At 39.8% G+C, this 72089-nt stretch overlaps 1 protein-coding gene across 1 annotated transcript; it reads left to right on the forward strand.

Moving 5' to 3' along the window:
- The first annotated feature begins 41362 nt into the window (after positions 1-41362).
- LOC133816100 (putative NAC domain-containing protein 94) lies at positions 41363-43576 on the forward strand. The gene is made up of 3 exons (XM_062248772.1): positions 41363-42093; positions 42196-42500; positions 42605-43576. Exons 1-3 carry the CDS (start codon positions 41913-41915, stop codon positions 43289-43291), a joined length of 1173 nt encoding a protein of 390 aa, XP_062104756.1. The 5' UTR covers positions 41363-41912; the 3' UTR covers positions 43292-43576.
- Positions 43577-72089: the final 28513 nt, after the last annotated feature.

Here is a 72089-nt window from a genome sequence, read left to right on the forward strand (position 1 = left end):
TAGTGGATAAAAATGGTGTGTCTTACAAGTGAGCATTAGGCTCCTATTTATAGAGTTTAGAGACACCCTTTGAATTTCAAATTCCACCAACCCCCATAGCTGTTACCAATGATTAATTGGGTGTTTTATGGAATTAAAATAGAGATTTGGGAGTTACTTGGCTGTTGGAAACGTTCAAAATTGGATAAAAACCGAATTAGTATGAATCTGTCAGCCACTAGCGCCGCAGCCCTTGGTCACTTTCAGCAACCAATTTTTTAAGTTTTTTCCAAAACATTTCAATTTATTCCCACTTGATTTTGTAACTTCCATACACAATATGGGAGTTAAAATCACATCTCTATCAGCCATTTCTCATATGGCTTTAAGAAATTCATCTCAATATTGTGTAACAACAAATCTACACAATAATGGGTGATATTTAGGAGTTACAAATTTGTGAAGAATTTGTAACACTAAATATGTTACATGTTTGGATATTTCACATATATCCAAATAATGTAACTCTCTATTATATGTTACAATGTGTGACACTCTATGTCACATTTATTTAATCTAAAACATTATATTATAAAATAATATAATATTACATTATATTATAAAATAATATAACATACTCCAATTGAGCCACCGCTCTTCCTTCATTCTTCTCTAGTTTTACACTATGATCGAATGGAGTATTGGCATCTTTAACCTTGAGATGGTTAAATTTGTTCAATACTTTCTCAACATAGTGGGCTTGCCCTAACGCAAAACCCCCACTATGTTTCTTTACTTTGATACCGAGTATGGTATCAACTTCTCCAAGATCTTTCATCTTGAAGGTTGATGATAGAAACCTCTTCGTTTCTTCTATCCCTTTCATGCTATTACTTAGAATAAGCATGCCATCCACATATAAGCAATGACATATCCCTTACAAGTTTTGGAATACAAACACTTGTCTTCATTGTTATATCTAAACCCATTAGACATGATGGCTTGATCAAATTTCTCATGCCATTGCTTAGGAGCTTGTTTCAATCAATATAAGGATTTTACAAGCCTACAAACTTTATGTTCATATTTTGGTAGGACAAACCCTTCGGGTTGTTCCATATATACCTCCTCATTGAGGTCACCATTAAGGAATGTCGTTTTGACATCCATTTGATGAACATACAAGTTGTGTATAGAAGCTAAAGCGAACAAAATTCTTATAGAAGTTGTTCTTGCAACAGGCGCATAGGTATCGAAATAATCGATACCCTCTTTTTGCCTAAACCATTTAGCTACTAATCTAGCTGTAAAGGTTTGGATAGTGCCGTCAGTGTGGTATTTTCTCCTAAATACCCACTTACACCCAATTGGCTTAGACCCCAGTGGGAGGTCTACCAATTCCCAAGTGTTATTGGAAAGAATGGAATCCATCTCATCATTGATGGCTTCTTTCCAAAATGCACTATCTCTCGATTGCATAGCTTCTCTATAAGTCTTAGGATCATCCTCAACAAGAAGTACAATAGGAATTTTTCTAATGACTTCCTCTCTATTTCCTTCTACCATGTAGAATGAAATTCGTTGAGAATCTATCTCATCCACTACTAGAATTTTATGATTTTTAAGCCTTTGAATTTTTCTAGGCTCAAAGGGTTGCTTTACATCCTTTTGAGAATTCTCCTCTTGAGAATCAACTTTGGATGTAGAAGCTTGAGAATTGTTCTCGTATAACAAATTCTCCTTTAGAGATGTTGAACCTTGAGAATTGTTGTCACATAACATATTCTCAAAAAATCCAACTTCTCTAGATTCAATCACAATATTAGACTCTAAGTCTAATAGCCTATAAGCTTTACTATTGTTGGCATAACCAACAAAAGCACACTTTATGGCTCTTGAACCTAACTTTGTTCTATTAGGTTCGTTTTTCTTTCAATATGCAAGACACCCCCACACTTTGAAGTACCCTATGTTGGGTTTTCTTCCTTTCCATAACTCATATGGAGATATCTCATTTTTCTTCATCGGTATTCAATTAAGAATGTGACAAGCGGTTAAAAGCGCGTCACCCCAAAAGTTGAAGTTCAACTTAGAAAATACCAACATAGAATTTATCATCTCTAGATAATTCCTATTTTTTCTTTGTGGTGTATAAGGTGCAGTGCACTCATGAATTATACAATTTTCTTCACAAAATGTATTGAATTCATTAGAGAAGTACTATCCTCCTCTATCACTTCTTAGCACCTTAATCTTTTTATTTAGTTGATTTTCAACTTCTAATTTATACAATTTAAAAGCATCAAAAGTCTCATCTTTATGCTTTAAAAGAAACAGATAGGTATATCTACTAAAATCATCTATAAAAGTAAGAAAATACATTTTACCACCTCTAGCTAAAACACCATTTAATTCTCAAAGATCACTATGGATTAAATCTAGTAAATTAGATGATCTTTCTATACTAGGAAATGGTTTCTTAATCATTTTTGCCTTAACACATGTTTCACATTTACCATAGTTTTTAATATTGCATGCAATCATTCCACATTTTACTACTCTTTTCATGGTAGAAAAACCTATATGCGATAGTCTAAGATGCCACAAAAATAAAGAATCATACTCAATAATATAGGCGGAATTAGCTTTTTTATCGATAACATTGAAAGTTACATCATTGGTGCACAATTTAACAATTCCCTCACAAGAATACCATTTTCCCAAGAATACATTTGATTTGGTAAGTATAAGTTTACCGGACTCAAAAATGGCTTTAATGCCGGGCTTGCCAAGAAAATCACCACTTACCAAGTTTCTACTCATTTCGGGGACATAAAGTACATTCACTAATGTAACTTTCTTGCCGGAGGTGAAGTAGACTTCAATAGTACCTTTGCCAAGTACCTTGGATTTACCCTCATTGTCCATTTGTATCTCATGGTTGCCCTTTGACTCTTCAAAGGTCTTGAACAATGATTTGTCATAGGTGACATGGACGGTGGCACATGTATCATACCACCACCCTTTCACCTTGCCTTGGACCGCATTCACCTCACTAAGGGTAGCAACTATGTTTTCCTCTTGAGTTGCGTTCACCTTAGGTCCTTGTTGGTATTTTCTATGCCTACACTCTCTAGCATAGTGACCATTTTTCCCACACACAAAGCAAGGGCCTTTCTCGCCCTTAAACTTGTTTGGGTTGGTTTTTGGATCCAAAGGTTTCTCATTATCCTTTTTTCCTTTGTTTTTGGGATGTTTTGGTTGTGACACCTCATTTTCTTTGGAAGTCTCTCCATTAGACCCCTCCACAAGTTTATTTCTACATATTAATTCCTCTTCGATTCGAATATGTTTTTGGATTTCCTCCAAAGAATAATCCTCATTTTTATGAAGGATGCTTTTCCTATAGCTCTTCCAAGTTGGTGGTAATTTATCCATTATAGCACCAACTTGAAAGGCCTCAGGAAGCTCAATCTTTAACACTTTCAATTTGTTAACAATTATTTGCAATTCATGAATTTGAGGAAGAATAGGTTTATCACCAAAAAATTTGAAATCGAAGTATTGAGATATCAAAAACTTTTTGGTACCTTCCTCTTCCGCCTTAAAATTTTTCTCAAGTGCATCCCATATCTCCTTGGCCAATTTGGTCTCGGTGTAGAGGTCATAGAGCCTATCGAATAGGGTGTTGAGGATATGACCGCTACAAAGGAGATTGTCCGCCTCCCTCTTCCTTCTTTTCTCCATCTCCTCGGGAGTGTCTTTATCAGATGGCTCGGCTAGAGGTGCCAAGGATGACTCAAGGATGTAGGCTATCTTGAGTGTTGTCAAAAGGAATTTCACCTTATCTTCCCACCTAGTGAAATTGGATCCATCAAACCTATCCAACCTCGCGAGGTCTTGGTGTTGGAAATGTGCCCTGAAAGCATATGTAGTAGACATTGTTTTTATGAAATGAATAAATAAATTGAATTTGTTATGCATATATTTTATGGACTATATTATTCTATGATAATATTATGTAAATATCAGGAAAATTCCTAAGTTCATATATGTGATCTCAAACACGTATTAGTACGGGAGGATTGTGTTTGAGATAAATGAACTTGAATAGTTCGTAGTAAAATAAAGTTATGGAATCTTTAGATTAATTACTGCAAGTACGGTCCACTAGTATTATGAATACATGTGATCTAGATCGGGATCACTAGTGTGGTAGGACACTTTAGTGGAGGTGCTTTATATATTAGAGAATATATAGAACTGGACCATATATGTTTATTAATACTTAGTTAAATACCGTTTCGAAGTATTAATTAAATATATCAACTGATGATCATATACAAATAGATTTTAATCCTGAAGTTACTATGAACTCCTGTTTATGTTATATGAGTTCTTTGCTTCACTTGTTAGGGTCTGTCAGAATGATTAGGCTAAAAACTTTTGTTTTGGGAACTCATTAATATAGATGGCTGGGGACATAGTATACAAATATGGAATATATACCTTCTCGCAAGAGATTGAATGATGGTTCTCTTAAGGGTTGACTTTTGGGACTGAAAGGTTATTGAGCTCAAATTCATAATTTAGTTATGAATTAACCTTCACTAGTAGAGTCAATGGTACTTAAGGAAACAAGAGATAATTAAAAGGGTAAAACGATAATTTTATTCCCGATTAATTATGAACCATTATTAGAGGGTCAAGTTGTATGCAATGATTATATCAATGGACGCTTTATGAATATAAAGTACTCAGTAAATGAAATGTCTATAATTACAAGAGTGCAGTCTCATATTTATAGTGGAATAATCATGAGATTAATAAATTAAGATTATTTAATTAAAGAGTTTAATTAATAATCTCAAATTTATTGGAGCTTGGAATTATAGGTCCATAGGTCCCCATAGCGGCTCTATCAACACTGTTCAAGGTAAGAGTTGATATGAAGGGAAAATAGTTTAAAGACATATTTAAGAAGAAATTTGTTCTTCAGGCCAAATATGCAATTATATGATAATAGTGATTAATTAATTAATTACAAATTAGTTGTAGTTAATAAAATTAATTAATATTTAATTATTGTATAATTTTCGAAATTATATTAAATAATTAAATTAATTTCGAAATTTAATTAAATAATTAATTAATTATAATTTTCGAAATTATATAAATTAAATATTTATTTTCAAAAATTTTGGATTTAATTAATTGGTATAATTAATTAAATATCTTTATTTGAGTGGGAGAAAATAATCTGATAAGTTCAAATTGGATTTGAATTTAAAAGATTAATATTTATTCAAATAATTAATTATATTTGATAATTAATTAAAGAGATAATTAATTTGAATTAGTTATCAGGTTGTTAGATCTTATCTGACAAAGTAATTTGAATAAATAATTAAATAAAATTTGAAAAACCAATATCCCTAGAAATTAGGAAGCTACACGTTCACACACAGTCCATGGACTGTGTGTGGCGTGTAGGGCCAGCATTTTCAGTGATGGGATTTTCATTTTTATTTATTTAATTAATTAAATAATGGATAATTCAAAATTTGGTTTTTGGATTTTTTTCATTAATAGAATAATTAATTAATTAAAAAGTAAATTGTAAAATGGTTACAGATTTATTTTTTAAAATTTGAATATTTTCTTTTAAGTATGACTAATCAGAAAATTATTCAGAAAAGGATGAGAGACAACTCTGAACATTCGTTCTGTGAAAAATAGAACGATAGTTTTCTCTCCCTGAAAATAAAGAACCAATTCTTAGGCCTATTCCCTTGATCTCATATGTTGAGTACATCAAGTAGAATCACAAATAAACTATCCTTCATTCTCTAAGTGTCCACACATTTCTTGAGGTGTAGAGAACGCTTTGGAAGATCTTGGTGTGAGTACGTGGGAGCGGCTTGGATAGGAAGATCGTTCTAAATACGAAAAGATAGCAAGGACACTTGATAGACTTCAAGAGGTATGAATTCTATACTTACCTTGTTTATGATTAATGTATGTATATTAATGGATCCGCATATTTAAAGGTAGTTTAAATATGTTACAAAATTTTTGTTGTACACTGGGCCAACCACACAACCATTCCGCTGCGTATTAGGAAACTCGTTCCTAACACTTGGTTCATGATCTTGATGGTCTCACCTTCCATTGAAACAAACATAAAATAAGCTTTTGAATGTTAGGAAAATATGTATTTTGCCTCAATGGAAATAATAATAAATTACAACTCTATGCAATATATTACAAATAAATCATTATTGATTAAAAAGAGTTACAACTCTATAACTGAAAATTACAAATAAACTAAGAAAATGAAGAAGATGATGAAGAAGAAGATAATAGTAAAATACAACTCTAAGCAAAAGGTTACAAATAAAGTAAAGTGTTTGAAACAAAAGAAAAGAAAAGATTACAACTCTTGAACAAGAAATACAAGTAAATAGAGAAGAACAATATAAAGATAAAAAGCAATAGAATGAAAGAAAGGAACAAGAAACAAAAGATAAACAACTCTCACTCACACTACCAAAGTCAAGAGTGTTGGGGATCACCAACTTGAACAAGGTTCGAAACCTTTGTCCAAAAGCTTATTTCTCCCTAACTCAAGCACTAAGGATCTCTTATAGATTATAGGAAATGCTTTCTAGAATTATCAAGCCTCAAGGTGTTTCTAGCCAAGTGCTCTAATTGATAGAAATGTTGTTTCTTACAAGTGAGCTATAGGCTCCTATTTATAGATTTTAGAGACACCCTTTGAATTTCAAATTCCACCAACCCCCATGGCTGTTACCAATGTTTAATTGGATTAATATGGAATTAAAAATGAGATTTGGGAGTTATTTGGGTTTTTTGAGCTGTTCAACAAAGATTGAAAAACTCAAAAAAGGGTCAGTTTTTAGCCTGTGGCCACGGCCACTATCCTCTGTCCCACAGACCGCGGCCACCAACATTCAGTGGTCGCGGCCACCGACCATTTTCAGCACTAAAAAATGTGTTGTTTTTCCAAACAGTTCCAAACCCTCCCAAATGATTTTGTAACTCCCAACACACATTATTGGGGTTAAAATCATATCTCTAATAGTAATATCACATATGACTTTATGAAATTCATCTCAATATTGTGTAACAACAAATTTACACAATAAAGGGTAATATTTGGAAGTTACAAATTTGTAACACCAAATGTATTACATTATTTGGATATATCTCATGGATCTAAATATTGTAACTCTCTATTGTAACTCTCTATTATATGTTACAATATGTGACACTCTTTGTCACATTTATTTAATCTAAAACATTATATTATAATATAATATTATATTATAAAATAATATAACAGTTAGTTTAGTCTGAAACATGTTAGGGAGAACTCTAACCATTTTTCGAACCAAAACATTCTCTTCAAGTTTCTCACCAAGAGAAAAATATTCGTTAGCAATACCTGACAATTTCTCTTAAAATTCAATGAGGGTTTCATTTTCATTCATTTCCAAATTTTCAAATTTTTTTGTGAGCATAACAAGCCTAGAATGCTTGACATCAGCAGATCCTTTAATTTGTGTTTGAAGGAATTGCCAAGCATCTTTGGCCGAAACACATAAAGAAATCAATTTAATGTAACATTCACCAACACCATTAAAAATAGCATGTAATGCTTTATTATTGTAACTGGACAGTTTATCTTCAGCATCAGTCCAATCAAGTTCAGATTTTACCTTAGTTACATCATTGCTTTCTGTTGGAGGAGTCCAACCACTCAAAACAGCTCTCCAAGCCTTTTCATCTTGAGATTTGATGAAGGCTCTCATTCTAACTTTCCAATATGGATAGTTATAATCATTGAGTAAAGGGGGCGAGTTATGGAGCATCCTTCTGTGAAAAAAGACATTACAAGAACAAGAACAACAAACGGAATAAACCAAGATCACACTAAAAAATGAGTGGCCCACTCTGATACCAATTGAAATTCCATTTTTAGTAATTACCAAATTAATTAAACCATGTGAATTAATTAAGGTGCGGAATGGTAATTAAATGTTGAAATAGATTTCAGTTCTGTTGAGACAAAATCTGAACTTGTCACGACAGAAACTGAACACAATTAAAAGACAGTGCAAAAACAATAAAGACACACAACGAATTTATACAAGGTTCGGAAACCCTTTCGGATAACCTACTCCTTGGAGCCATGCCCAGAGAATAAAACTAATTAATAAAGAATCACAAGTACAAAATATTGACTTAAACAAAACAAGACTCCCTCTTGACATTTGTCGCAACTTTGTTGTACTTCTCTTCACTAATCTGATTTTGATTGAAATGCTCAACCACTTGAACTCCCTTCAATGGCCAACGAGTCCTTGCATCCTCCCGACACAAGGCTTGTAAAAATCCTCTCCCGAATACTATAAAAGTTGTGTTTAAATTACAATGTGTATTCACTCATGAACGTGGTATAAACTCACCACAAAAACTAAACACTCATTTTCTACAAGATCACGTGAATACTATGATCTTGAATACAAATAAGGAACTCTCACAATTATTACAATAGACGCACAAATTATGCACCAATGAGTTCACTTTTTCTCAATGCCTTAGAAACCTATTTATAGAGTCTATTTTGTGCTCAGAAATGGTGAGAAAGAATATCCTAATAAAAGCTAGAATATTTGAAGATATTATTGATTGATGAATAATTGTCTTTTTAGAAGACTCAGATTTGACAGATGCGACGTTGGTGGGGACAACTAATACCTGTATCAGATCAAATTTCTCAAGATAGAAATAATTATTAATTACATCAAAGATTCAGTTTCCTGAAGTTTATTATCTTGAGATGCACGAAAAATTAAAGACAAATATTCTATAAATGATTTCGAGTAAGTACAGAATATTTGCTTTATATAACTAAGATTCAGCTTCCATTTATAATCATATTGTGATAAAATTAAGCTAAATAAGGAATCTTAATATTTCAAAAATAACAATACTGGGAAAGTGATATTCTGAAAATTACAATAAGGGGAAATTAAAAATTATCTTTTAAATAAAAATATATTTCTATATAATATGCCAATTTTTGGATTTACAAATTATACATGTGATAATGCCACATCAGTAAGCAAAGAGTCACGTCAGCATATCGTTAGCCACATTAGACAAAATTGGAAGGAAATCCCACTTTACAACACTATGAATAGTTTGAGGGAATTTTTAACGACTCAAAAAAATCAAAGGGCACGATAAGGTATAAGTCATAGTCGGGAGTAAAAATCCTAAATAATCTTTTATATATATATATAAATAAATTTAGTATTACGACAATTTTTTTTTTTTGAGAAAATCAAATTTATAAAATATATATTATAAAACAATTTTTTTTTTGCCAAGATAAACGTATCATCAGATAATCATATACTCATATATTTAACATGCAGTATACATACATTGATAATATATATAGACATGTAAAAGTAAGAAATAAAAAGACCTACTAGCTAAACAATACAAAAGAGAGACAAATGGAATTGAATAACTGAAATTAAATATATATTTATGTATGCACTCATTTATATGAAAAAAAAAGCCTTAACGAAATTTAAAATTGCACAATATAACCTGTTTGGTATATGGAACTAGGATTAACATAAAGATTATTTATTCTTGTGATATATTTGTTATAACTTGAGGGAGAATTAGCGGCAAAAATATCCAATGTTTAATAAAATTTGTGATTTAGTAGCCAATTTTTTTCATAGGAAAAATACCTAATGTCATGTTCCGTTTGTATCTGTCAGTACCCGCTGTAACAGAATCGTTAAGTGTTGATTGAGTTTACACATGTCATATTATAATTGGTCAACCTCATAATTTTTTATTAATCAATTTAAAAATAATTAAATAATTAAAGCTAAATAAAAACAAATAATAAAAAATATCAACTATTCTCTCTCTTTCTTTCCTTCTTCTTCTTCAAATTTAAAAAAAAAAAAATCAAATTCCCTAATCTCTCTCCTCCTTTCATTCTATTGCTTTCCCTGTATAGTTATAGAGAAACTTGGGCGATGGAAGGCAGACACTGCGAAGGCTTCATCGACTTGGGTGATGGTAGTGTGCTGGAAGTTCTCGACGCTCTGATGGGCAAGCATGGGACGTAGGTGAGTGAAGGGCTTCATGAGCTTTGAGGCTACTGGCTTGGCTACATCGGGGGAGGAGAACTGTGTGAGGAGCAACATCAAGCTGCAAGGAGCAATACAGCCATTAACGGTGGGTCCGGGTTGGGGCAACAGCATTCCGACGTGCACGGTGGCCTGACCTCTGTTGGATTTGGGCTGGGTTCTTGATATGTGATTCGTTGTTGTTGTATGCGCTTTTGATTTGTTTTGGTTTGTTTTTATATTGGGTTTGGTTTGATCTGATTTTATTGTGTTTGGGTTGAATGATGATATGATTTTCATATGGAAGATTCTAGTTGGTTTAATTTGTATTGCTATAGGATTTTATCTTGTAATTTTATAGTTTTGTTTGATAAACAATGAAGAACTCCGAGATATTGTTTTGCTGTAAAAAAAAGATACTCAGATCTTTTGTTTTGATGAAGGAAGAATATACCCACAATATAAACAATACATAAACTTTTTCACCATAACTAATACCCACATCATTGTTTAATTTTGTTTTTCATTTAATCATATTAAATATCAGTTTAGATTAGTTCAAATCAATTTTTTAAGTTGATTAGTGTAAGTTTATTTATTTTAACTTATTTAATTGCTTTTTTATTTTTGTTGACGTCGTTTTTCGTCAACTTAATTATGTAGAGAAATAAACAATTAATTTAGGAAGAAAAGAAGAAACCAGAGATTTTTAACATGGTTCAGTAGTTAAAAGCTGTCTACATCCACAAGTCACTATTATTATAAACTCTATGTGAAAGCTTCAAGTGAAAGCAATTTGGCAAGGTCTTTTCTCAGTACAAAATTGTGTGTGTCTACAAATGACCAGTTCCAGGCTATTTATAGATTTGATTGTAAGAATATCTTCCCCCAATTTAGAGAAGTTACAATCAACTATTTAAATTCAAATGAATATCTGAATAATACTAATAATACAACTTAAATGCGTTTATTTAAATGATGATCCCATAAAAATAGGGATTCGACACATGGTCTTAACTGATCCAAAAGAAATAGGGATTTCCTAACTACTTTTCCGTGTGGTAAACGCGTCATCGAACTCGAACATTGCTTTAACGCGCTTTCGAGACCAGTCAAAATTCGAGCTCATTATCCTGTTATTGCTTCTTCCTCCCTCACTGAGTTTTTCGAGCTCATCCTCCAGAGAAAGTTAATTTGTAATAACCAAGATTATTATTTTTCTCCTTAATTATGACTATATGTTAGTTATTATAGTTTATAGTTTAGTTTGAGTGGTGGAAATTAAAAAGATTTCTTTATGTTTGAATTATTTATTTTAAGGATGTGATTTTATGATTAGAAAATAATTATAATTTGGATAGTTATAATTATTTTAGTTAGATTTTAGTGATTTAAATTAGTGTATAGTTTTAAGCTTTTAATTAAATTAGAATATAGTTTTAATGCACATTATTTGGGTGGTCTAAGGATTTTACATGTGCCATTAAATTAAGTCTCATTTATTTAAAATATTAGGTGTGGCCGAAATTCCCTATAGTTTTATTAGGTGAAATTTTTGTGAATTTATTTATTAAGTATAAGAGTTATTTTAAAAAGCCAAAATGAAGACCATAATTACTCATATGCATGTGGCACAATTCTAGGCTAGGTTTTGACTCATTTTTTAACTTAAGGGACTAGGTGTCACTCCAATCTTGCAAAAAGGAAACCAAGTAAATAAGTTGATATAGCTGAAACCATTTGAATTATTTTGAATTTAAAAGGCTTAGGTGTAGGCGTGAGCATGAGTTTTAGATGTAATATAGGAGACTTTGACTACTATGGTTACAAGTGAGTGTGTGTGGCACAAGGGAGTAATTTTAGCATTTTGAATAGGTAAAAAAAATGGGTTGGCCAAGCCTATTGTTAAGGAAGGAGTTTGAATTTTAAAACTAGTTGAATGGTGGTGGAGAAGTTTAAGGAAGGAGGTTTGGGTTTAGAGCCTATAAATAGAGTCTTTCACCATTCATTTTTCACACAATCAAAGCTTTCAAGCCTCTCCATTTTCAAAAATTCTATAGTCCCAAAAGCTCTCGTATTTTTTCCCCATAAACACACCATAGCTGAAATCACTATAGCCTTTATAGTGCTCGGGATTTCTTTCTTCTTCTATTTTCGTAATTAGCCTCAAACACTTGAGCCAATATCAACCCTACATAGTTGAAACACTAAGCCCTTTGTAACCACTCTATAGCCGAAATAGTCCAAGTAGTGAAGCTCTTGGTGTTGAGTTGGAGATAGGCATTATAGAATGCTCGGGATTTTGAACTTTTGGTTCTAGGTTAAAGGTATGAATTTTATAAGGTTTAGAGATTTTGGAAGTTTAGTTTTATTATAAGTCTCTAATCTTAAATATTTTATGTTATATATGTAAGGTTTTGGGCGATTTTCTATAGCAAAGCAATCTCTCTTTTTCCTTACCTTGAGTGTGGAAATGAGAGGATAGACCTAAGGTGTTCAGAAATGTATGAAGGACCTAAGTTGATGTCCAGTAGGCTCGGTTACCAAAATTGTATGACGGAATTATGTCCGGGGCTTAATTGCCACCCATGTATAAGCACTTATCTTTTTCTTATACCTGTCTTGTTATTATGACCTATTATGACCCATTATGACCTATTATAACTTGTGACTATGATCTTTGTTATGACCTAGAATATATTATGAACTTGTTTGATTAGAAAATTAGTGTTGTTATGAACACTTGTATGAAATTATGGTATGTTGTTATGACTATATGATTATATGTTTGCTTGTTTGTATTTTCCTTGCTGGGCTTAGATGCTCACTCCTTATGATGTTGTTGTGCAGACAATTGAGGATAGAAATATCGGTGGCGAGTGGGACCTAAGAGCTTAGTGATGTATTCGTGGGGACCATATAGCCGATGAATGATCAACCGGCCTATGATTTTATTTTCCAAAGCGTTTCTTTTAAAGTTTTTCTTTTATTTATAATGCTTCTCATTTTATTATGTTAAAGACTACTATTTTATTTTTGTAAAGACATAGGATCCCTTTGTTTAATTTGATTTTCTTAAGTAAAAGAGCAATATTTACATTTTTAATCCAACGTCGTGTTTTCGATAATTTTATTAGAAATTAGGGCATTACGTAATTCCTTTGAGCCTGCAACTCATGCTTGAATGTTGATGGTAGATCTAGGACCATGCAGTCGTGACATTTCATGATAATAATCATAAGTATAATGTGGAAATTCATTTATTTCGAGCCTAGGTTCTTACGAGCCTATATTTCGAGGTCATTTACCTAATCTGGAAGCTTGGCTGTAACATTTTGCCCCCTCAAAAGTGTTGGTTCAAATCCTCTGAGATTGAAACTTTTGAACTCCACTTTTGAAAAACGTGCCCACCTACCACACTCAAGTGTGTACACGTGTTCTTAAGGGATTGCATATTGAGAGTACTTGGGTACTCTTTTCTCTGCACACGCCCTTTCCTACTCCCCTTTTTGCCGCCAACTTTTGAAATCAAACATAGTTTGTTGGATCACAATCCGATCTGTTTCAAGGGTTTAGATCAATTCCCCGGTACCACCTTTTCACCTATTTTATACTCTTATGTAGCTCCTCCCTCCCCACTTTTACAGTCTATACTTTCAGAAAGAAAAAAACTCAAACCGAAACCAGAAAAAAAAAATTATGTTCTCCAAACCCAAGAAGCAAAGAAATCTTGGTTTGTTTGGCTCTGTCTCATCATTCTTGCTTCCAATCCTTTAATCCGACATTTCTTGTAATGCCCCGGATTCCCTATTATGGTTAATGGCTGGATTAGTAGGTCGGGAGGGCCATAACTATTTAATTATGCCATTAAATGTGTTTATGCATGTTTATGAGAATTATATTATAATATGATGTTAAATGCGTGCATGTGAGTCCACATTTGTTTCCAGGGGTATTTTGGTAATTTGTCCCATTGAGGGTATAATTGAATATTTGTTTGCATGTTAATGATATATTGTGAGACCACATTATAATGTGGATTGGTTCGAGTATTTCGACATGAGACGATCTTTAAACGTGATTTAATGGTTTGGTCATAACAGGTTTGAGATCGGGGCTCGGGGTGAGTCTCGGGGTGAAATTTATGGTTATAGCGTTACCGGGGATTTTAGGGTAACGGGTTATGAATTGTTGATGTTTGAGGATATTGAGATTAGCGGGGATTGGGAAGCGTTAATTATAATTAACGAGTTTAGCAGAATGTACCAATTTTGCCCTTGAGTTGGTTTAAGAGGCTTTGGAGGGCACAAGGGTATTTTGGTCTTTTTAGGGAGGATATATATGATGTTTAGTGGCTGTAGAAGGTGGTGGAATAAACAGAACAAAAACAGGGGTTTGCCTCCTCCATTCCCGTACATCATCTTCTTCACTTCTCCTTTGAGGGTTTTGAGTTCTTGGTGGAGTTTCAACCAAAGGAAATTGAAAGGCTGGGTTGGAGCACTTGTGTTAGCTTGTGTGGGAGGTTTAAAGCTAGTTTCAAGGTGAGTTTTGGTCATAAAACATAGTTGGTACTCTGTTTTCGTTTAGTTTTTAAATCATGGATTTTGATGTGGGAAGTGAGAATCAAAGGGGGTTTTGGTGTTAGTTTGATTAGGGTTTGATGTGAGTGAGCTAAGGGAGTTGTTTGGGGGTTTAATTGTGTGTTATGGAGAGGTTTTATGAGGGTTTGAAGTACTGGTTTGAGAGGGAATCGCACAGGGGAAAAATCTGGTTCGTGCGTGACTTTGTTGCTGAACTGGGCTGGGCGCCGCGGCGCAGCAGGGGTGCACCGCGGCCCTTGGCGTCTGGCAGATGGGGAGCCTCTCTGTTTGGGGGCGCGCCGCGGCACAGCAGAGGGGGGCCGCGGCCCTTAAGGCCAATTTTTCTAAAATGTGGTTTTTAGCTTGGAGATTCAAACCATAGGCCTCGGGGTTGGACCTAGTACCCGGTTGGGTAGTATTTGATGTCCCGGAGGCTAGATTTTGGTTTGGGAACCCTCAGTTATCATTTTTATTGATGAATCCTATATTTTGGTTATGACCAGGTGACCGTCAAGGATTTTAAAGGTTGATCGTTCTCAGGGGTCGTTCATATAATAATTCTCACTCGAACCAGAGGTAAGAAAACGGTGTATGAATACAGTTGCACCCTGTATAGGTATATGACATGCATGGTTTGATATTGGGGCATGTTGATTGATATATGTGGACATGGATTGCATATTAAATGCTAGTGAACGCTGATTACCTGTTTAAGACACTGACTAGTCAGGGACCGACTCTAGAGTCGAGAATTATGCATTGAATGGCTCTATGGCATTAATGCTAGACCGACCCTAGGGTCGAAGAACTTATAAGCGCTTGCCTGGTCTACGACCAGATGACTATAGCCAAGGCATATGACCCCGGTGACAGTTTGTCACATGGCTAAGGGACGTTGTCCATAGTTTCGACTCTAGAGTCGTGAGGAAGGTTATGTTGGTGACCAATCACCATGCACCTGTCCTGAACAAGCTTATGAAAGAAATCACCTATCAGTTAAGCCCTGGTGACCCTATCGTCACATGGCTAGAGGGAGCGATGCTCATTACTGTGACTTTTGGCTATTGTCACCTATTTGTTGGACTGATAGTCCTGAATGGTTATTATGATCGTTGTTGATATTATATCATGTTTTATTATGTTTTCTTGCTGGGCCTTGGCTCATGGGTGCTATGTGGTGCAGGTAAAGGAAAGGAAAAGCTTGGCCAGCCTTGAGTGGAGAGCTTGGGCGATGTGATGTACATACAGGGCCGCTTGACCGCCACGGTCAAGGAGTTCTCGGAGGGACTAGGGGTTTACCCTATTTTTGCTGCTTAGGCCGGCGGGGATTGTAAATTTGAAACTGTAGCGACTCTTTTGTATTATGGACATCTTGTAAACATTTTGAAAGGCTCATGAGCAGTTTATTTATTTAATGAAATGTACCCTTTCCTTTTTATTGGTTTTTTACCTTAACCTGTTAATGGTACCTAGATCACGTTTTTAACCAAAGGACTCGGGTAGCGAGTCAAATTTCCGGTTCACTGTTCACCGTAACTGTTCTGGGGTAACCAGGGCGTTACATTTCTTCATTTCCTATATCAACTTTGTGTATGTCCTCCGAACTTCATTATTTATTTTTTATACAGTTTCTTCCATTTTTGTGCATGAAAGAAAAGAAAATAGACCTTGTTCTTGCTACAATCTTGTAATCTTTACTGCGCATAGGAGCTTTTCAATTCGTAAGGTGTATAGTTTTGATGGGTAGAGATTTGGTTATGCAAGAGTTTGGCAAAAAAAACTAATAAAAATGGCTTCTTTTAAATCATAGAGTAATAGGAAAAAAGTTTCATGTAGTGTAAGAAATATGGCTTTGAATTAGGGTTTTCACGTACGTTGCCCGGTGATATCTCCTTTTTGGGTAACTTCCCATTTCTTCCTAGAAATTTGGGATACTTCAAACTGGAAGCAACTGCCCCACTTTTGTGTGGATCCACTCTCGATGCCCCGAACTTTTAATAGCTCAGTTATGGCATTTGAGTCAGTCTCGCTATTTTGAGCCTTTAGGCTCAATTAATGCGATCTTGTTATCTCAAGCTTGCAAACTCGAGTTATGAAACTTTGATTCTTCCTATTCTTTTTTAAATAATGGTCCCTCACATTTTTCTTTCTTGTTAGATTTCACAATCTTCAGAGAATCGATGGGGCTCGAGCTCAAAATTCCTTACCACCCACCGTCTCCTTGAATTGAGTCTCCATTTTCCTGAAACCAGATGCTGATTCAGGAACACAAAGAGCGCATCGAGCAGGAAGACATTCGCACCCATTTTTGTCATCAGATCGACGAGGTCAAAGAAGGAGATTATGATTTGTCATGCTTCCAGATCCAGAGGTCCGACCAATTCCACTAGATCCCAAGTGTATGGTCAAATAACTTTTTCTTCAGGCGAACTCTCCTTCTACTTCATGGAGAGAATATAAAATCAACCAACCGCACACACCGCCCCCAAAATCCCTTCTGTTCGGGCCTCAGAGAGCTCTTTCTTCGAGGCTGAACATTACCAAAGTTTTTTCATATCCACCAGATAGGTTTTGAAACTCTTGAGTTACCACGAGCTAAAACTAACTGGGAAGCTGGTGTGTCAGCCTGCCAACTCCAACGAAATGAGCTGTTTTGCTTCGGGCGAAAATAACCCAGAGAAGAAGATCCAGCTCGCAGCCTGGAGTCGTGAACACATGCGAGCTGGGGCATTACTGCCTCTAAGGGACTATTTATGGAATTTAACCGACTACGTCGACATTGCTCCGTTCCAAATTTAGTCCAACTCATACAGGGTCCTAGGAGCACTAAGGTCACTCTACCACAAGACGAAATGGGATGGACCCTCAGCACACGAGATCTTGTATCTCTTCTGCCTCAAAAGTAACCCTTCTCGAGCTCACGATGGTGATGGATTTTACTATCTTTTGAGCTACCCAAAGGAGAGAAGGTTTTTCGAGGACATCCCCAATCATCCTCCCAACTTCAAGACCATATTCTTCTGGACTAATGGTCTCGGTCTGTCCAGATTTTACTCATTTCAACGGATTCGTAAGTATTTTGTCATAGTTCACTTTGATCTCCTTTTTTTTTATTTCGAGCTTATAATGATCATTCCAATCAATTTTTCGGCAAACAATCACCACTCGCAACCTACCAAGGACATGAAAGAACACTGGGAAGAGATTCTTAAGCACTTGTATGGCCGGCAGTCCCTCGACTATCTCTTTCACGAGGACAGGCTCCGACAATGCGGTCTCCTTGGTGAAGGTGAGTCTACAGATGACGTCGGGATTCACAAATTCGCGAGGTGGGAAGACATCCCATTACCAACAGCCAATCTTCCCTCTAGGGGGAAATACTAGAGCTCACACTCACGCGACCCCATTCCCCGCTCAGTCGAACCTCCATGCTCAGGAACTAAAGCGCAAGATGAGGCCTCGACGAGCTTATCTAATGGAGGTAAAGTTGTGCTAAACCAAGTGGTCTCCCACCCTTCTTAGCCAGGAGCCAAATGTTGTAGTTCTGTTTAAAGATCCCCGAAACAATTTTATGGTCTGGTTGGGGTAGTTTTTATGGTGCATAGGCTCGATAGTTGGTTGAGGAGATACCAAACAATGTATAGTTTAAATGAAGTTTGGGATAGGATAGTAGTCCAATACGGGACTAATGATTATAGGGTTCTATCGAGGATGTTCCCTACTTTTAGAAAGGGAACTTGTAACGTCCCAAATTTCCTAATGTGGCTTAGCACCTTGATTAGGGGACCAGGAGGGCAATAATTGGTTTATTGTGTTATTATGTGATTACATGCATGATTATGTTAGTTATATTATTATATAGCTGTATTTGCATGCATGTGGGCTCATTTCTTATTAGAAGGGCTTTTTCATAATTTTGTCTCGTTGAGGGCATATTTGTATATATGTGCATATATGTGATATATTTGTGAGACCACATTATTATGTAGATATATTTGAGATACTCGGCACGAGGTGATCCTAGGAAGCAAGTTAGATGTTTATTCATAACTGGGTCAAATACACGGCTCAGGGTGAGCCTATGGGTAATTTGGTACTTAGTACATTACCGGGATTGAGCAGGAAATGGGAAACTATTTGGTAATTTTTTGAGGATATTATAAGTAACGGGAATTGTGAGAAGTTAATTATGAATTGGCTAAGGACATGTTTGCCCTTGTGGCATAGGAAGGCAAGACAAAAGGGTAAAGGGCATTTATGTCATTTGGGAAGGCAAAACTAGTGACTAGGCCACCTTATCCCTTGGCTGAAGGAAACAAAACAGAACACTCTAGCTCTTTCTCTCTTCCTCTCGATTGTGCCTTTCTTCTCTCTTTGTTTCTCTCTCAATTGGGATTGGGATTTTGAGGCTAAGGTTTAGGAATTCAAAGCTTGAGGTTAGGTGATTGAAGCATCTCAGAGGAGTGTGATTCACAGATGAGGTAAAGCTTATGAACTCTGTTTTTGGTTGGTATTTTGCTATGGTTTGGGTTGTTATTAAGGTTGAAAGTTTAATGTTGTGATTTGAGTTTGTGATAGTGTTTTGAGTGTGTTAAAGCTTGGGTTTTGATGCTGGTAGTGTGTTGATAATGTTTGGGGGATTTAGTTCTGGCTTTGGGAAGGATTTGATATGGTTTTTGGTGAGTTTTTGGCTGTGAAAAAATAGGGAATTCTAGGTTCGTAGGGTTGCGCCGCGACCCATGTGAACCTAGGGCCAGATGGGTTTCTGCCTCAGGGACGCACTGCAACTCTAAGGGGCAAATCGTGGCCCGCATCATGAAGCCCAGGCAGAGGGCTTGCTCATCTAAGAGGCGCACCGCGACCCGTAGGGTCAAGTTGTGGCACGCCTGAGCATTTTGGCCAGGTTCAATTTTTAGTAACAGGAACTCAAACCTACGGGCTCGGGATCAATTCTACTGCCTGGTTTAGTAGAATTCGATGTCCCAGAGGCTAGGACTCAGTCCAGAAGCCTTTATTTACTTAATATTGATGAATATCATTTATTTGGTTATGACTAGGTTACCTCTAAAGGTTCAAGAACAGGATCGTACTCGAGGGTCGTTCTCATTTTACCTTACACTCGGACCTGAGGTAAGAAAATTGCACCTATTATGTGACATACATGATTAGGGCTTGGCCCGAATGCTAAATATAGTTTTGATTGGGCATTGGCCCCTATAAATACGCATTATTATGATTATGCCTGTGAATGATTGATTAAAGCATGTTGAACTCTTTGTATATGGATATTTGTTATATGATGAATGCATGTTAGCATTATATACTTGAGAATAGCATTGACTTATCAATCAAGGACGACAATAGCGCTGAGCGCTGGTCGTAAAACATTGACTTATGAGTCAAGGGTGGTAATAGTGCATTGAGCGCTGGTCGATATGATTAAACCTAATCAGGGGTGCCTTATACACTTGTCTGATCCAACGGTAGCAGGAAACTAAAGCGTCAGGTACGTTGGGCCAGCTCCAAGGCTGGTTATACAGAGGATAGGGCAATGGGCCCCAGGGTGACTTATTAGTCCCAAATCCTAGGGTACTGAGCCCCAACCTAATTTATTAGTCATGTACTTGGGCAATGGACCCCAATATGATTCTGCTAATCAATTATTAGGGCATTTGGTCCCATATGACGCTGTAGTCATTTATATGAATGGTATGCATGCATGGGTAGGGTTATTACTTCTAGCATGTCTATTATGTTATGGAAATGTGTTATTCACTACTTATGAGCATGTTTAAGTTTTCTTGATGGGCCTTGGCTCATGGGTGCTATGTGGAGCAAGTAAAGGGAAAGAAAAGCTGGACCAACCATGAGTTGGAGAGCTTAGGTGGCGATGTGTACATATGCGGTCGCTTGACCACCACGACCAAGCTTAGGTCGGTGGATTGTAACTTTTGAGTTGTAATGACCATTTTGGAACTCTAAACAACTTTGTAAATGTTTATTATGGGATCCCATGTACAGTTTAATGTTTTGATGAAATATCCATTCCCTTTAACCAAAATTTTTATTCCTGGACAATTAATCACATTTAGATGTGCGTTTATGGCCTGATAACTCATTTAATAAGTTAAGCACTATTTAAATTACACAGTCTAACAGTCTAGGCTAACCAGGGTGTTACAGAACCCCCTTAGCGTCGTCAGAAGATAAGGGGATTTCCTAGTCCCTGAGCCCGAGCTTAAAGGAGTCCTCTAGATAGGTTCCTTTTACTTAGCAGTTTCAATGTTAATATTATGCATATTTCCTTTTCTCAACTACAATCAACCTTTAATGCTTGTTGTTTTTCCTTTTTTAGGCAAGATGGATTCAGATCTCGACAACATCCTCAGTCAGCCAACCGCATCCAGGGGGGCCAAGCGCAACCGGGTGTCCTCGAAGGGAAACGGTCCTTCTAAGGTCACCAAAAAATCTTAGGCATCCCCGCCAGCCTCAAAGCAGGCCGAGTCGGGCCTTATGACAGTTCCTCTGGTGCCCCCGGAGGCTGCGACTCTTCCTCTTGCGAGCCAGCCGAAGAAAATTTTCCCCTCCCACTCTCTGATCTGAGATCGCAAACTCGCCATCTTGACCTACGTTCTTGAGTTCGTGGTCGACAATGCCGTCGGAACTTTCAGAGTCCAACTTGGTTCTAATGCCTTTACTCACGTGGGTCACTGCCTCAGCAGTCTCGGGGCTCCCCAGTGGGAGTTCTTAACTACCTGCAAGAGCGCCAACACTATTTTCGACAAAAGTGGGGAGTTGCTTTCTTTGGTAAGTTCTTCATCAAGAATCGATAAGCTCCACATTTTAACACCAATCCCTTATTTCCATATTCTAAGCATCTATTTTTTATTGCAGACCTTCCTTGCCTTTGCCCAACACAAATTTCTCCTGAATCGAAAGGTTGCAATGAGTACGAAGTATGCTAAAAATGCCAAGGAAGCACAGCTTAGGGAGGAAGACGACCAGCGCAGGGTAGAAGACAACTTGAAGAAGGTTATGCAAGAGCTTGAGGTTAAGGACTTAGAACTTAAGAGGGCCCTGGAGCTGAATGCAAAGCTCGAGTAAGACAAGAAGACCACTTTTGAGTTCATAGAGAGCGAGAAATCTCGTCCTCTTGAGGAATTCAAGACCAAGAAGGACAGCACCGTCGACATGTTGATGTACTGCATATGGGCAACGAATCCTGACCTTGATACCAATTTCCTGTCTGTCAAGGAGACCGAGTATGTCAACAAGTGGCAAGCTCGATTGGAGGAGGAAGAGTCTAGGCTCAAAGTTGAGGAGGCTGCCAAAGCCACGAAACAAGTTGGGTTGGTGGATACCAGAGCTGCCAATCCTTGAAGGCCAACACATGGGTACGACCCATAGTTTTTTTTTTCTTTGTAATTAAACTTTTTGATGCCGCCTTAGGGCTAAGACAATCATAACTTGAGCTTGAGTTATTTTTATGAATGCTCAAGTTTTTTATGGTATTTTTTATGCCTTTAAGTTTCCAGCTTGAATTTTTTTTTTTTTTTTGCATATTATCTACATTTTATGATTTTCCTTAATATTGCTATATTTATGGTCCGAAATATTTCGAGCATACTATTAAGTTCCTGCTTTTATATTTGTTTATATATACAAACATTGGCGTGCTTAGGGTCGATCCTCTGTATATTCATACATAGTCCGTTCGACTGCACAATTTCGACCTCGTTACATTCAAGTTCGAACACTACTTATACCATGTATTTTCATTTAAAAATGCTTATTGGCGTGTAGTATCGTTAGTATAGTTATTTCTTGCCTAAATATAGTAACTTTTCCTCATCCTCAAGTATGATCTTAAGGTTGTGAGGTCAAAACTTTTGCAAAAAATTCCAGCCCTGTCTTGACTTATGAATTTCGTTGGTTTATCTAGAATTCCAACTTTCGATTGTGTCGATTAGTGTTTGCTCGTTTGTTCCAAACTTTTTTTATTCGTGTTTGGTTAATAATCCATCCACTGTAATATTATTTTTATTGATGCTATATTTTCGAGCCTATGGTATGATTGTATACCACTTGTGCCCCCTTAATCTCCTATGATTGTAAAATCTTAGGTTATTGAATTCCAGGAGCTTGTAAAAGATATAACAATAAAAATACAATCGGAATAAGGTTGCTTTATTAATGAAAAGCGAAAATTAAATACAAGCTTGGATACAAATAAATAAACATCATTCCTATATTATTGGTAATAAGGTCGTAGATTTTCACCATTCTAAGCTCGCAGAACCAATTCTTCATTCAATCTTGCTAGTTTATAAACACCGGGTCGAATAATGGATTCAATTTGATAAGGTCCCTCCCAATTAGGTCTGAGCACACCCGCAGAGTTGTCTCATGTGGTCAAAACTACAAGCCTAAGCAATAAGTCTCTAATCCAAAGTGTCTGTCTCGAACCCTCTTATTGAAGTATCTTGTGGCCCTTTGCTGGTATGCAGCATTTTTAAGCTGGGCTTCTTCTCATTTTTCTTCAATTAGGTCTAGGGCTTCCTCGAGCTGAGTCTGGTTTGAGGTCATGTTGTATGCTTCACGTCTAATCGTCAGAATTTCAACCTCAATGAGCAACGTAGCTTCGTAGCCGTAAGCCAGGCGAAAAGGGGTATGTCCTACTGGAGTTTGAGTTATTGTTCTGTAAGCCCAAAGGACTTGTGGTAATTCTTCTGGCCTTTAGCTCCTTTGAGCGTTTTCTTAATGGAGCTCTTCAGATTCTTGTTTACGGCTCTGACCAGTCCATTTGCTTGTGGATGGGCTACTGAAGAAAAACTCTTGATTATCCCATTCTTTTCACAAAATTGCATAAACAGTTCGCTATTGAACTGGGTTCGTTGTTTGACACTATTTTCCTTGGTACCCCATACCTGCAAATTATATTTTTTACCACGAAGTTCAAGACCTTCTTCGAGGTGATTGTGGCTAGAGGTTCGACCTTGGTCCATTTAGTGAAGTAATCAACAACAACTATGATATATTTGACTCCACCTTTTCCTGTTGGTAATGATCCTATGAAGTCGATTCCCCATACCATAAATGGCCACGGGGAGCTCATCATGGTGAGCTCAGTTGGTGGAGCTCGTAGGATTGAGGTGAATCGTTGACATTTATCACAGTGTTTGACATATTCGAACAATTCTGCTTTCACTGTAGGCCAGAATTATCCTTGCCTAATTACCTTCTTTGATAAAATATGCTCCTTGGTGTGATCTCTGCAAAACCCTTCATGGGTTTCTTCTAGGATTTTTCTAGCATAGGGTGGAGTTACACACCTTAATAATGGCATAGAATATCCTCTTCTGTACAATCTCCTCTCCAAGATAGTGTATCTTGGTATCTTGTACATTAGCTTTCTGACCTCATTCTGGTCTGCTAGGAGGCTCCCAGTCTCAAGGTAGTCTATTATGGGAGTCATCCAAGTAGGTTGTGAGTCTATCATGTTGACGTCATCTTTGTTAGGCTCGTCTATGCTCGGCACTAGTAGAAATTCAACTGGTACCACATTGAGTGTGTCAGCTTCCTTGGTTCTGGCAAGTTGAGCTAGAGCATCTACATTCGAAGTCTGTTCCCGTGGAACTTGCTCAATCGGGTAAAATTTGAATTGTCTGACTGCCGCTTTGACCTTCTCCAAGTATGCTGCCATTTTAACCCCTCGAGCATGGTATTCTCCTAGGACCTGGTAAAAATCAATTGGGGGTCACTATAGCAGTGAATGGCTTTTTCTTTTAGCTCAGAAGCTATTCAACTTCATTATTTGGTGCCTCGAAGCCAAAGTGTAAGGTTGAGTGAAACATGCTTCCTAACAGGGTAATTAGGATAATTCATGCCCCGACCCGTTCTCGTTTAAAGAACCATCAACGTAAAGTCTCCATAGCTCGAAGGTTGGGGTTACGACTTCCTCGTTTGAGATTCCAGTGGATTCGACTATGAAATCTGCCAAGGCCTATCCTTTTATCGTCGTTCTCAGGTGATACGTAATCTTGAATTGCCCAAGCTCGACCACCCATTTCAATAGTGTCCTGGACACTTCAGTTTTCGAAAATATTTGCCTCAATGGTTGATCAGTCAACACATGTACGAGATGTGCCTGGAAGTAGGGTCAGAGTTTTTGGGATGTATGTATCAAGCACAGGGCTAGCTTTTCCATGAATGGATACCTCGACTCTACCCCCAGTAACCTTATGCTGACATAATAAACAGGTTTTTGTACTTTCTTATCCTCCTGAACAAGTATTGCACTAAATGCATGTTCGGTCATAGCGAGTTACAAGTACAATATTTCCCCTGTGACTGGTTTGGATAAGACAGGTGGTTCAGCGAGATGTATTTTAAGGGCTTGAAAAGCGAGCTCGCATTTTTCTGACCATTCAAACTTTTTGCCCCCTCTCAAAAGGTTAAAGAATGGTAGGCATCTGTCTGTAGATTTCAATATGAACCTACTTAGAGCCGCCATTCGTCCAGTTAAACTCTAGAAATCTTTATGCTTTCGAGGTGAAGGCATGTCAATTAAAGCCTTTATATTATCTAGGTTTGCCTCTATGGCCCGAGCGTTTACTATAAATCCGAGAAATTTTCCCAAAGATACTCTAAATGAGCATTTTTGCGGTTGAGTCTCATGTTGTACTTTCGGAGTATGGAAATGCACTCTGCAAGATCGTCAACATGGTTACAATTTTGTTTGTACTTGACCAAAATATCGTTCACATACACTTCCATGTTGTTCCCTACTTGCTCGGCAAACATTCTATTTATCAGTCTCTGGTATGTGGCCCTGACGTTCTTGAGTCCAAAGGGCATCACATTGTAACAGTATAGACCTTTATTAGTCATGAAGCTCATATGTTCTTGATCGAATGCATGCATGCCTATTTGGTTATATCCAGAATATGTGTCCATGAATGACATGATGTCGTGGCTTGAGGTAGCATCCACGAGTTATTTGATTCTAGGTAGAGGAAAATAGCCGTTTGGACATGCCTTGTTGAGGTTTGAATAATCAATGCAAGTTAGCCACTTGCCTTTGGGCTTTGGGACTAGAACTAGGTTGGCTATCCAATCTGGATAGAATGCATCTCGGATAAACGGATTTTCTTTTAGCCTTTCGACCTCCTCCTTTAAGGCCTTCTTCCTTTCATCATCGAGGAGCCTCCTTTTCTGTTGCTTTGGGGGGGAAATTTTGTCTATGTTCAACGCATGGCTTATAATGTTTGGGCTGATCCCATTCAAATCTGAGTGTGACCATGCGAGTACATCCTGGTTTTCCCTCAGAAGCAGATTAATTGCTATCTCACATTCTTTGGAAGGTTCTTCCAATCTTTACCACCTTGGTTGTGTCCTTATCATCGAGCTCAATGTCTTCTAGCTCTTCAATTGGCCCAAGATCGGCCCTGTCCTCATCTATCCTTGGTTCGATCTCCTTTTTGACCTCATATATTACTTCGTTTATTTCTTCAATAATAACCAATGCATGCGTACTTGTTTGGCTCTTACCCCTCATCGAGATGTTGTAGCATTCTTGAGCAGCCAGTTGGTCTCCTTTCAATGTCCCGATGCCAATGGGTGTTGGGAATTTTATGGCCAGGTGCCTAACGGATGTAACTACCCCCAGCCTAATCAGGGCTGGTCTCCCGAGTAGTACATTGTAGGTCGAAGGGGTATCAACCACGATGAACTCCATTATCTTGGTTATTGAGACTAGGTAATCTCCCAATGTTACTGGGAGCTCGATAGATCCCGTACTGGCGATTCCCTCCCCTGAAAATCTGTATAATGTTGTCGCATAGGCCTTTAGGTCTCGAACAAAAAGTCCCATTTTTTCCAAAGTAGCCTTATAAAGGATGTTGACCAAGTTTCCGTTATCGATCAGGACTCGGCGCACCCTCTTATTGGCGAGTTAAAAGGTTATGATCAGAGGGTCATTATGAGGAAATTGAACGTGCGAGGTGTCTTCTTTGATGAAGGTAATGGGTTAGGAATCAACCCTCTGTTGTTTCAGAGCTCGAGGTTCAAGCTCATAGGGATATCCATCCCCCATTTTGAGCTCCTGGACATACCCCTTTTGGGCATTCCTACCCGACCCTGCGATGTGCACCCCCCCCCCCCCCCCAATTATTACATCATCTCCATTGATTGGGGGGGTCAATTATCCTCCTTCACTTGTGGAGCCATTGATTGCTGGGCAGGCTAGGTCGGAGCTACCTTCTGTTCAGGCGAAGCCTGAGCCGGATTTCAGTTTCGGACGTACTTCCCAAAGTACCCTCTTGAGATCAAACCTTCGATCTCGTCCTTTAACTGCCTACATTCATCAGTGATATGACCTATATTCCTATGGAATCTGCAGAACTTGTTTGCATCCTTTTTGGATTTCTAGCTTCGCATTGGATCAAGTCATCTGAAAGGGACCTAATTTTTATTTGCGACAAATATATTTTCCCGAGTATTTATGACCTCGGTATAAACTGTGTAAATGGAGAAATATTTTTCTCCTTTCTTTTTCTTACCCCCATCAACCTCTAAGTTATTCCTTTCATTCTTCTTTCTTTTAGAAGGGTTATCTCTTTAGGGTCATGATGTGGAGGGTATAGCCGAGGTGGTGGCTGAGTTAATGTTTGTCATTGTAGTTATTACAGGCGACGTAATTAGCTTGAGCGCCAACCTTGCCTCTTTTACATTGACAAACCTCTGAGCTCGAGTATTGAACTCAGCTATTGATCTCACTGGTTTCCTCTGCATATCATCCCAAATGGTACTCTATGGCAATACTCCAGCTCATAGTGCCATGAGATGACCAATGTCTTCGACATTGCGAGCTCGCGCCACTTCTATATTGAACATTGCCATGTAAATTTTAGCGACTCACCTGGTTGCTGCCTGGCATTGGTCAATGTGGATGCCTCAGTTTGATGCTCTTCACAGCCTGGAAATGCTTCTTGAATTCCCGGGACAGTTGTTCCCATGACAAGATCGAATGTCTCCAGAATTTGTCAAACCAATTCTTCGCTAGTCTAGTGAGTGTGGTTGGGAAAAGCATACATCTAAGCTCCTACCCGACGTTACTAACTCACATTACTGTATTGAACGTACTCCTGTGGCTGCCTGGGTCAGTAGTCTCATCATAGGGCACCACGTGGGGTATTTTGAAGCCATGAGGAAATGGGGTATTTGAGATATTGGGGGGAAAAACGCTCGAGCTCCTCGTCGGAATCGTAGGCCTTTTCCTTATTTTTTCCCCCTATTGAAGGAGCCTCAATGCCTCTTCCAGCTGGTTGATCCTCTCTTGGACCAAGTCCACTGGAGGGGGAGCTTGTATTACTGGTAGCTGGTTATTGTTCGTAAGAACTTCAGCTCTTTGTCGCAATATAGGGTTATGTTGATTCTCATATATTGCATGTAGAGGCTCTCTCTCTGGGTATTTAAGTGTGTTCGTAGGTCTGGTTTTGGCTGATTAGATTGCCCTCGGTTCTGATTTAGATGATCTCAAAGGTCAGGATAGTCATTCTGATAATTCTCGTAATTTCTAGGCTCGGTGTTATACACACTCACGGACCTACTATAATCCTGACTTCCACCAAGGAAACTGACATTCCTTTTTTATTGTTGCTGTTGTGTGGCTTGATTATTACGGAATGGGTTTTCCGCGTGCGTCCTCACTCCAGTGGTTCGCGACCTTGACATATGACTCCCAGATGTTAGAGAATGTATTTTGTAATTGCTCAATGGAAAAGTGAAAAATCAATATACAACTCTATGCAAAAATTACAATAGACAAGGTAATTGATTAAATAAATATTACAACTCAATTGCTCAAAATACATGTAACTAGAAAGATGTAGAAGAAGAAGATTACAAACTCAATACTATAATAATACAAGTAAATAAGAAGAACAAGAAGAACAAAAGAATGAAAACACAAACAAACTCTCACACAACCAAAGTGTAGAGTAGTGGGGATCACCAACTTGAACAAGGTTCAAGACCTTTGTCCAAAGGCTTATTTCCCCCTATTCTCTAAGCACTAAGGGATCTCTCTAGGAAATAGCTCTGTGGAATTATCAAGCCTTTTGGTGAATTTTTCAGCCAAGTGCTTTGTGGATGAAAAAAATGGTGTGTCATACAAGTGAGCATTAGGCTCCTATTTATAGAGTTTGAGATACCCTTTGGATTTCAAATTCCACCAACCCCCATGGCTGTTACCAATGTTTAATTAGATTAATATGGAATTAAAATTGAGATTTGGGAGTTATTTGGGTTTTTAGAACCATTCAACACATTTGGAAAAAACTAAAAATTTGGCCTGAAATGCACCTGTGGCCGCGGCCAGGGACATCAGTGGCCACAGCCACTGCTCTTTGTCCCCCAGGCCACGGCCACCATCATTTAGTGGCAGCAGCCACAGCTCATTTTCAGCACTTGAAAATGTGTTGTTTTTCCAAACGGTTCCAAACCCTCCCAAATGATTTTGTAACTCCCAAAACACATTATTGGGGTTAAAATTATATCTCCAACAGCCATATTTCATAATTGATTTATGAAATCCAATCTCAAATGTGTAACATATAATATACACATTATTGGGTAATATTTGGGAGTTACAAATTTGTAACTAATTTTGTAACTCCAAAATATGTCACATTTGGGCACACACATGTGTCCAATTTTGTCACTCTCAATAATATGTTACAAGGTGTGACAAATCACAGTTTGTCACATTATTTAATCTAATATTATATTATATGAAATAATATAACACCAGATGGCTGAGGTTGTCTATGTCCTAGATGTGCCTCTCGCGGGGCCTCACTCTTGCCCCCGTGCTTGGTTCGAACCTGGTGGCTCCTATCTTGGACCCCACTTCGAGCACTTTGAGAAGTCCTCTGAGGTGCCCGATCTTTTACTCGATTCCCACTGGGAACTCCCTGGGGTACATCCCATGCTGGAGAGGGATGTCTTATCGGAGAAGGAGGATGTCTAATTGGCGAGGGTGGTGGCCTCCCACTATTCGGTCTGGAAGGCTCAAGGTTGACCCAGGAAAGTTCCGGGTTGTTCCTGACAGGCTCTGGGTTATCACTCCAAGCTATTGAGGGATCTCGGTTATTCCCAGTTCCTGCAGGAACGCTTCCTATAGGGTTGTTCCTAATAGTGTTCCGAGCAGTTTCTCCAGGACGATAATTTCTGGTGTTTGCCCTAGGTCTCGGTTGAGCCTATTGGGCCCTTTGTTCGGCCATCCTTGCAGTCGTACTCCCACGAGGTCGTCCCTTGGCCCTCCGAGGTGGTACCTGAACTTCAACAGCTTGCCTTGCCAACTCCACATTTAGTTGTGAAGCCTCGGGCAGTTGTTCACGCAATCTACGATTTTCTAGCTCCACTATTGCCACGTATCTTTCAGGATTATAATAAAAATCCTCATCGGCCCTAGGATTCTAACCAGACCGTCTTCTAGAAGATGATGAGGTGCTCCCCTCATCAAGACTCTGGTCCATAATGGGTTGTTTACCAGGTCTCCGGGGAGGGTCCTCAGTTCATGGGGTACGCTCCTCAGGGATTTGAGGCAATGGTCGCCCACTAGTTCCACGGATGTTCAATGTGGCCATTATTGTTGTGCAAGAGGTTTTACACTAAACAATAGGAAAAACTGTTTAATGCTCTCAACGAAAGCAACAAACTGTTGACGCTGTTTTTCGTCAACTTAATTATGTAGAGCAATAAACAATTAATTTAAGAAGAAAAGAAGAAACCAAAGATTTTTAATATGGTTCAGCAGTTATAATCTGCCTACGTCCACGAGTCACTGTTATTATGAACTCAGTGCGAAAGCTTCAAGTGAAAGCAATTTGGCAGTCTTTTCTCAGTACAAAATTGTGCGTGTCTACAAATGACCAGTTCCAGGATATTTATAGACATGGTTGCAAGAATATCTTCCCCCCAATTTAGGAAAGTTGCAATCAAGTATTTAAATTCAAATGAATATCTGAATAGTACTAAGAATACAACTTAAATGCGTTATTTAAATGATGATCCCATAAAAATAAGGATTCGACACACGGTCTTAACTGATCCCCAAGAAATTGGGATTTCCTAACTTCTTTTCCATGTGGTAAATGCGTCATCGAACTCGAACATTGCTTTAACGCGCTTTCAAGACCAGTCAAACTTCGAGCTCATCATTCCCGTTATTGCTTCTTCCTCCCTCGCTGAGTCTGTCAAGCTCATCCTTTGGAGGAAATTAATTCCTTCAAGCCTACAACTCATGCTCGAATGCTGATGGTAGATCTAGGACCATGCGGCCATGACATTTCATGATAATAATCATAAGTATAATGTGGAAATTCATTTATTTCGAGCCTATGTTCTTAAGAGCCTATATTTCGAGGTCATTTACCTAATCTCAAAATTTGGGTGTAACAATTTTATAATTAATTCATCAGGAAAGATAATAATTAATTAAATGTTATTTCTATAATATTTAACTTTTACATGATTTTTTCTATTTAAAATTCAATTAAAATTAAAATTTTAAATTATTATGAGTTGAACCAATCGAGGTGTGAAAAGTGATACTCAGTCAGCAACTAACAGCTGGGTACTTACGGATACAAACGGAACATGGCATTGGGTATTTTTCCCACGAAAAAAAAGGATTGGGTACTAAATTGTAATTTTTGTTAAACATTTGGTACTTTTGTCGCTAATTCCCCTAACTTGAGACTAAGATTTATCCCAACAAAAAGTGCAAAGTTATTTATCGAATACCTAAAATCTTTGATTGGCTATAACATTGGTTGGCAGGGCTTGTGCTTTTATCATGGAAATCACTTTTTCAATAAGAATCTCTCCCTAACTTTTCTAAAATAGCTTATCACAATAATAAACACTTTTAATTATTAAATCCAAGCAACTGTCATAAGAAATTTTATTGCTAAATAATAAAGAAAGTGTTTTTTGGAAGTTGTGCCAACGAGCACGTACACTTCTACTTTTGGCTTTGGGTATCTCAAAAGCTTTTTTTCAAGAGACTACTCTTATAGTTTCTTTAGAAAGAGTTTTCTTTTAGTAAAAAGATAAATTATATTGTAAATCCAACCAAGCCTCAAAATACTTGGCTTAAAAATCAAAAAAAGGGTTTTTAGCATGCTAGCCCCTTGAACTATATGTGGTTTAGCCAATTGGTCCTTAAACTATAAAATGTAACAATTAAGTCCATAAACTTATTAAACGTAGTAATTAAGTCGATAAACAAAATGATGAGTTCAATATCTTTATTTTTTCACTTGGGTAATGTCATGCAATCTTTTTCATCAAAAATTAGTCAAAAAAATCACATATTAGGAACTTAATTGTTACTGTTTAATAAATTCAGTGATTTAATTGCTACATTTTATAGTTTAGGAACTAATTTACTAAACCACGTATGACATTCTAAATATCATTTTAAAAACTTTGCCCACTAGGCCCAAAATTTGGTGGACCATACTTTTTACTAGTCTCAATAAAATCAATAAGGAAATTTGACTTTTAATGCATTAAGTCACACTGTATTTAAAAAATACCCTATCACTATATGACTCTCATTTTGGTCCTGCTAATTACCTTACTACCCAAAATACCCCTTGCATTTTTTCCCACGGACTCTCCGTATTCTCTCGGTCTCTCCCAAAATACCTTAGTCCTGAAGGAAAAAAAAACACTCAAACCCAATTGAATCCGTCAGAACCCAAGCATTGTCTTCCACGACCACAAACAAGGGCTCGGATATTGTCGAAGTTTTTTATCAAAGAAGGAGAAGGAGAAAATGTCGAGCAAATAGGCCAAACTTTGAGGAAACAACCCCAAAAAAAGCGAAGGTGAGGGATTTTGTTTTTAATCTGCAATATGTGTATGTGTCTGGTTTTTTTGTTGATTTTTGTTCATAAAATAGATCGGGGTTGGGGAATGAAGAAATCTGGGGGTTTTTTCGAGATTTTTTATGCACCTCGATAGAAATCGATAGGACTCGATAGTGTATGTTAGGGTCTGGATTTGATTGTGCCTCGATAGACCTCGATGGGACTCGATAGGACTTGATGATATTTTAGGCATATAGAAAATTTTAGCATATACCTCGATAGGACTCGATGCTATTGGCCAAATGGCTGATTTAGTCTTTGCCTCGATAGGACTCGATGATATAGGTACATGGCTGATTGGAGCACCTGCCTCGATAGGACTCAATGCTATTGGCCATATGGCTTATGTAGCCTTTACCTCGATAGTAACCAGATGATATCATGCTTTGGGATTTTTTAGCACCTACCTCGATAGGCCTCGATAGTAACTGCCTCGATAATTACCAGATTGTGTAACATTTTTAACATTTTTTTTTTTTTCAGATGCTTGACCTTATTGTGTTATTGGAGAAGCATTTTCCTGGCAGTGTCACTTATAAGGGGTAGTGCCTACTTGGATACCCTTATAGAGAAGTTTCTGAGGCATGGTCTTATTGAAAGGGCACAGGCATGCCTGTTGGGACAGTTCTTTAAGGCAAAGCCGTTTAGTTTTTCTGGGGTTCTGCTGCATCAGCTAATGTTGCATAAGGTAGAAAGCAAGAAGCCTGAAGAGGGTCAGTTCTACATGGGCAACACTTTGTGTAGATTTGGTATTGCAGAGTTTGTCCTAGTTACCGGGCTAAATTTTGGGAAATCACCGTCCCCAGATGAGTTGAAAGAGCATCTTTCAAGTGATCGGATCATTCAGGAATATTTTAATGGTGATTTGAAGGTTAGTTTTGGTCAGTTGGAAGATGCTTTGAAGGCCTCGACAAACCCAGAAGATGCATTTAAGTTGGGTTTGTGCTATTTGATAGAGGGGGTATTGAATGCCCCAGAGAAGACAACGACGATATAGGGTGATTCCCTAAGGATGGTTAAGGATCTTGATTACTTTTTCAAATATCCATGGGGGAAGTTGTCATTTAAGAAGGTTAGCAAAGGAGTTCAGAAGGACATGAAGAAGTAATTGAAACACTACGAGGAGAAGAAGAAAGAGGGGTCAAGCAAAGAACAGAAGGAGGCAAAGTATAGTTTCTATGGCTATGCACCTACGCTTCTTTACTGGGCTTTTGAGGCCATGCTATCTCTCAGCAGTAAGTTCGGTGAGAACAGTGGGAACCAGATACCGAGGATGCTTAGCTGGGCTACGAAGACTGATATCACTATTTTGACAGCTCAGTTGGTTCCTATATTCGCCAACCGTCGAGTAAGTTCCATTTTATCTTGTTAAATGTCACAAATTAATTTATTAACGATTTATTTTATTAATGTTTTCCTGACACATGTTATTCAACCATGCAGTTAGTGGTATTTTCCACGCTGAAGCCACGTCCCGGTGAGGTAGTCTACTACAATAGCCTCCCAGAAGTTGATTCTAGGTTATTCCCTGAGTTGGAATCAACAGTTGGGGAGGCTGGGACTACAGCGAAGGAAGTTGTAGTCCCTGAGAAGGAGGCAGAGAAGCTAGCAAAAGTTGCAAAGAAAGCCACCATTTTTTACGAGGATGTCCCGAGGGTTGAGGAGGGCACTTCACAGGCCTGTGCAGCTTCCTCTAGTCAGGTTGCCCACCCTGATTATGAGCAATTGATGCAAAGGCTCAAGAGGGTTGAGGAGGGCCAGGCAACCTTACTTCATAATCAGACTACGATCATGGCTCAGCTGGCGCAGCTGCTTTCAGTGGTCTCAAGTTGATCCACCGACGTAAAATTAGATACAGAGTCTATTATATTGCCTGCAAAGTACGAGCCTGGTGATCAACCCTCCACTCCACAGGCCCAGACATTTGTAGTTGCCAGTGATGCTGACAGTCCCAGTGTACGAGTACTACAGCCTGAGGATGCAGCTGGCCTTGAAGTTGTCAGGAAGAAACGCAAGCCCAAGTGTTTTGATGACTTCACCGACCCAACGAAGAGGATGAGACAAGATAAATAGGGGCTAGTTTCAGAACCTTTGAGGAAGTGTGACCCACAGCAGGAGAAGAGCTTCCATAAGTGGATCATCGGGAAGATCGACAACAAGAGAGATCGGAATGTCCATACTGGGATGCACGGTGTGGCATGGTTCTTGTAGTTGCACACAGTTCAGACTTGGCTTTGGGATTCGGTATGTTAATTACATTTATGTTTTCAATTAAATCTTAAAATATATTGATGGTACTAGCGAATTTTCATGTTTTTTCAGCATATTGATGCCGCTTTTCACATGCTACGCCGCCGACGCCACTTTTATCATGCTGTATTTCGGCAGGATGCTGCGATCATGAACACCACATTCCTCCAAGTGTGCCTAGGTCGTTGGAATCATTTCAGAGAGATCGACACTAAGTATACATGGGACGACGATGTGCTGAAAATGTTGAAGGGCGATGATAATCAATTCCTCATATCATGGCAAAATATGAGTGAAGTATATTTTGCCTTGCACGTCGATAAAGCCACACATTGGATCATCATTGAAGTCTCCATTCCAACATGGTATTTATGATTCCAACCATAGCATGCTTAGTCCGACTCTGTTGGAGGAAGTTATCAAGCCTTGGTGCTTATTGTTGTCTTCATTGTTATGGTGTTCTGGCATGTTTGACGACCATGAGGACCTCCGGGTATCTTCTGAGCAAAACGCAAAGCCTTTTTCATATTGTCGTATTCCTCCAGAGGAGTGTCCTCAGACTAAGACAATGTATTCCCCTATTTAATTAGCGTATTTTAAAAATTGAATATCAAAGTTATTTTTATCTTGTATTGACACAAAATCGATTATATGCAGTGGGGATTGTGGTATGTTTGCCATCAAACATATCGAGCATTTGGTTGCCAGGCTACCACTCGATACCGTTATCGATGAGAACATCCAACATTTCAAGACCAAGTGGTGTGTGGACCTATTCTATCAGAATTTGTCCCCGTGATGCTCCTTGCATTTTCTTTATACACATCTTGTATAGTATAGCATATAATTAGTTTTTTATATTATTTTTTATGAAACAATATTTTTTGAAAAAGTTATTAAATAAAAAAAGTACTAAATTCACATAATGTGTCTGCCTCGACAAAACGCAATGGGTCAAACCAAATCTGCCTCGATAGCTAAATAATAATAAATGCATATATTTAGATCAAAACCAACAAAGTATCAAAATCAATTGAATAATTACATAACACAAATTTTTAAATCCTAGCCTTACATGACTTCCTATTGTGTCCACTACCACCACATCTGCTACACTTACGTGGCTTGACGATCTTTTCCCCACGTGAAGCATAGCGGTTTGTCTTTCGCCTACCCACTTTCTGCTTCCTGGGTCTTCCTACAAGAGTTTTCTCAACGAGGACGCTGACAATCGTATCTCTGATGTGATCAGGGATTAACCATTCATCCTCGTTCCCAACAAGGTAAATAGTATCTTTATAAGTGTCCCTCAATGCCTCGATTCTATAGTAAGGGGAATACAATGAGTAAATGTTTATGCTTCTTTTCTGGCTGCAGCAAAAGCATGTACACAGAGTATCCCAATGGTTTGGAACATGCTACAAGAGCATGATTTTGTGGCCAAGTTCACCTCACCATCACCATTACCATCGACCACAAGAAATTCGTGATGACCAAGGACTTGGACATCCAGGAAAATAGCTTTATCACCTATTTGCTTCAAATCCTTTTCCATCTCGGGTGATAACACAGTTGTTGCTTTTGCAACTCTTTCACGTCTATCTACAAACCAAGACTGAAGAGTGAATCTTATGAATTCAAGAAAATTGGCGACTGGAAAGCTCCTTGCCTCCTTGGTTTTCTGTTAAAGCTTTCTGCGTAGTTACTCGTCATGATATTGTATCGGTTACCAGGAAAATAAGCGCTACTCCATCTTTCAAAGCCAATTCCCTCTAGATTTTGAGCAATGGGTGAATCAATTACCTTAATCTTGTCAAAGAACTTGTGAAATTCTCTTCTTCGAAATGCGTACGTTACACACCCTATGATGTCTTGCACATGGTCAGTTTTGAATTTTTCCACCACATTCATACAAATGTGATGGTAACATGCACCGTGATAGGGATCTAGGAACACAAGCTCCAAAGCATGATTAATGCTTTTATGCTTGTCCGATACAAAAGCAAGGTTCTCAACGTCCCCTATGGCTTCCTTCAATTTTCTTATGAAATAAGTCCATGAGTTATGGTTCTCACTGTCCATCAATGCAAACGAAATTGGAAACAGCTGGTTGTTTGCATCCAACGCAATAGCACAGAGCATGTGACCACCATACTTATTCTTTAAGAATGTGTCATCCACACAAATTACAGGACGACAGTACTGGAAACTACGCCTAGAAACACTGAGGAAAAAGAAGCAATACAAGAAACGACCATCTTCTGCTACAAAATCAGTAATTGTACCTGGATTCTTATGCTCCAATTGACACAGGTATCCAGGTAACTTGGAGTATGACTCCTCAGGTATCCCTCTGACATACATAAGAGCCTTTTCTCTGCATCTCCACGCCTTCTCATAGCTCATTTCGACCCCAAAATGGTGCTTCATGTCCTCCCTTATGTTGTTTGCCATGTACCGAGTACCATCGGTAGCAAATTTCCTCTTGATTAGGTGCCCAACAACCCATGGTGATGCTTGACGGTGGTCCTTATCTCAAATTTCTTGTGAGCAAGTGTGTACTTCATTGTATACAGTAATCTCGAACATTTCATATCACATTTTTTTCTTACCCCTCAATCTCTAACCACAATCAGGATCCTTGCAGGTAATGTACCACACATCAGTCCCAGATTTCTTCACCATAAACTCAAAATTATTCTTCATCGCAAATATGAATGCTTTGGTTTTCAATTCAAGCTTGTTCTGGAAGAACTTCCCAAGGTGCAATTCTCCTAAAGCTTTGCTGGTTGAGGAATGATGTTGATGTGAGGCATCTATATCCTCTTTGGTGAACATGGGAGCACTCCATGTTCTACGATCTTCACCTAAGTCCAATGGAGAACTCCATCTAAAACTATCATCGGTTCTACTTGGACCTGGACGACTACTGCTGGTCCCAGGTGTTTGCCGATCTTCTATTCTGCGCTCCTTATCTACCATAACATCTTAACTCTGTGTTGGCAAATCTGCCCTAACATCTGGCCCACCATGATCTGTTGCATCAACAACAGGATCGTCGTTGACATAAGGATTGTAGCCATAGGGATCGTACTCTGCCGTGTCATGCAAATATGGCGGATCTCTAATTGGGATATCATCATGGACTATGACGTCTGGATTTATCTCGGGAACACATGTTCCAACGTCACCTTGAGTTCCTTTGAAACCATGACATGGAGGAGAAATGTTCTCTTCAAATCGAACTTCTTTATTAACGTTGGCAGAAGCCGATGCATTTCTTATACCTCCCTTCTTAATCAATGTCACACATAGAGGAATCAGCTTCTCTACAGATTTCGATGCTAACCCAATGAATGCACACACAGGCCTATCATTTTTTATAACGGTAGGTTTGACGAATTGTGATAGGCATGTGTACGGGACCTCAATTTTCAAGTCATGCACACATTTATCCACTTTAAGCTGATCGTAAAGAATTTCAAGCAGTTGCTCATAAATCACATCCTTCTCCACGGGCAGAACTTGATTTTCAGCATCCCTGAAAATCCAATCCCTATTTTTGAGTTCCCAAACACCATTGAATGCAACAAATATGGAAACAGTTGAATTTGCAACAACAAAAAAGGGTCAAAAAGTTAAATTACAACATAAAATAGCAAAATATCAATTCATATCGAGGTCAAACTATCGAGGCCAATCCATCGAGGCCCATCGAGTCCCATCAAGGCATACACTGCATAAATTAAGTTTTATGCCTCTATCGAGGTCCATCGAGGACCATCGAGTCTCATCGAGGTACCCATTGTTCCTAAAGTCTGAGGTTTTTATCGAGGTCAATCGAGGTAGTCATTTCCCTCCTTATGTGATGGTTTTATCGAGGTCCATCGAGGACCATCGAGTCTCATCTAGGTAGTCATTTCCTCCTTATGTGATGGTTTTATCGAGGTCCATCGAGGCTCATCGAGGCATATCGAGGTATACAAATAATATAAATATGTGAGGGTTTATCAAGGTCCATTGAGGACCATCGAGTCCTATCGAGGCATATCAAGGTAGAAAAATGATATAAACAAATGAGGGGTTTATCAAGGTCCATCGAGGACCATCGAGTCCTATCGAGGCAGACAAAAAACTGAGAAAAAAAACCAAGAAAGGAACGAAAATCCATTCCGACAATGAAAAATTACAATAAAACATGAAGGCATACACAGATCTGTTCGAAATAGCAAAAGCAATGTTGATAAACAAGTTTCCTCACTACATATAACAAATATATACTTACCCATACGATTTTTTATCCAAAATCCAAAATGAAGTCCTTGCCTTCAAAGGATTCACAACTTGCCCTGAAATAAGCTCGGAAATTTATATAGATTAAGCTGCCTTATTTTTTTTGTGTACAAGAGCTTGAGAGATAGAGAGGGAAAACGTGAGAGATAGAGAGGGAGAAGACAATGGGAGAAACAAAGATGGAAATTTATGATAGGGACATTTTTGGGAATCCAAATAATACTAGAATAAAAATGTGAGATTTTTTTTCGGTTGGTATAATTTTATTATACAGTGTAGCTTAATGCATTAAAAGTCAAATTTCTCAATCAATATTAGTTAACCCCACTATAATTATACATTCCAATATCAGTAGATCCCACATATATTAATTTTTTTATTCTTTTTTAAATTAAATTAATTAAAATATCAATATTTGAATAATTTATATATATTACAATTAATATAATATTTTCTCTGATCAGATACTTACAAAACATAGGTTAATATTAAATTTATCTCAATCCCAATATAATATAATTCAATATAATGCATCAAAAAAATCCTAAAATCATTATCAATAGAGATTAGATACACTAAATTTCTAACTTGAAAAATCTTAAAAAAGGCATGAAAGAAACATAGTATCTCCCATTAGGTATGCAATAATGAAGAGATAAGAGAGATGATATTAACAAATGTTTGAAGGATGAATAATAATAGGGTAGGTAATTATTTGGTACCCTGTGTTTTTGCAAAGTATCATTTTGATACCCTCTGTTTTCAATAATGCTCATGTGGTACCTTGTATTTTAAAATCGTATATATTTGGTACCCTAAACTCAAATTTAATTAATAAAACTTTACCAATTTAATCAAACTACTGTCAATTATGTAAGTTTTAAATTTAAATTTAATTACTTAATTACATATAACTGATGACAGTTTGATCATATTGACAAAATTTTATCTATCAAATCTGAATCTAGGGTATCAAATATGTATACTTTTAAAATATAGGGTACCATATGAGTATTATTAAAAACAGAGGATACCAAATGAGTAAATTCTCTTATTATCTAAACATGGAGAAGATACGATAACGAAGAGGTAAAAAAAATAAAAATAGAGAATTCATTGGAGTTTTTTTCTTTTTAACTATTTTTCTTTATATTGTAGAGGTATATCCATCGATTGTGAATGCCCTTAGGCATAATGTCTTTGTAAAAAAAACTCCCTTTACAAACTGACACCATCCAAAGGAGCCTTAATTTCATGTCTCATAACTAAGAGGATAGAAATTGAAATAAAGTAAAAAAAATAAAAGAATACTTCCCCACTTTTCAGTTCATCCATATCAAACATTTTGGACATTTTATTTTCAATTTTGGTCTAAAATTGTGAAGTATTCATCTTCATGATGTCAGATGGTACAGTGTAGTAGTTTAACTGCCTTTTTAAAAGGTCGTTGAACCATACAGAATTTTACCTTAAAAGGTAGAGGTTTATTTGGAAAGAAATGCCGGACATGGCACACACAACACAACTGTTTGCCTACCTTTGTCACCTACACTAGTGTATTTTGATTTATTTCTTCTTATTTTTCTTTGTGAACTTTTACCTTAAAAAAATTCAATTTTTTTTTTGCCCTTTTCTATTTCCCTTAAATTTTATTTTATGGGGTTACAAAGTAGACATTATGTCCAAAGTTTAATTTTGTCTATTTTTCTTGATAAATGGGGACTCTGGTTTTGGAATCTCTCTCCATTCTGACATGTGCCTCCTATTTTATGGAAAATCGAGGGTTTAGAAAGAATGAAATGAAAAGGTCAGTTTCTTTGGATCTTGGGAGGTCAATAATAATAATAATAATATGTATAGTCCTAAATAGGGGTGTAAATGGAGTTTTGCGAAAATGCAAAGAATCTGTCAATCTAATCTCTTAGATTGACTGTAAACTTGAGCTTTTGTAAATGAAGCTGGTCCACCCATTTAAACTAAAAAATTCAAGCAATTTTTTTTTTAAAAAAAAAACATCAAACTTTGATAGAAAATTTTAAAATGATTTAAATATTATGACATGGATTCCTGCTTTGTCATATTGTCTTGGTCTGATTGTAGATAAATATAAGTGAGTATTGAAAAAGAGATTGATGGTTTTTATAGTCCCAACAACAAATTTCTGATTTTGTAGTCTCTCTTCATGATCCTTAATTTGGACGACATGAACACACCCCAATAAAAGGGTTTTTTATTAATGAGAGAAAGCAAAGCAGCCTCATTTAAAACTCCTATTCCCCTTGACTTTGGTTCTCAAATTTAGCTCTTGTTAAGAAGAGTAGCACAAAACTTATTAAGCTCTCTTTTCCTACCAAACTCATCGTAATCTTCACATAAACACACTCTAATTTTGGTTATCCTAAAAAGGCGGCCGAAGCTTCGGAATCAGACCCCTTTCCAGCCGGCATATTTTGGCTTTCGATGAGCTGAACAACACTACCACTTGTTTAGTAGTGCTTTTCCTTCAGCTTAACACAGCTTCTTCACTAATCGCTTTTACACTCTTGCATTAATGGTTCAATCTCTTTTTCAGAGATAACAACTAAAAGGGTAGTCTTCCCTTGTTTTTCAAACTTGAAGAGAAGAGGCCTTATTGGTTCAAAACTCATTTGAAGTTGTCTTAAGGTTAAGAAAAGAGAAACATGGAAGAAAAGACTGAGATGGATAAGGTTGATGATGTTATGTTACCTGGTTTTCGGTTTCACCCTACAGATGAGGAGCTTGTTGGGTTTTACCTCAACAGAAAAGTTCAACAACGTCCTCTTCCTATTGAGCTCATCAAGCAAGTTGACATATACAAATACGATCCTTGGGATCTTCCTAGTAAGACAGTTGTAACCTTTTCTTTTCATGACTTTCTGATTATATACTTAATATATATGATTAGAAATTATGTCTCTAATACGATGAGTTTTGCTCAAGAAGACCTGGCGAGTACAGGAGAGAAAGAATGGTATTTCTACTGCCCCAGGGACAGGAAGTACAGAAACAGTGCTCGGCCTAATCGAGTGACCGGAGCAGGGTTTTGGAAAGCTACAGGGACAGACAGGCCTATTTACTCCTCTGATGGAACCAAGTGTATTGGCTTGAAAAAGTCTCTTGTGTTCTATAGAGGCAGAGCTGCTAAAGGCATGAAAACTGACTGGATGATGCATGAGTTTCGTTTGCCTTCTTTGACAGACTCAGCAGCACCACCCAAGAAGCTTTTGGATAAAAGCTTTCCTGCCCATGTAAGCAATAGAGTTTTAGTATCGAACATGTGTTATTTTTTGCCATTTAGTTGAAGAGAGTTGTGGATTTTTTATTTTTATTTTTGGTCTAATCACTACTTCAGGATGCATGGGCCATTTGCAGGATATTCAAGAAGACAAACTCCATGGCACAACGAGCTCTTTCTCATTCTTGGGTCTCTCCTTTACACGGAATTATTACACCAGGGGATATACTCACTACTCAAAGTCCAAACTGTGCAACTCAGTTTAGTCAAGATAACATTCAGCTTTGCTGTAATGGTGAGTTTTATCCACCACAACAACAGCAACCCCACTCTTCAGTCAGTTTTTCAGCTCAAGATATCCATCCTTACAGGCCCATTAGCTCTTTTACAAATGGGGAATTTCCCAATGAATTTATGTTCTCTCCATCAGAGCTTTCTGGACAAATCAAGTCAACAGTTGACTCAGCTTCCATGATTTTGAGCCCTGGAATGATTGGAAACCTGAGTAACGGCTCTGAAAGTACTGTGGATGAGTTCAGCGGCTTCTCTATTAGTCTTCCTAATGATAATATGCATGGCACCATGGAGACAGCAGCAGCTGAAGAAGAAGACTTGACAGGTTTAAAGAAAAACCCAGAAGCAGTTCAGATCAATAATCAATGGGGAGGCATTAGATCAATTGGATTTCCTTTCACTTTGCCTCCAAATGATACTTGGAAGCCAACTCTGTTTTGGGACTCAGATTCACCACCCTGTCCTAGTGATATGTCCGCTAGTTATTCCACAAACAAATGTTACAATTAGTTAAGTTTAATGATACACAAGAATAGAAAAATCTTTGGTACCAGGCCGGTACTAGTACCCTTTTGAGCCTTGTTAAAGATTTATTATCCAAAGATAGAAAGAAGGTTCACTAGTACTGGTTGGTACCTGTCCGGTACCTTAGATGACTTATCATAGAAAGTTAGCCTTTCTTTTTGGGTGCTTTTTTATTATGTTTTGAGACATTTGTTAGAAAAATATGTTACTCTTTTGCTCTATTCTTGTACAGTTATCTACATTTGAATTATACAAGTTAGACTATTTATATATTGTGTGTTGTTTCAGTAATATGCATTAACTATATTAGCAGTAGTTTTATGTATGTATAAAATTTTGAAGAAGGAAAAAGAAACTTACATGTTATAGCAGCATGTGGTAATGTATTTACAAAGATAAAGAAAGAGATCATACTATAATATAGTTTAGCAATAATGAACCGTTATAATAGTGCTATAACGATTATAAATTTAAACCCCAACTCAATAAAATAAGAAGAAGAGATGATAAAAAGAAATAAATGACACAATAGATTTTTACGTGGTTCAACTGTTAATGAGGTCTAGTCCACGAGTCACTTATATTACAGAAAGCTTGCCGAAATCATAAGCTCTTTAGGGTTTACAGCTTGGGCAGAGGATTGTCTTGCTCCAAGGTAATTAGGAATCCAAAAACTAGGGTTTCGCTCCTTACAAATGACCTCATCATGATCTATTATTATAAGCGGCATGAGGGGAGCTAGAGGGGTTGTCTACCTTTATTACATTTCACTACATTCTCACATTCTTTGGAGAATATTCATTACACGATGGGAATATTATACGTGTCACCTGGCCATAGGCATAACAGGATGGTTTCCTAGCCTAAAAAGTAGGTGGTCCTGAAATCCTAAGGGAAAGGGCGCTTAGGACCACTCCTTTGAAAAATGGTCCCTCGAATCTTCGAGAATCTCGCGAGGTTGTTAAGGAGACTTCTCGACTCTTCAAGGAGTTGCCATAGAAGAGTCTGACCTCGATACTCCCCCGAGGAATCATGCGTTAGGAGCACATGGAGGGTCTCGAGGCCTCTCCTCAGGGTCTTCGAAAATAGTGTACTGTTCATACGTCGTTGTAACGCCTTGGTTACCCCAGAACAGTTACAGTGAACCGGAAAATTAACTCGCTACCCGAGTTCTTTGGTTAAAAACGTGCTTCTAAGTGTTATTAACAGGCTAAGGTGGAAAACCAATCAAAAGGAAATGATATATTTTATTCAATACATAAAACTGTTCATGGGCCCATAAAAACATTTACAAGTTATTTACAACTCAAAATGGTCATTACTGTTTAAATTTTACAACCCGCCGATCTAAGCGGCAAAAATAGGGTAAACCCCCTAGTTCCTCTGAGAACTCATTGGCCGTGGTGGTCAAGCGGCCGCATATGTACACAGCACCACCTAAGCTCTCCACTCAAGGTTGGGTGAGCTTCTCTTTCCCTTTACCTGCACCACATAGCACCCATGAGCCAAAGCCCAGGAAGAAAACACAATATATCATGAATATAGTATCAACAATGATCATAATCATCATTCAGGACTTTCAGTCCAAAACAGATGAGTGACAGTCGCAAAAGTCACTAAGGTGGGTTCCGTTCCCTCCAGCCATGTGACAATAGGGTCACCAGGGCTTTACAAATAAGTGATCATTTCACTAGCTTAAACAGGATATGTGCTTGATGACTAGTCACCAACATAACCTACCTCATGACCATAGCGTCATAACCATGGGATTCCGCTCCCTAGCCATGTGACAAGCAGTCACCTAGGCCTTAGGCCCTGGCTCTGAGTAACTAGTCTTAGACTAGTCAAGCGCTTATAAGTTTCATCGACCTTAGGGTTGGTCCAGCATTAATGCCCCTAGAGTCATTCAATGCTGATATCGATTAGATCTAATCTTCTATCGGCCCTGCGTTCATAACGCTTATGTCGTTTCTAACTTTCAAGTCAGTAATACGCGACCAGTGTCGTCCCTAACTAATCAGTGCCATACACCAGTAAGCAAGCTCTACTAAGCATTTAATATGCTATCAATGTCCACATTTACCAATCAACATTCCTCAACAACAATCATGCATGTCATATACACAAGGTTCACTTTTCTTACCTCTGGTTCGAGTAAGAATTAATATAAGAACGACCCTTGAGAACGATCTGTCTTTTTGTCCCTTAGCGGTTACCTGGTCATAACCAATTATGGGATTCCATCAATAAAATGAATAATAAAATGTTCCCGGACCAAGACCCAGCCTCCGGGACATCGAATCCCACTAAACTGGGTAGTAGGATTGATCCTGAGGCCTAAGGTTTGAATCCCTAAGTCAAAAACACACTTTTGGCCAAGATGGCCATCAAGCGCCGCAGCCCTTCCCCAAGCGCTGCGGCCTTTCCCAAAAAATAGAGGCAACTCGCCTCAAGCACTTGCCTCAAGCGTCACGGCCCTTAGGCCACTTCAGCACCACCTTCTTCTTCAACAAGCTTGGGCCGCGGCGCTCTAGAACAAAGCCGCGGCCCCACCCAAAACTCAGCCAAAAACCTTTGTTTTTCTCCTTCAAACATATTTAAAAACCTTATAAAAACTCTCCCAATATCACTAAGCAATGCCACCAATTATTACCACAACTTATCCACCATATAACCATCAAAACCCAAAGTGAACTTCTTCCAAAAACTTCCATTGATTCCAACTATTTATATCAAAATCCATAGGTTGTAAACTATAAGAAAACAGAGCATAACCAAGGTTTCATGGATAAAATCTTACCTCAAACTGGTTTTGAATCCCTTTCAATGAATGAACTAAGTCTACAACATCCAAGCTTTGATTTCCTAGCTTGATTCTTTAATTTGGGATCACAAACTTCAAAGGAAGCAAGAGGAAAAATGATGAGCGTGAGGGAGGAAGCTTGGCTCTGTTTTGTTCTATTCTTTCTACAGGTTTCTATAGCCAATAAATCATATGTATCCATGCCAAATGACCTTAATGCCCCTAGGTCATTTAAAAGCTTCTAAAGACTCCCAAGGGTAAAACCGCCCTTTTCAACCTATCTCGTTAATTATAATTAACACTCTCCAATTCCCACTATTCTCAATATTCTCAAATACCAATTATTCTTATCTCATTACCCTTTAATTCCCGGTAACGCTCTAATCACCGAAATACCCCGAGACTCATCCCGAGCCCCGAGCTTAAACCTGTTATGACCAAACCGATATTTTATATTCAGAGATCGTCTCATGCCGAATAGCTCGAACTAATCCACATTATAATGTGGCCTCAACAATTAATCACAAGCATGCACCAAAATATACAAATATGCCCTCAACGAGCCAAATTACCAAAATACCCCTGTAATCAAATGTGGATCCACATGCAGGCATTTAACATCATATTATAATATAATTCACATAAACATGCATATAATCATTTAATGGCGTAATAAAACAATTATGGCCCTCCTGGCCTACTAATCCAGCTATTAAACCACATTAGGGATTTCGGGGCATTACAACTATCCCCTCCTTACAGAAATTTCGGCATCGAAATTTACCTGAACAGCTCGAGATACTGACTCTGCATATCTGACTCCAGCTCCCAGGTCGCTTCCTCAACCTTATTGTTCCTCCACAATACCTTATCCAAAGATATCGTCTCATTTCTGAGGACCTTATCCTTTCTGTCAAGAATCTGAACTGGCTGCTCCTCAAAGGAGAGATCTGCCTCAAGCTCCAAATCTTCATAGCTCAAAATATGATTCACATCAGATACATACCTCTGAAGAGCTGAAACATGAAACATGTTATGCACGGCTGACAACGCCAGAGGCAAGGCCAATCTGTAAGCCACTTGACCAACCCTCTCCAGGATCTCAAATGGACCTACAAATCTAGGGCTCAGCTTGCCCTTCTTCCCAAACCTTCTCACCCCTTTCCATGGTGAGACTATAAGGAAGACATAGTCTCCCACTTGGAACTCTACATTCCTGCGCTTAGGATCTGCATAACTTTTCTGCCTACTCTGAGAAGCGAGCATCCGAGCTCTAATTTTCTCAATGGCCTCACTGGTCCTCTGAACTGCCTCAGAACCCAAGTATCTTCTTTCACCTGTCTCATCCCAATGAATGGGAGATTTGCACTTCCTACCATACAACATCTCATAAGGTGCAACTCCAATGGTAAACTGATAACTGTTGTTGTAGGATAACTCTATCAAAGGTAGATACTTACTCCAAGATCCACCAAAGTCCAGCACACATGCTCGCAGCATGTCTTCCAATATCTGGATCGTCCTCTCAGATTTTCCATCTGTCAGAGGATGATAAGCAGTACTGAACTTCAATTGTGTTCCCATGGCCTTCTGTAAACTCCCCCAGAACTTGGAAGTAAAAGTAGGGTCCCAATCTGACACGATTGACCTTGGCGCTCTATGAAGGCGCACGATCTCTCTCACATAGAGATCAACATACTGATCAACTGTATAAGTAGTCCTCACTGGGAAGAAGTGAGCTGACTTGGTGTAGTGATCCACTATCACCCAAATAGAATCATGCTGACCAACAGTCTTGGGTAAGCCCACCACGAAATCCATCGTGATGTCTTCCCACTTCCACTCTGGGATATCCAGAGGCTGCAATAACCCTGCCGGCCTATGATGCTCAGCCTTGATCTGCTGACATGTCAAGCACTTAGCCACATATTCCACTACATCCGTCTTCATCCCCGGCCACCAATACAACAATCTCACATCCTGATATATCTTCGTGGTGCCTAGATGCAAAGAATAAGGAGTAGTATGAGATTCATCCAGAATCTCTCGCCTCAAAGCAGTGTCTAACAGAACACATATCCGCCCCTTTTATCTCAACAAGCCTAACTCAGACACTGTATAATCTCTGGATGCTCCAGCCAAAACATCCTCTCTGATCTTGATCAGTTGTGGATCACTCAACTGACCCTCTTTGATTCTCTCTAACAGTGTAGACTGTAGCGTAATATTAGCCAACTAGCCCACCACCAACTCTATACCAGCTATGGTCATATCATCAGCTAACTCTCTGGCTATTAGTCTCATACCATAAATCTGTCCCGGACCCTTTCGGCTTAAAGCATCAACTACCATGTTGGCTTTTCCTGGATGATACAAAATCTCACAGTCATAATCTTTTACTAACTCCAGCTAACGCCTTTGTCTCATATTCAAGTCTTTCTGGGTTAAGAAGTATTTCAGGCTCTTATGGTCTGTATAGATCTCACACTTCTCTCCATAAAGATAATGTTGGGGTTTTATGCCCTAATTAAAACCCAAATTCTTTGTAATCTCATTTTATTATCAATAAAAGAATAGAAATCATTTTTTGACTTGGTTAATCACTTTGCTCACATGTTTTATTTTCATGATTATTTGTTTAATATAAACTTCTATTAAATCCCGAGCATATAGCTAATCTTATTTATAGTGACGTAATCACAGTGGAATATAAATATGATTATATGTTCATAATAAGTTAGTCCTAAGATTAGTCAGTGCACAGGATTTACACTGACTTGCCAATCTACGATATGATCTACTTACACATTATAGTGTTATGTTTTTTCCAGAACATTAGCAAAGTAGATAAGATCAGATGTATTTGTTACATCGGATAGGACCGATATTGACAGTTGATAAGATAAGTAAACATATCGTTATTATCTATTCTAGTCATATCATATAGTTGACCATAGGTCAATTCAATCTCAATTCTGAGGGGTTAGTATTCTAACTGATTGTATTATTTGAGTTCTTTGACTTGTTCGTTACTAGCTTACCCTACAAACTAGCCCATACTTACATCTTGGGAACTCGGTAGTATAATTGAGTGGGAGTGTTAATCATAGATATTAACATCTATAGCTTCTGATGAAGAAGTGAAACGATGGTTTCCTTTTAGTTTGGTTCAAGGTGTTAAATGATAGAGATCTCATTTCAGTAATTGAATTAATTTACTGAAATATCATTTACAAGGAACTAAGTGTTTTAAGGATAAAATACAATGAGGGGTAAAACGGTATTTTAGTCTTATCTCATTGTAGACCGTCTATAGAGGATTGAGTGACAATTATGGTTGTAACAATGGATAATTAATAGCGTATCTATATTTGTTATAGAGCGTTCTATGAATTCAAGAGTGTAATTCTGAGTCTATAGTGGAGTCACGAGGAATTAATAAGTTAGTAAATTTATTTGTTAGATTTATGATAACTTATTGGAGCTTGATTTCATAGGCCCATGGTCCCCATTGTACCTTGGATAAAATCATCTAGATAGTCTCAATTAATTGATTTAATTATCAAAGTTGACCAGGTCAATTTTGGATAGTTTCACAGAGTTGTGTAATTTTGAGAAGAAAAGAGAAATTATGGCAAATTTATTAGTTAAGATAAATTGGTATCTAAATTAATAAATAAGTTTAAATCAAGGTTCAAATTATAAATAATTAATTTGATAAAGGATTTAAATAATTATTTAATTAATTAAATCGATAGAAAATAATACAAGCCTTGTTTTTAAGTCCAATGGGCTTATAATCAAATGGGAAATTTCACGGACCTATAGCCCATGATAATTTCGACCTAGGGCTTCAAAATGGCTATTATTTTATTGATTTTTTAATTAAATTAAATGGCCAAATTGAGTCTATAAAAGGAGTGCTTAGAGAGAAGTCAAAACAGAAGTTTAATCACTGGTTTTCTGATAGTTTTAGATTCTCCCTAAACACAAGTCTTTTTCTAAGCCTCTTTGTTATTTTCTCTTCTTCTCTCTATATTTATCTCATGTGTTGAGAATTGCCCACATTAGTCTAGGTGGTTCTAAGGATACATTGGAAGATTGTGAAGAAAATAGAAGATCAGTTCAGTTTCTTGATAATACTCTGCGACAGAGAGGATACAAGAGTTAGAGAAACTGAAGGAAGGACTGTTTCATTCCGCTACGTATACTGTAAGTATTCTATTCTTTGTTTCTCTTTGTTTTAGAAATATGTTTTAGGCTTTCTTGTATTAATTTATTTAATATTAGATATACATGAAAATAAATAAAGATCCTGTATAAGTTTTCCCAACAGATAATGCCTCTATATCTTTAAAGCAAAGACTACAGCCGCCAACTCCAAATCATGAGTGGGATATCTTTTTTCATACTCCTTCAACTGACGAGAGGCATAAGCAATTACCTTCTCTGACTGCATCAGAACATAGCCCAAACCCTGATTAGAAGCATCGCAATAAATCACAAACTTCTCCTGATCTGTTGGAAGACTCAGAATCGGAGCTGTAATCAATCTATGCTTCAGTTCCTGGAAGTTGTTCTCACACTTATCTGACCACACAAATTTCTGACTCTTGCGTGTCAGCTCAGTTAACGATGTAGCAATCTTTGAGAACCCTTCCACGAAACATCTATAATAACCTACCAATCCAAGGAAACTTCTAACCTCAGAAGCATTCTTTGGCCTTGGCCAATCTCTAACTGCCTCAATCTTCGCTGGATCTACTTTAATCCCCTCGTTACTGAAAATGTGCCCAAGAAAGGATACCTGAGATAACCAGAACTCACATTTCTTGAATTTGGCAAACAATCTGTATTCCCTCAATCTCTGTAGAACCAACCTCAGATGTTGTTCATGCTCTGACTCAGACTGAGAATATACCAGAATATCATCGATGAAGACGATCACAAACTGGTCCAGATAATCATTGAACACTCTGTTCATCAGATCCATAAAAGCAGCAGGGGCATTAGTCAATCCAAAAGACATGACTAAGAACTCATAATGCATATACCTGGTACGAAAAGTAGTCTTCGGTATATCTCCCTCCTTGACCCTCAACTGATGATAACCAAAACGAAGGTCGATCTTTGAGAATACCTTCTTACCTTGCAACTAATCAAACAGATCATCTATCCTTGGCAAATGATACTTGTTCTTAATTGTCAACTTATTCAGATCTCTGTAATCAATGCACATTCTCATAGAACCATCCTTCTTTTTCACAAACAGAACTGGCGCACCCCAAGGTGAGAAACTAGGTCTAGTAAAACCCAAATCCAATAGTTCTTATAACTGTACTTTTAATTCTTTCAACTCAGTTGGGGCCATTCTGTAAGGTGCTCTAGACACTAGCTCCATCCCTGGTGCCAGTTCTATCACGAACTCAATCTCTCTGTGCGGTGGCAACCCTGGCAAATCTTCTGGAAACACATCCAGGAATTCACAAACAAGTCTGGTATCTTCTGGTCTCACTGGCACAACCTTAGTGGTATCAACCACACTGGCTAAGAATCCAATGCAACCTCCTTGCAATAAATCCCTAGCCCTCAATACAGAAATCATAGGTATGCGAGGTCCATGCACAGTACCAACAAACACAAAAGGATCCTCACCTTCATGCTCAAAGGTGACCATCTTCCTTCTGCAATCAATGGTTTCCCCATACTTTGTCAACCAATCGATACCCAATATCATGTTGAAGTCAGTCATAACTAACTCCATCAAATCCACTAACAACTCTCTGCCCTTCACTGTCACTGGCAAAGATCTGACCCATCTCCTGGATACCACTAACTCTCCAGTGGGTAACAAAGTTCCAAACCCCACAGCATAAAAATCACAGGGCCTACACAGTCTATCAATAATACTACTAGCAACAAAAGAGTGTGTAGCACCAAAATCAATAAAAACATTATAAGGGGTTCCAGCACTAAGAAGCTGACCTGTAACAACTGAGGGAGAAGCCTCAGCTTCTGCTTGTGTCAATGCGAACACTTGAGCTGGGGCCGAGCTATCCGCTTTTCTGGGTTCTTCCTTTCTGGCCTTAGGACAATCCTTTTTAAGATGGCCCACTGCTCCACATGAGAAGCAGGCCCTTGCCCTACATTCTCCCAAATGACGCCTCTTGCATCTAGGGCATTCAGGATAAGACTTCCAGGCTTCATTACCACCTGGACGACCCATTGAGATACCACGGGGCCACCTATCAGGACCTGGAACTGGGAAGGTGTCAGGAACCTTCATCTTCTGCTCACTGGGGCCTCCACCTCTACCAGAACCCACAAATGGAGGACCTGTCCTCCTGAACTCCATTCTGGCTGCACTTTCTCGCCAGATCTTGTTCTCTGCACTCTCAGTTGTGAGTGTCTTCTCAACCACCTGTGCATAGGTAATAACCCCAACGACAGTGGTAATACGTACGTCACGGGCTAATCTGGGCTGTAGCCCCTGAAGAAATCTCTCTCTTCTGGTCCCATCAGTGGGCACCAGCTCCATGGAAAATTTTGCCAAACGATCAAATTTCAAGGCATACTCAGTGACTGACAAACCTCCCTGAAGTAGCCTAATGAATTCCTCAGCTTTTTCCGCCCTGATGGCATCATTGTAATATTTCTCGTTGAACAGAGTCTGAAGCTCTTCCCAACTCAGGGCATTAACATTTCTAGTCTGGCTAATAACCTCCCACCAAATTCGGGCATCCTCCCGAAACATATAAGTGGCACAAGCCACCCTCTCGTTACCAGTCCCCCTCATGAAATCCAGGATGGTGGTAATCATACTCATCCACTACTCTACCTTGGCAGGATCTGCACTGCCCTAAAAAATTGGAGGTTGTTGGTTCCTGAACCTTTCATAAAGAGGCTCCCATTTATTTCCAACCTCAGGCAGTTGTCCAGCTGCTGGCACAGACACAGGAGGTGCCTCTGATACACTGGCCACTGCAGGTGCTTGCTGTTGTCTGAGGAGACGAAGCTCTTCTCCCTGTCTCAACACTATAGCCTGCAGGTCACTAATTATCTGCTGCCAATTTACAGGAGTTGGTTGTGGAATCTGTCGTTGGTCATTTTCTTGACCCTGATTGTTACTATTATGGCCTTGATCACTCTGGCCAGCTAACATATCTGTGTGCCCTGTATTCATTCTTATCACTGATACCTTACTAAAACAATAGTCAATATGGCCAATCAGGTAGTAATAACTAAACCTCTTGCCGCCTTACGGTCCAAGAACAAGTAGACAAAATTCCACAGTCATACAAATATACAAGCAGATACATGTTTATAGCATTTAACACTTAGGATGTATCACATAATAATTCACAATCAACAATGCTAATAAGTATGTTCCAGCAATCTCAGTACTATTTAGCACACAGTTGCTGAGGATATAATATTTCAGGGCACAGGTTTAACATGGTGTCTCATGCATACAGGTAAAGCATATATATTATATTTAAGCAGTTATACATATAACTACATAAATAGTTACCAAACCATGAGTCGAGCTTGACATCAGTGATGTGTGTACATGCCCAGCCAGTTTACAGGAACCCTATCCTTGGCACGCTCTGATACCAAGTTGTAACACCCTGGTTACCCCAGAACAGTTACGGTGAACCAGAAATTTAACTCGCTACCCGAGTTCGTTGGTTAAAAACGTGCTTCTAAGTTTTATTAACAGGCTAAGGTGGAAAACCAATCAAAAGGAAAGGATATATTTTATTCAATACATAAAACTGTTCATGGGCCCATAAAAACATTTACAAGTTATTTACAACTCAAAATGTTCATTACTGTTTAAATTTTACAACCCGCCAACCTAAGCGGCAAAAATAGGGCAAACTCCCTAGTTCCTCTGAGAACTCCTTGGCCGTGGTGGTCAAGCGGCTGCATATGTACACAGCACCACCTAAGCTCTCCACTCAAGGCTGGGTGAGATTCTCTTTCCCTTTACCTGCACCACATATCACACATGAGCCAAAGCCCGGCAAGAAAACACAATATATCATGAATATAGTATCAACAATTATCATAATCATCATTCAGGACTTTCAGTCCAAAACAGATGAGTGACAATCGCAAAAGTCACTAAGGTGGGTTCCGTTCCCTCTAGCCATGAGATGATAGGGTTACCAGGGCTTTACAAATAAGTGATCCTTTCACTAGCTTAAACAGGATATGTGCTTGATGACTAGTCACCAACATAACCTACCTCATGACCATAGAGTCATAACCATGGGATTCCGCTCCCTAGACATGTGACAAGCAGTCACCTAGGCCTTAGGCCCTGGCTCTGAGTAACTAGTCTTAGACTAGTCAAGCGCTTATAAGTTTCATCGACCTTAGGGTCGGTCCAGCATTAATGCCCCTAGAGTCATTCAACGCTGATATCGATTAGATCTAATCTTTTATCGGCCCTGCATTCATAATGCTTATGCCGTTTCTGACTCTCAGGTCAGTAATATGCGACCAGAGTCGTCCCTGACTAATCTGTGCCATACACCAGTAAGAAAGCTTTGCTAAGAATTTAATATGCAATCAATGTCGATAATTACCAATCAACATGCTCAACAACAATCATGCATGTCATATACACAGGGTGCAGTTTTCTTACCTCTTGTTCGAATGAGAATTAATATAAGAACGATCTGTCTTTTTGTCCCTTAGCGACTACCTGGTCATAACCAATTATGGGATTCCATCAATAAAATGTTCCCGGACCAAGACCCGGCCTCCGAGACATCGAATCCCACTAAATCGGGTAGTAGGATCGATCCCGAGGCCTAAGGTTTGAATCCCTAAGTCAAAAACACACTTTTGGCCAAGATGGCCCTCAAGCGCCGCAGCCCTTCCCCAAGCGCTGCGGCCTTTCCCAAAAAATAGAGGCAACTCGCCTCAAGCACCTGCCTCAAGCGTCGCGGCCCTTAGGCCACTTCAGCACCACCTTCTTCTTCAACAAGCTTGGGCCGCAGCGTTCTAGAACAAAGCCGCGGCCCCACCCAAAACTCAGCCAAAAACCTTTGTTTTTCTCCTTCAAACATATTTAAAAACCTTATAAAAACTCTCCCAATATCACTAAGCAATGCCACCAATTATTACCACAACTTATCCACCATATAACCATCAAAACCCAAAGTGAACTTCTTCCAAAAACTTCCATTGATTCCAACTATTTATATCAAAATCCATAGGCTGTAAACTATAAGAAAACAGAGCATAACCAAGGTTTCATGGATAAAATCTTACCTCAAACTGGTTTTGAATCCCTTTCAATGAATGAACTAAGTCTACAACATCCAAGCTTTAATTTCCTAGCTTGATTCTTTAATTTGGGATCACAAACTTCAAAGGAAGCAAGAGGAAAAATGATGAACGTGAGGGAGGAAGCTTGGCTCTATTTTGTTCTATTCTTTCTGCAGGTTTCTACAGCCAATAAATCATATATATCCATGCCAAATGACCTTAATGCCCCTAGGTCATTTAAAAGCTTCTAAAGACTCCCAAGTGTAAAACCACCATTTTCAACCTATCTCGTTAATCATAATTAACGCTCTCCAATTCTTGCTATTTTCAATATTCTCAAATACAAATTATTCTTATCCCATTACCCTTTAATTCCCGGTAACGCTCTAATCACCGAAATACCCCGAGCCTCGAGCTTAAACCTGTTATGACCAAACCGATAGTTTATATTCAAAGATCGTCTCATGCTGAATAGCTCAAAATAATCCACATTATAATGTGGCCTCAACAATTAATCACAAGCATGCACCACAATATACAAATATGCCCTCAACGGGCCAAATTACCAAAATACCCCTGTAATCAAATGTGGATCCACATGCATGCATTTAACATCATATTATAATATAATTCACATAAACATACATATAATCATTTAATGGCATAATAAAACAATTATGGTCCACCCGGCCTACTAATCCAGCCATTAAGCCGCTTTAGGGATTTCGAGGCATTACAGTCGCCAGATAGTCTCTTCTTCGAGAACTTCTCAAGAAGCATATCTTACGCATGTCCACATGTCGTTAGGTGCTGAAGTGGATGGTAGGTCAAAAAAGGGTTGGAACATTTCCCCCCCCCCCCCCCTAAATCTCTGGCGTACTTTGTGCGGTGGAGACTTTTCGGTAGTTGACACATGGTAGAAATCATTTGGACACTTAGTCGGTACTTTTGTGCTCAGTTGGACACGTGTCAGACTTGTAGGTCACCTCAGAAATTGCGATCGCCTTAAATGTCAAGACACGTGTCATTGGTTCAGTAATCAGACTTCTACAAATGCATTAAATGTGGGGAACACCTGTCGCCTTCTAACTGGTCGGGACTCTGCGAATTCCCCTACTAGCCTGCCTCGAAGAGTAGACTTCCAACTCAACGGGCGTCTTGAGATGGTACTTTTCACCACGAACTGTCGGATGGTACTCGAGTACCTGCGATCACAATCCGTCCATTAATTGAAAATTTGGAAAAATCCCTATTTAAACCCAAAACTCTTCTTCTTTCCCCCTTCACCTGAAATACTTTGTCATTTCATTTCCTTCAAGTTGTAGATTTCTCCATTAAAGAAGTTGCCCCACCTTTTCTTTGTCATCCTGTCTAGAGCCAATCAACAACCCCAACAATTCAGCGAGGATATTCGAGGTCGAAGGGACCGATTTATTTGAGTAAGAGTCACCTACCAGACTTATCAACGCTTCCTATCACTTAAGTCTTTCTTCTCTTGGGTTTTCTCTCTTCATTGTTTCGAACATGACCTGTGGTTTATATAATTGTCTTAGGTTCAGTTTATACTCGATAGCTGTTTGCAATTTCTGATATTAGGGATTTTTAGGGTTTGCTCATTATTTCAGGGTTTTTTCCTTTTTCTCTTAGCCCTCTACGAGCAGTGTCTTTTCTCTTGTGTCAATTGGGGTAAATTTGTGTTGTCTTCTTTGGCCAGGTACTTAATTGCTTGTTTTTGTTTCAGATGTCCCGTGGCCCCGAACTCGAAGAGTTGTGCTCACACGGGTATCATTCCTTTGATTGTGGGTTCTTATTGTTGTTCCCCGATAAGCCAGAGAAATCGACTGTCGAGAAGTCTCCATTATCCAAAAACCTGTGTTTGCAAAGGAAGAGTCGAGAGTGTGAGGACTTATCCATTTCAAGGGAGACTGCAGCTTGCAAGTTCAGAGAACTTTGCAAGGAAAGCATCGGGGGTTCGTCAAATGCACCCGTGCCGTCTTAGCACCCGGCCCATCTTCCTCTTCAAACAGGGTTACTGTGGCACTTTCTTGCCAAATGACTCAAGTTGCAACATCCTGAGCAGGGCCCTCGGCTACTCTACCACCCATGGGGCCTGTGCTAGACCCCCGAAAAACTCCTCCTCGAGCCACTCACTTTGAATAAAAAAACATAGTCTCCGAACTGACTTTTGTGGACGTGTTTGGAGCCATCGAGGAGCACTACGGGATCTCTTCTAACCACTTCATCAATAGGATCCCTGATAGGTCAGAGAGGGTCTGTTATGCTTATAATGGGTTCTCAGGATGGAGCCAGGCTCACCTGGAAGCAGGAGCGACCCTTCCACTCCACAAGTATTGCATTGACTTTCTGGAGTGGGTGTAGATCTCGCCCTTCCAGCTTAATCTAAATGCCTACCGACTACTGGCGGCATTCTACGTTTTATGCAAGGAGAAGAACTGGTCCTCCCTAGCCCGAAGAACTCCACTACCATTTCCAGTTGAAATCATCCCCCCAAGAAGGGCGTCAGGAGGAATATGGCTTCTACCAGCTAACTAAATGGGCATCTCCCTAGCAAACCCTTCATCACAACGAGAATAAACCCTGATAATCCAAAAATAAGTTTTTCTTTACAACGGGCTTCGACACTCGCAACAACCACCAAGTCTGTTTGGCCTTCAACCAAGTCGATAAGTAATCATACCTCCATACTCTCTTATTTCTCGTCGTGTTGGCCTTTCCTTGTCTTATTGTCCAATATCCTCTTTCGTAGGTCAATATTTGAGGCCTACCTAGAAGGACAATTACTTGGTTAGGGCTAAGAGGATTCTCGCCCTTCCTCACGAAGAGAGGGGTATTCTATTGCTGACCACTACTGCTCCACTGAGGGAGGCGGGACTCATAGGCACCGAGCAAAGAGTGGATTGTCTTGACATGATGGGGATAGTCAACCTACATCAAAGGGAGAGGTGCATCTTCCCTGTTGTTGTGGTCAATGAGCCTCTCGACTTTGATGCACCTGGTCTTGGGCTCCAAGAGGAAGACATTGATGAGGCTGCTGAGAATTCTCGGCAGTTCCCATTGATGAATGTCGAGGAAGAGGCCTTCAATCTTGGGATGGTTCTCCTCACCGCTTGGGAGCTTGATGGTAATGCTCCCGAGCCCCAGATTCAACTGGAGGATGAGGTTGACGAGGTGTTCGAAGTTGTCCGCACTCAAGATGCCACCCGTCGCCTGCGTACCTTGAGGAAGCTCGAAGCTGAAAACCAAGGTGAGTAGATTTCTATCTTTGTTCCCCGTATTGTCGATGAGGGTCATTGTCTAAGGCATTCCTTTTTTACACCTTCCTTACGTCGATATGGGTACGCCGACCTTCGTTGGTCATGGGAGCAGTATACCGACTATCTTGATCGTGTCGCTGAGGTGGTTCATCACCATCATCCTGGGGATCTCACAGGAATAGTTGTTGTCGAGCAACTTATGACCATGCGAGCCCGAGGATTCGACGAGTACAACACCAGCGCGGTCTTGGACTTAAGTTTACTTCTTGATGCCATGAAGGGGACAGTCGAGGAGTTAGCCTCCTCGGATAGTGATGAGGAGCCAGGGGTCCCCGATGGTGTGATGACGATCCCATCTAGATTGTTATCCAATTTTTCTTTTCCTTTTTCATTCCTATCTGTCTAACCCTTTCCTTTCATTGTGTTTGAGGTCAGATGGATTCTACCCATCTGATTGCCAACAAGAAGAAAGCGGCTTGGAGGCCCAAAAAAGGAAGCAGGAGCCCTCGGATGCTTAATAAGGTGAAAGTCACAACTTCTAGCGCTCGCGCGGCTGCCCAGGCTATGGGACTGTCTGTCTCCATCCGTGAGATTCCCCCTTCAATGACAAGTTCAGCCTCGACGGTGGGACCTCGCAAGGATGCGAACACGCGATCCCCACTACACCTGGCAAAAGTAGGTGTTGGTAACTAGTTTAGCATGTGCGCAGTGGAAAGCATGGGTGGTGGGCCCAGAGATTACAAAAAATTATATTTAAACAATCTTTAAATAACCGGGTCCATTAATATGCAAAACATTAATCATAGAGAAAGAAAAAGATGAGGATCTACCAGTTGTAGAACAATCAAGAATCTTCGTTATCTTTTAGTACCTCCAACGAATATCCAATCCAAAGCAGCATTGTGCGTACTCAGACCAAGATCTTCCAAGAAGTATCTCTACACCTCAAGATGTGTGTGGGTACGTAGAGTAATGGTGGGAAAATTTATGATTCACAAGAGATAACTCTACAAAATAGAGTTATTTTATCACATTTTTTATGCTAATTGTTGCTTAGTCTTTGAGCTTTTAAGTAATTTATTAAGTTTTTAAGTAATTTTGAATTTATTAGTCATGATTTTATATATTTTTGTGTGTTTTTATAGATATTTTATTATAATATGTTGTAGTTTAAATTATTTGAAATTAGTATTGTTAAGTAGGAAGTAAAAAGATGAACTTTTGAGCTCAGGTGTTAAATTAAATTAAGTTTTAATTAATATTTTCAATGAATTAATATGATTTATTTTATAATTAAAAATATTTGATTATGATATAATTTATTTTTATGTTGTAGGAATTATATTGTATCTTTTTTTGAGTTTGAAAAATGAGTAGAAAGAAAGGAAAATGGCATTTTTGAAGAGGAAATAACAAAAATTGGCACCAGGGCCTACCTCCTTCAACACCTCCTGAAGCCCATTCCACCAGGCCCACTCGGGCCTCCTCCCTGCCAGCACTACCTCTTTCCTTTCTCCTGGGCTCGTTCCCTTCACCCAGTCCAAGCCACCCAACCGAAGGACCACGGATCCAGCCCAGCAACCTCCAGCCCGTGCCACCTGAAGCTCCAGCTTTCCCAGCCGTACACCACCTAAAGCCCACGCCTGGCCCAGCCACCCAACCAGTCACCAACACCCTTCTCTTGAGCACAATATCCAAGCTTAATTTTTCACTTTGTCTCCTTTTCACCAAATTCTAATTTTCAAACATAGAACATTTACATCAAAATTACCATTTTAATTATTTCATGTTTTATTTTGGTTTAATTCTTGTTTTTAATCCCCAATGTAATTTACTTTTATTTCTTAGTCCCCATCCCCTCCTATAAATAGGAGCCTCATTTCACCATTTCATAGACCTTCTCTTACACCACTTCTTCCATATCTCTCTCTTTTCTGTCCATCTTTTTATCTTTTTAGAGTAGCTTTTATGTATTTTTAGAGGAAAAATTTTGGAGTTTTTTCCTCCAAATTTTCCTATTTATGTTTGTAATTTTTTGGTTTGTAATTTCTATTCTAGTTATGAGTTTCTAATCTTTTTAAGATTATTAAGGTGATGATGAAACAATATGTAACTAGATAGTATTTATGTTGTGTGTTGATTTCCCATCTTGTGCAATAAAGTTTATGGATTTTCTTCGTCAAATATTTTATTTCATCTTAAATATCTTGTATTTTTTATTGTTAGAACATATTTACACTTTGTTTTTCATTAGTGCAAAATCATAATATTCTTTGATTAAGGTGTGCCATTAAATTGTGTACATCAAATGCTTAGAACAAAAATATTATGTTTTGCCCTATAAATAATATTCATTGATTTATTTGTTATTTCATTAGATTGATTTACATTAAATACTTTGAAATTATAATCTTAAAAGTGAAGATAAATCCTACAATTCCATGATAATTTGTGCTAAAATAGAATATTTAATTTGAATAAGTGATAGTTGATTAATTTCTACTATTAATGAAACTTGGGAATCAATGTACTTATAAATATTATTTAACTTATATTTTGTGGATTCTAATACCTTAATAATCTTATTTTACCATCTTGATTTCTACTAGTAATTTATTTATTTATATTATCTTTAATTTTATTTTCATTATACAAAAATCTCATCAATCTTTGGAGCTAGGTTAGAATTTATTAATTTTGGTTTAAAATAGTTTTCTTTTAGATTTTAGACAACTCCTTTGGGTTCTGTTATCCAAAAATTTGGCATTTGATGACGTGGCAAGTAATCCCTGGACACGTGGCTGACACCTGGAAAAGCTCTGTTAGTACATCGACCAGAAGACGTATTAAAAACAGTTAGTGGCCCAGTCTTACCTGCGACCAGTCTGGTCGCAGGTTCTGCATGCGATGTAATATTACTGTAAAGATCTTTGTAGATCCCGAATTTAACTCACACAATCTCCTGAATATCCGGTTATTTAGGAGAGAATATCGGCAACTAAATCATGTAATCCCCCTTGAGCCTATAAGTAGAAAAAGATAGCTCAAGGGAGAGGACTTTTGGCTTTCGAATTACGTGATACTAGTAGAATTCTATCTGAAATATTGTATTGTTCTTCAGAGGTTGGTGAAACTCATTGAACCCTTGTTCTTTGATCACTCCTTTGATTCTTATATCAATAACCGTCTAAGTGGACGTAGGTCATTACTAGATCCTGGGGCCGAACCACTATAAAATATCGTGTTCTTTTTACTTTTTGCCATTTGATTCTTGTCAACACATTCATCCACATCAAGCATATTTTGACTCCGTGTCAGTTGGCCAAATTCTGGGTCAACATTCTGGTGCTTTCATTGAGAGCTTGATTTATCATTGTTGAGAAAACCAATGGCAAAAACTGGAAGGAAAGCTGGACAGGCGACCGCTGCTGCACCATCAAACCCACCTCCTCCTCCCCCTGCAAGTGTGGCAAAAGATGAGCCACATCTGGACTTCGAGGAGGAAGAGATGGACGATGCAACGCTAAAAAGTACCCTGGGGGCGTTGCAGGAAGAGTTGGCTAACCTGAGAGCCAGTCAAGAAACTGCTGCCGAAGTTGTGGCGTGGCAGCAGCAGAAGATTGAATGGCAGCGCGCGGAGTTGAGCGAAAGGCAGGCGAAGATGGACCGCCGCTAGAGCGAAGCCATGGCAGCCCTCGAGGCAGCCTTGCAACTGGCTAAGAATCATGTCGCACCTGTCTCGCAGCCTGACCATCCTGCAAATGGGCCACCCCAGAGGGGTCCAAATCCTAGCCCACCAATCCAGCCCTCGAGTCCACAAAGGCCCGAGCAGCCTCAGGTGCCCCATGACGATGATGGACCCTGAGGCACAGCCTCCATCCCAGGCTGGTCGCGGCAATCCCCCGCAACAGAGGCATAATAGGGTCGAGCATCAGCCTCGTAGTCCTAGACGCCGTAGGGGTGATGAGCCAAACCTACCGAACAGAGGTCAGTATCCCCCTGGTAACAGGAGGGACTCAGAGTTAGGCTCTGCGGTCCGGGGTCCCCCACGACATGATAATGCATGGGGACACCATGACCAGCGCAGGCCGCCCTCTAACGCTCGGGACGTTTCAGCCAGGGATGGAAATCGAGGGAATAGTCGATCTCACCATAGCCAATCGAGGTTCAAAGATGGTCATGGATATAATGAGGCCGACTCAGGCAAGGGAAATGCTGGGAGGAGGAATGAAGAAAGAGGTAGAGGCGGGAGCCAGGTACCTCAAGATGACCAACCCAATAGACGGGATGCTGGGGGGCAGCCTCGGCAAAATAATGTCTTCAACCGGCTCAGGGGTAGCGAGCAGCGGAGAAGAGACGAGGATTTGCGAGACGTACTCAACGATCCCCGCGAGCGGCATGGCGAGAACGTCCCCCCAGCAACAGAGGCCACAGCGATACCTGCCGCTGTACAGGCCCAGATAGACGCCCTCAACCAGGCAGTGCAACAGCTGGTCGGGGGAAGGACATCTTATATCGACCACGATAGAAGGAAAGGCACTCCTTTCGTACAGAGGATAGCTAATGCAGAAACTCCAAGCAAGTTTAAAATGCCTACGCTTCCAAACTTTGACGGGTATGGAGACCCAGTGTCTCATATCAATAAGTTTGAAATACAAATGGACATTCAGAAAGTGTCCGAAGACACTCGGTGCAGGATCTTCCCTGCAACACTTTCTGAAGCCGCGCAGGAATGGTTTTTTAAGTTCCCCCCCGCAAGCATAGTTTCCTGGGAAATGTTCATAAGGGAGTTTTACGGACAGTTCTATGCAGGTCGTGTGCATCCGACCGAAGCAAACCAGCTGGTTGAAATTCGCCAGCAAGATGGAGAATCAGTGAAGGACTACATCCAGCGCTTTATGCGAGCAGCAGCTGGAGCAAAAACGGTGGGGGACGAAGGCAAAATGATGGCCATAACCGCAGGGGTTAGGCGTCGTTCTCCCCTCTGGAAAAGTCTCTGAAAGGAAGGAGTGAGGACTACCCAGGAATTCTTGGACCGGGCTAATCGTTACATCAAGCTCGAAGATGCCATTGCCGACGATGGGAAACCTTCTGGCAAGGATAAGAAAGCAGCCGAGCCCGCCAAAGCCGCCAACGGGTCCAAACCTAATGGCAATGGCAAAGGCAACGGGAACGGGAACGGCAGCAATGGCAAGAATGGTGGAAAACGGCCGTATAACGAGCCTTCCACCTCCGACAATAAACGAGCCAAGGGTAATCGTTATGAACCTCGGTTCACTAACTACACTGCCCTCATTGAGTCTCGGGGAGAGGTTTATCAGGCCACAAGTTCTAGTGTGCCTTATAAGAAACCTGGCCCCATTCGAAAGGATATTTCGAAGAGAGACACTACCAAGTTCTGTCGTTATCATAACGACTACGGACATGACACCAACGAATGCAACCAGTTGAAAGACGAAATCGAGTTCCTTATTAGACAAGGACACTTGAGAAGATACGTACGGGCCTCAGGAAATTCCCAACGAGAAGCTCCGGGTAGCAACGAGCAGGCGCCCACGCGCCAACGCTCGCCACCCTTATAGCCTGCCCCCGTGACTGGCACCTTATTGACCATTTGTGGAGGCCCGCACCTCGCGGGAAATAGTGGAAAGGCCAGGGAACGATATGCTCGGACTCTGCGCCACGACCAGGACATCGAGATGATGACTGTGGAAGACCGCGCACCAAAAAAGGCTCGGTTAGAGGAAGGTGAAATAACCTTCTCTGACAGCGATGCCCAACATGTCCGTTTCCCACATTCCGATCCGCTGGTCGTGGACATCCAGATGGCCAACATGATGGTAAAGAGAGTGCTGGTCGATACAGGAAGTTCAGTGAATATCCTGTATAAGTCTACACTGGAACGCATGAAATTGTCCGTTAAGGACTTGGAGCCCTGCAACCAAACGATATACGGCTTCTCTAGAGAAGGACTCGCCCCCGCCGGATTGATCAAACTACCAGTGACGACAGGTACTGCGCCTGCTACAAGGACATTACTCGCAACTTTTGTAGTGGTCGATTGTCCTTCGGTGTACAATGTCGTCATTAGAAGGCCTATACTGGTTGATCTACGGGTCGTCATCTCTATGTGGCACTTGGCCATGAAGTTCCCAACAGACGCGGGGGTAGGACGCATGTTGGGGAACCAGAGGGAAGCCAGGGAGTGCTACAATGCCTCAATCACAAAGGCGAAGAGCGGAATGCCGAAGAGCACTACTTCGGATAAGTTGTAGATGTCAGTAGATACACAAGCCCAATCCGGTGATGGAGTCACCAAATAGGGTGTTGCCTAAAGTGAGGATAGAGATCTAGATCCTCGCTTTGGGGATTTTGAAGAAAACGTTGGACCCATTGAGGACCTGGAGGAGGTCCAACTCGACGAAAAAGACCCTACCAGAGTCGTAAATGTTGGAAAAAACTTAGAACCTACCACGAAGCACGCACTGGTGGAATTTTTGCGGAAGAACCAGGAAGTTTTTGCTTGGTCACATAAAGACATGGCTGGGATAGATCCTGCAGTTATCAGCCATGTCCTGAACATAAACAAGACCTTTCCACTCGTGCAACAAAAGAGAAGGCTGCTCGATAAGGATAGATCGAGAGCCTTAAAAGAAGAAGTTGAAAGACTAAAGGAGAATGGGTTCATCAGGGTGGCATTTTATCCATCGTGGGTCTCCAATCCAGTGCTGGTTCCCAAGCCTAACGGCAAATGGCGGACCTGCGTGGATTTTACAGACCTCAATAAAGCCTGCCCAAAAGACTGCTTCCCACTCCCAAGAATCGATCAGCTGGTCGATGCAACTGCAGGGCACGAGATCCTTTCGTTCATGGATGCATATTTGGGCTACAACCAGATTAGCATGCATCCCCCCGATGAGGATCACACCAGCTTTCGGACCGATACGGGCTTATACTGTTACAAAGTAATACCCTTCAGACTGAAAAACGCAGATGCGACTTACCAACGGCTAGTCAACCACATGTTTAAGGAGCTGATCAGAGGAAACATGGAGGTATACGTGGACGACATGCTGGTAAAGTCTAAGAAGGCAGGAGGACATGTGAGGGATTTACAAGAGTGCTTTGATGTATTGAACAAATACTAAATGAAGTTAAATCCCCTCAAATGTTCCTTCGAAGTTGGATCAGGGAAGTTTTTGGGGTTCATTGTAAATTCAAGAGGAATCGAGGCCAACCCCGACAAGATAAAAGCCCTGATCGACATGAAATCGCCAGAAAGGATCAAAGATGTACAAAGTTTAACTGGGAGAATCGCAGCCCTAAGCAGATTTATTTCGAAATCAACAGACAAGTGCGTCCCTTTTTTCAATCTACTTAGAGGAAATAAGAAGTTTGAATGGACAGGAGACTGCGAGCAAGCATTCCAGGCCTTGAAAGCCCATATGGCACAACCTCCCATCTTATCAAAGCCGATCGAAGGAGAAACTTTGTTTGTTTACCTGGCGATTACTGAAGTTGCTGCTAGCACGGTACTAGTGCGAGAGGAAGAAGGTGTACAAAAAGCAGTCTACTATGTCAGCAAGAGACTGATCGGGGCAGAGTTGAGATATCCACCAATTGAGAGGTTAGCATATTGCTTAATCCTGGCCTCTAGGAAACTACACCCTTACTTCCAAGCCCATCCTATCACAGTTTTAACTAACCAGCCCCTGCGACAAGTCTTGCAAAAACCAGAGGCGGCTGGGCGATTATTAAAATGCGCAATCGAACTAGGGCAGTTCGATATCACCTATTCACCGCGAACAGCAGTAAAGGGACAAGTCTTGGCCGATCTTATTGCAGAGTTCACCGAACTCCCAGACAGCGAGCAGTGCGAACAGCCTAGTGCGCCTGAGCCTCAAGAGAGAGCTCCTTCGTGGAAGTTATTCACGGATGGGTCATCCAACGAATCCCACGCAGGAGCGGGAGTGATATTGATAACGCCGGAAGGGCATCGATTTCACTGCGCCATTAGATTCGACTTCACCGCGTCAAATAATGAAGCCGAATACGAAGCACTCCTCGCTGGATTGAGAATGGCGAAGGATATGAGCATAAAGACGCTTGATATCTACAGTGATTCACAGCTGGTGGTGAATCAAATTCTAGGAGAATATCAAGCGCGAGGCTTAAAAATGGTGGCCTACTTGAATAAAACAAAAGACCTGCTAGCCCAGTTCACGAAGTACACCCTCCAGTAAATTCCGCGAGATCAGAATTCAAATGCAGATGCCTTAGCAAAACTCGCAAGCGCGAAGGATGCTGACACTTTGAACATTGTGCCAGTTGAAAGACTGAGTGAGCCAAGCATACAAGTGGTCGAATCCAGTATGGAGATTCAAATGGAGGATACATGGATGGCACCTTATTTGGAGTATCTAACGAACGGTGTGCTACCAGCCGATAGAAACAAAGCCAGAACTCTACAAAGGCGAGCCGCTAGGTACATTCTGGTCGATGGTATTATGTACCGAAGGGGATATTCAATGCCACTACTCAGATGCGTTACACCGGAAAAAGCTAAGGAACTCATGAAAGAGGTGCATGAAGGCTTCTGCGGGGATCACGCTGGGGGGCAGAGTTTAGCAAAGAAGGTTCTAAGGCAAGGCTACTTCTGGCCAACTATGAACGCGGATTCGGTGGAGTTTGTACGAAGATGCGATAAATGTCAAAGGTTCTCCAAGATTCCACGAGCAGCTCCAAACGAATTAAAACAGATGCAAAGCCCGTGGCCTTTTGCAGTATGGGGAATAGATTTGATTGGATCCCTACCTACAGGGAAAGGCGGAGTAAAGTATGCAGTCGTAGAAGTTGATTACTTCACCAAATGGGTCGAAGCTGAACCACTTGCTACCATCATGACCAAGAAAGTTCTTGACTTTGTTATCAAGAACATCGTCTGTCGATATGGTTTGCCTAGAAAGATAGTTTCAGACAACAGAACCCAATTTGACAGCGACTTATTCACCGACTTCTGCGAAAGACATGGAGTTATTAAAAGCTTTTCTTCAGTTGCACACCCCCAAGCAAATGGGCAGGTCGAAGCCGTAAATAAAGCTCTTAAAGATACCCTGAAGAAGAGGCTTGAAGAAGCTAAAGGAGCGTGGCCAGAGCAGCTGCCTGAAGTCCTCTGGTCGTATAGAACGTCTCATCGAACAGCGACAGGACATACCCCATTTTCTTTAGCCTACGGATATGAGGCGATGTTGCCTGTCGAATTAGATCTCCCCTCACATCGATGCCTAACATACGACCAAGACCAGAACAGCCAACTGATGATGGAATCCCTAGACTCAATTGACGAGATACGGGAGAAGGCCCAACTCCGAGTTGCTGCGTACCAGCAAAAAGTCGCCCGGTACTTTAACTCCAAAGTTAAAGAAAGAAAATTCAACGTCGGTGACTTGGTGCTACGACGAGTTTTCTTGAATACCCGCGACCCTACTGCTGGAGTGCTCGGACCTAATTGGGAAGGACCTTACCAAATTGAAGAAGTCCTTCATCCGGGCACCTACAAACTTGCACGCCTAAACGGAGATCTCGTTCCACGTTATTGGAATGGAGAACACCTGCGCAAGTACTATCAGTGAACAGTCCTTTTTAAAGGACTGGCTTGTATTAAAATTTTACTTTTTACAAGTTTTGCAAAGAGGGTTAGCCACGCTATATGGCTAATCACTCGTATATGTAAGATTCTATCTTAGAATCACTCGTAAAGACATGTTTAGTCCATTTTTAATACGAGATTATAAGGGATTGTGCGCAGCCAGTCATTCTTGCCAACTTTTGTAAATTTATATTTACAAGTATTTGTTCATTACGTGTGTTGTTTTGCTGTATTACAAGTATTGTTTTTCACCCGAGCAAAGATGTTCGAACAGGTCGTGGTCAAGGCAAGTGACCAAGGACCTAAAGCTCCTCGATCACTTGGGGGGCATATAAGGCACATCGATAGCAAAGCGTACCATGAGGTATGTAAACACATGAACAAAATGAGTGAAAGCATGCTAAGGTACTTAGAGTATTTTTCAAAATTTATATTTTGTTAAATCAAGCCAAAGTACTATGCTAAGTTCGGTCATACGAACAAATGTTATAATAAATGAAAATGTTATAGCATCATGATGTAATCTTTTACACCGCAAGCATCACTGCTTGGATGTAACTGTTCAAATAAAAGAAAAGGTTCGCTGCCCATGCAGCAAATTCAAAAAAAAAGGTATTGTCTTTACATCACGACCCGTGGGTCGTATAATCAAAAGAAAGAAAAAATAATAAAGCTCAAGAGGCATTAGGAGCAGGAGGGTCTTTATCAGCATTCTGGTTGGCAGCATCCTCAGCAGCTCCTTCTTCCTCTACGCCAACAATGCTTGGGGAAGCAGGGACCCTGGCTCTTGCCTCCTCTTCAGCCAGTTGAGTGGTGCAGCGAGACAGCTCGGCAGTCCTAACGTCTTCTGAAAGATAGTTGAAGTCAGCACCCTGATTGTATTTCCAGAAGTTGTAAAAACACCGAAGCGTCGTCCTCTTATATCTTTCCAGATTCTTGGAGTTGTCAAGCTCCAGCTGCTTTACTTTTCCCTCAAGAGTAGCAATGGCCTCGTCCTTGGACTTATGCTCCTCTTCCAGTCTCTTGCATTCGCGATACTGGACTCAGCTGGCCTCTTGATACTCTTCCCTCTGCTTTATTATAGCTGCCTTCGTAGCTTCAACCTCTGACAGCTTTGTCACCGCGGCATCCCTCTGCTGACCCATCGCCTCCAACTCCTTTGCATGCCTGGCCTCTGCAGCCGAAAGTTCCTCGGCCGCTTTCACCTGGTGCCTCTCGATAGCCTTTGCCCGAGCCTATTCGATGGTGGCTTGAGTGCGGGTATGAGCAGCAATTGCAGACAGCAAAGCCTGAGGACAAAAGATAAAGTTAGAACTTGTTGCAAAGAATAAAAGACTAAGGCCTAAGAAATAAAGAAGCACTTACGCTGGCTATTTCGTTCAGAGTCATGTTCAAGATTTGGTCGACCGCCATGCTCTCTGCCTCAACCAACGCATTTTTGACGCGGTCGTTCTTCGCAATGTGCGCGAGGCGGTCTTTGGCTGCTCGTAAGGCATGGCTCGAGAGTTTGGCCCCAAGAGTTTCTTCCCTCTTGTTTTGTTCCCTAGTGGGCGCAGCCGGAGGGTTTGGCGGGGCAGGAGGAGTCTGCTTCTCAGTAGGAGCCGGGGGATGAGCAGAAGTTTGCCCAGCTGGCACGTCCCTAGGAGGGTCTTCGGTTCGACTCTTTTTGGCAGGCCCCTGGCTTGTTTCGCCGGTGTGTCTCCTTGACGACTTTCGCCGAAGCTGAGGAACTTCCTCTTCCTCCTCAGCCTGATATAGGTCGAAGACATTGGGAGTGGCCATGTCTGCATACAAGTAAACACATGCAAAGGGTAAGATAGAGGCAGATGAAAATTCTTTATCCAACGGAAAAGAAGGTCACAAAGTTAATACCCGAGCTACAACTACTGGTCGCTATACTATTGACTCTATTAGTCACACACTCACTATCTGGCACGAAGAAGTCTGGCCCTAGATTTGGAGTATATGTAAAGTTTCCCTCCCCGTCAAACAAGTGACAGGGAATTGGCAAGCTATTTAAAAGCAAAATAATTTTACCGTTCTCATCAGAGGATTCCCCCAAGTCCACAACCGGCTCTTTGGCCTTTTGTTTCCCCTTGCCTTAGGGAGCAGAAGGCCTTTCTGCGGAAGGATTTCCCGTGGGCTCCCTGATTGTAACCCCCGTTGGCCTCCTTCGAGGAGGGGACGCGGGAGGTTGCTGCTCAGGAACCCCCTTGGCAGTGGCATCAGCTACCACGGATCCTCTTGTTTCATGGCGAGGAGCTAGGAGGCCAGACAGCCTCAGGTTTTCATCAGTAACCAGGGACTTGACGCTTTTTTCTACGTCAGTCATCCTGGCCAATGCATTGGACCTCAACACCATGTCTGGTGTTGGGGTCGGACGTAACCATGGGCCTGAAAAACAAAGTATAGTTTGAGAAGAATAAAGATAGACTCTTTGATTAAAAATATCGACCAGTAAAAGACGGCACTTACCTCCTCGGGCGAAGGCCAGGTTGTTGCTGGTTATGTCCGGAGTAAGGAAGTACTCCTTACTGTACTGCCCCACGTTAGATATGTGCGTGGTGTCACTCAGGAATGTCCGGTTTGTCTCCTGGTGACAGAGGTGGAAGAAACCCGTCCCATATTGTTGCGGGTTGGATTTAAGGTCGAAAAGATAATTGACCTCGTGGGGGGTAGGTTCTGGCCATTTTTTAAGTTTATACAAGATATAGAGTGCGGCCAGCATTCTATATCCGTTTGGAGTAATTTGGAAGGGGGCGACATCAAAATAATTAGCCACCCCCTGATAAAAAGGATGTAGAGGGAGGAAGGCCCCTGCCTCTATGTGATACCGAGACCAAGCGCTATATATACCTCCGAGGAGGTTAGCCCTTTGATCTGCGGCAGGAATTTTAATGGAAACCCCTGTGAGGGGATACTTCCTGAAATAGTTAGCAACCATCCGAAGAGTCACTGAGCTGGTCAGGGAAGTATACCACTCGACATCAGGCAGATTCTGATGGCGAGGGCGGGCTCTAATTTGGATGTTAGGGTCAGGAACAGGATTGTTTCGACCGCTGGTCGAGGGAACCCTAGCCTGCGAATCAGGTTGGGCAGGAAGGTTTGGACTATCGTCGGAGTCAGGTCTTCTCTTGCCTGAGGATTTGGAACGAGTCATTTGAGGAGGAGAATGACGAGGTCTGGAAGAGGATCGTGAGAAGGGAATCTCGTGGATTCGGTCGGCTGGTTGTTCTTCGCCTTCAAGCAGCTGGGCAAGAAGATCGTCGTCGATGGGCCGTTCACCTCCCCACCAATCTGGCATCAATGTCTGCAAACAGAATAATGGGGAGGTGAGGGTAAAGAATTTTTAAAGGCTTTTTAGAATAACGCTGGTCGAGTATAAAAGCCAAGCTTTTATACAACAGCATTCTAACAAAAAGCTAAATTCTTCACATGAACAGTTTGAAAAACGGATCAAAGGGTGAAAGTAAAAAGGTTTTCAAAAAAGCTTTTTCAACTCCCCTTAGGGCGGGAAAAACCTATTTTCCAACTAGCCTAAAGATCGAAATTTTACTTCGATTTTACGTCCTAAAAGTACAATCCTAACTATCAAACTAACTCGTAACTCCTTTTTACCCACAAGACATTCTACTCACAAGTATCTCAAACCAGAAGCAGATGAACTCAAACAGTCGACATACAGAAGCATGCATTGCGAAAATATAAAACAAAAAGATTCGAAGACTTACCAGAAAAAAGATCGTTGAGAAGTGAAAAAAGTCTTCGAAA

The sequence above is a fragment of the Humulus lupulus genome, chromosome 2 (genome assembly GCF_963169125.1).
Source record: "Humulus lupulus chromosome 2, drHumLupu1.1, whole genome shotgun sequence".
NCBI lineage: Eukaryota > Viridiplantae > Streptophyta > Magnoliopsida > Rosales > Cannabaceae > Humulus > Humulus lupulus.

What these genes read in the sequence shown, in the direction of transcription:
- LOC133816100 (XM_062248772.1), top strand. Translation starts at nt 41,913, where the DNA reads ATGGAAGAAAAGACTGAGATGGATAAGGTTGATGATGTTATGTTACCT. An exon ending in CGATCCTTGGGATCTTCCTA is followed by an intron (nt 42,094 to 42,195) that starts GTAAGACAGTTG and finishes TTGCTCAAGAAG; the next exon opens with ACCTGGCGAGTACAGGAGAG. An exon ending in ATAAAAGCTTTCCTGCCCAT is followed by an intron (nt 42,501 to 42,604) that starts GTAAGCAATAGA and finishes TCACTACTTCAG; the next exon opens with GATGCATGGGCCATTTGCAG.